General features: G+C 45.4%; 4 protein-coding genes and 1 non-coding gene across 7 annotated transcripts; 2 read left to right on the top strand and 3 right to left on the bottom strand.

Annotated features, from left to right (window-relative positions):
• Positions 1-13,871: 13,871 nt before the first annotated feature.
• On the top strand, positions 13,872-13,945 carry TRNAN-GUU. Its single transcript has one exon. It is a non-coding gene; the product is annotated as a tRNA-Asn (tRNA).
• A 278-nt stretch (positions 13,946-14,223) lies between these two features.
• On the bottom strand, positions 14,224-15,671 carry LOC123449809. Its single transcript, XM_045127147.1, has 2 exons — positions 14,709-15,671; positions 14,224-14,541 (listed from the first exon to the last, which is right to left on the bottom strand). Exons 1-2 carry the CDS (start codon positions 15,393-15,395, stop codon positions 14,506-14,508), a joined length of 723 nt encoding a protein of 240 aa, XP_044983082.1. The 5' UTR covers positions 15,396-15,671; the 3' UTR covers positions 14,224-14,505.
• A 91-nt stretch (positions 15,672-15,762) lies between these two features.
• On the bottom strand, positions 15,763-19,253 carry LOC123449808 (probable LRR receptor-like serine/threonine-protein kinase At1g12460). The gene is made up of 2 exons (XM_045127146.1): positions 17,531-19,253; positions 15,763-17,450 (listed from the first exon to the last, which is right to left on the bottom strand). Exons 1-2 carry the CDS (start codon positions 18,706-18,708, stop codon positions 15,971-15,973), a joined length of 2,658 nt encoding a protein of 885 aa, XP_044983081.1. The 5' UTR covers positions 18,709-19,253; the 3' UTR covers positions 15,763-15,970.
• Positions 19,254-30,492: 11,239 nt separating this feature from the next.
• Positions 30,493-36,284, top strand: LOC123449810 (myosin-2 heavy chain, non muscle). 2 transcript variants are annotated; one of them, XM_045127148.1, is made up of 13 exons: positions 30,493-30,842; positions 31,340-31,515; positions 31,596-31,699; positions 32,200-32,283; positions 32,381-32,484; positions 32,563-32,649; positions 33,124-33,326; positions 33,644-33,845; positions 33,938-33,988; positions 34,074-34,172; positions 34,300-34,359; positions 34,734-34,858; positions 34,962-36,284. In XM_045127148.1, exons 1-13 carry the CDS (start codon positions 30,639-30,641, stop codon positions 36,061-36,063), a joined length of 2,601 nt encoding a protein of 866 aa, XP_044983083.1. In that variant the 5' UTR covers positions 30,493-30,638; the 3' UTR covers positions 36,064-36,284. The 2 variants fall into 2 exon arrangements, with proteins under 2 accessions (XP_044983083.1, XP_044983084.1); XM_045127149.1 differs by having other exon boundaries at positions 34,737-34,858.
• Positions 36,285-36,845: 561 nt separating this feature from the next.
• Positions 36,846-41,412, bottom strand: LOC123449811 (bZIP transcription factor 29-like). 2 transcript variants are annotated; one of them, XM_045127151.1, is made up of 5 exons: positions 40,739-41,412; positions 38,554-40,606; positions 38,247-38,379; positions 38,041-38,125; positions 36,846-37,368 (listed from the first exon to the last, which is right to left on the bottom strand). In XM_045127151.1, exons 2-5 carry the CDS (start codon positions 39,267-39,269, stop codon positions 37,130-37,132), a joined length of 1,173 nt encoding a protein of 390 aa, XP_044983086.1. In that variant the 5' UTR covers positions 39,270-40,606; positions 40,739-41,412; the 3' UTR covers positions 36,846-37,129. The 2 variants fall into 2 exon arrangements, with proteins under 2 accessions (XP_044983086.1, XP_044983085.1); XM_045127150.1 differs by having other exon boundaries at positions 38,554-41,412.
• Between the last annotated feature and the right edge of the window lie 29,890 nt (positions 41,413-71,302).

Consider the following 71,302-nt stretch of genomic DNA (forward strand, 5'->3'; position numbering starts at 1 on the left):
AAGTTTCTCTCGAAAGAATTGAGTGGGAGGATGATGGAAACCTGATGAGGTTATTGTACTGTCACTTCAACCAGTGTGTAGCAAGGTGCAGGAAGTTGTTCCTATGGCACCTACACCAATTGAAGTGGAAGTTGATGATAGTGATCATAAAGCTTCAGATCAAGTTACTACAAACCTCATAGGTCGACAAGGTCATGTAATGCTCCATAGTGGTACGGTAACCCTGTCTTGGAGGTCATGTTGTTGGACAACAATGAACCTACGAGCTATGGAGAAGCAATGGTAGGCTCGAATTCCAATAAATGGCTGGAGGCCATGAAATCCGAGAGAGGATCCATGTATGAAAACAAAGTGTGGACTTTGGAAGAAATACTTGATGGTTGTAAGGCTGTTAAGTACAGATGGATCTTTAAAAGGAAGACAAATGATGATGGTGAAAAGTCACTATTAAGAAAGCTCGACTTGTCGCAAAGATGTTTCCAACAAATTCAAAGAGTTGACTATGATGAGACTTTCTCACTCGTAGTGATGCTAAAAGTATGTTGGAATTATGTTAGTAGTTCATGCATTATTTACGAAAACTTGCAGATAGGATGGCAAAACATTGTTTCCTCGACGGTTTCCTTGAGGAAAGGTTGTATGTGATACAACCAGAAGGTTTTGTCGATCCTAAGGATGCTAACAAGTATGCAAGCTCCGGCGATCCTTCTGTGGACTGGTGCAAGCATCTCGGAGTTGGAATATACGCTTTGATGAGATGATCAAAGCTTTTGAGTTTATACAAGGTTTATGAGAAACTTGTATTTCCAAATAAGTGAGTGGGAGCACCATAGAATTTCCGATTAGTATATGTGGTTGACATATTTTTGATCGGAAATAATGTAGAATTTATGGAAAGCATATAGGGTTGTTTCAAAAGTGTTTTTCAATGGAAAACCTGGATTAAGCTACTTGAACATTGAGCATCGGGATCTATAAAGATAGATCAAGACGCTTGATAAAACTTTTAATGGAATGCATGCCTTGACAAGTTTTTGAAGGAGTTCAAAATAGATCATCAAAGAAGGAGTTCTTGGCTATGTTGTAAGGTGAGAATTTGAGTATGACTCAAAGCTCGACCACGTCAGAAGAAAGGACGAAGGTCGTCCCCTATGCCTTAGTCGTAGGCTCTAAAGTATGCCATGCTGTGTACCACACCTGATGTGTGCCTTGTCATGAGTCTGTCAAGGGATACAAAGAGTAATCCAGGATTGAATCACTCAAAAGCGGTCAAAGTTATCCTTAGTAACTAGTGGACTAAGGAATTTTTCTCGATTATGGAGGTGATTAAAGAGTTCGTCGTAAAGGGTTAAGTCGACGCAAGCTTTGCCACTAATTCAGATAACTCTAAGTAGTAAACCAAATTCGTATAGTGGAGCAGTCATTTGGAATTGTTCCAAGTGAAGCATGGTAGAAGGATCTACAATATGACATAGAGATTTGTGAAGTACACACGGATCTGAATGTTTCGGACCCGTTGACTAAAAACCTCTCTCACAAGCAAGACATGATCAAACCCCAGAACTGTAAGGGTGTTAGATTCATTGCAATCACATAGTGATGTGAACTAGATTATTGACTCTAGTGCAAGTGGGAGACTGTTGGAAATATGTCCTAGAGGCAATAATAAATTGGTTATTATTATATTTCCTTGTTCATGATAATTGTTTATTATCCATGCTAGAATTGTATTGATTGGAAACTCAAATACATGTGTGGATACATAGACAACACACTGTCCCTAGTGAGCCTCTAGTTGACTAGATCGTTGATCAAAGATGGTCAAGGTTTCCTGGCCATAGACAAGTGTTGTCACTTGATAACACGATCACATCATTAGGAGAATGATGTGATGGACAAGACCCAAACTATGAACGTAGTATATGATCGTGTCGGTTTATTGCTACTGTTTTCTGCATGTCAATGTATCTGTTCCTATGACCATGAGATCATGCAACTCCCGGACATCGGAGGAATACCTTGTGTGTATCAAACGTCGCAACGTAACTGGGTGACTATAAAGGTGCTCTAGATGTATCTCCGAAGGTGTCCGTTGGGTTGGCATGGATCAAGACTAGGATTTGTCACTCTGCATCACGGAGAGGTATCTCGGGGCCCACTCGGTAATACAACATCACAATAAGCCTTGCAAGCAATGTGACTAAGGAGTTAGTCACGGGACCTTATACTGCGGAACAAGTAAAGAGACTTGCCAGTAATGAGACTGAACTAGGTATAGAGATACCGGCGATCGAATCTCGGACAAGTAACATACTGAAGGACAAAGGGAACAACATATGGGGTTAACTGAATCCTTGACATAGAGGTTCAACCGATAAAGATCTTCGTAGAATATGTAGGAGCCAATATGGGCATCTAGGTCCCGCTATTGGTTATTGACCGGAGAGTGTCTCAGGTCATGTCTACATAGTTCTCGAACCCGTAGGGTCTGCACACTTAAGGTTCGGTGACATTTAGGTATAGTTGAGTTATGTATGTTGGTGAACAAAGGTTGTTCGGAGTCCCAGATGAGATCCCGGAAATCATCAGGAGCTCTGGAATGGTCCGGAGGTAAAGACTGATATATAGGAAAGTTGCATTTGTCTTCCGAAGAGTTTTCGGGCATTACCGGTAAAGCACCGAGAGTGACGAATGGGTTTCGGGGTTTTACCGGGAGGGGCCACCCACCCGGGAGAGGACCTAATAGGCCTAAAGGTGGTAAAAGGGGCAAAAGGAAAATAAAAAGGGAAAAGTGGAAGGAGGAAACCAAGTAGAAAGGGAGTCCTCCACCAAACCGTATTGGAGGAGGACTCTCTGTTGGAAATATGCCCTAGAGGCAATAATAAATTAGTTATTATTATATTTCTTTGTTCATGATAATCGTTTATTATCCATGCTATAATTGTATTGATTGGAAACACAATACTTGTGTGGATACATAGACAAAACACTGTCCCTAGTAAGCCTCTAGTTGACTAGCTCGTTGATCAAAGATGGCCAAGGTTTCCTGGCCATAGGCAAGTGTTGTTACTTGATAACGGGATCACATCATTAGGAGAATCATGTGATGGACTAGACCCAAACTAATAGACATAGCATGTTGATCGTGTCATTTTGTTGCTACTGTTTTCTGCGTGTCAAGTATTTGTTCCTATGACCATGAGATCATATAACTCACTGACACCGGAGGAATGCTTTGTGTGTATCAAACGTCGCAACGTAACTGGGTGACTATAAAGATGCTCTACAGGTATCTCCGAAGGTGTTAGTTGAGTTAGTATGGATCGAGACTGGGATTTGTCACTCCGTGTGACGGAGAGGTATCTCGGGGCCCACTCGGTAATACAACATCACACATAAGCCTTGCAAGCAATGTGACTTAGTGTAAGTTGCGGGATCTTGTATTACGGAACGAGTAAAGAGACTTGCCGGTAAACGAGATTGAAATAGGTATGCGGATACTGACGATCGAATCTCGGGCAAGTAACATACCGAAGGACAAAGGGAATGACATACGGAATTATATGAATCCTTGGCACTAAGGTTCAAACGATAAGATCTTCGTAGAATATGTAGGATACAATATGGGCATCCAGGTCCCGCTATTGGATATTGACCGAGGAGTCTCTCGGGTCATGTCTACATAGTTCTCGAACCCGCAGGGTCTGCACACTTAAGGTTCGACGTTGTTTTATGTGTATTTGAGTTATATGGTTGGTTACCGAATATTGTTCGGAGTCCCGGATGAGATCACGGACGTCACGAGGGTTTCCAGAATGGTCCGGAAACGAAGAATGATATATAGGATGACCTCATTTGATTACCGGAAGGTTTTCGGAGTTACCGGGAATGTACCGGGAATGACGAATGGGTTCCGGGAGTTCACGGGGGGCAACCCACCCCGGGGAAGCCCATAGGCCTTGGGGGTGGCGCACCAGCCCTTAGTGGGCTGGTGGGACAGCCCAAGAAGGCCCTATGCGCCATAGGAAGAAAATCAAAGAGAAAAGAGAAAAAAAAGAGGAGGTGGGAAAAGGGGGAAGGACTCCTCCTTCCAAACCTAGTTGGACTCGGTTTGGAAGGGGAGGGTTGCCCCCCTTGGCTCGGCCGAAGCCCTTGAGGGTCCTTGGACCCCAAGGCAAGGCTCCCCCTCTTCCCCCTATATATACGGAGGTTTTAGGGCTGATTTGAGACGACTTTGCCACGGCAGCCCGACCACATATCTCCACGGTTTCACCTCTAGATCGCGTTTCTGCAGAGCTCGAGCGGAGCCCTGCTGAGATAAGATCACCACCAACCTATGGAGCGCCGTCACGCTGCCGGAGAACTCTTCTACCTCTCCGTCTCTCTTGCTGGATCAAGAAGGCCGAGATCATCGTCGAGCTGTACGTGTGCTGAACGCGGAGGTGCCGCCCGTTCGGCACTAGATCGTGGGACTGATCGCGGGACGGTTCGCGGGGCGGATCGAGGGACGTGAGGACGTTCCACTACATCAACCGCGTTCACTAACGCTTCTGTTGTGCGGTCTACAAGGGTACGTAGATCGAACATCCCCTCTCGTAGATGGACATCACCATGATAGGTCTTCGTGCGCGTAGGAAAATTTTTGTTTTCCATGCAACGTTCCCCAACAGTGGCATCATGAGCTAGGTTCATGCGTAGATGTCTTCTCGAGTAGAACACAAAAGTTTTTGTGGGCGGTGATGTGCATTTTGCTGCCCTCCTTAGTTTTTTTCTTGATTCCGCGGTATTGTTGGATCGAAGCGGCTCGGACCGACATTACTCGTACGCTTACGAGAGACTGGTTTCATCGCTACGAGTAACTCCGTTGCTGAAAGATGACTGGCGGGTGTCGTTTTCTCCAACTTTAGTTGAATCAGAATTGACCGAGGAGGTCCTTGGATGAGGTTAAATAGCAATTCATATATCTCCGTTGTGGTGTTTACGTAAGTAAGATGCGATCCTACTAGATACCCATGGTCACCACGTAAAACATGCAACAACAAAATTAGAGGACGTCTAACTTGTTTTTGCAGGGTATGCTTGTGATGTGATATGGCCAACGATGTGATGTGATATATTGGATGTATGAGATGATCATGTTGTAATAGTTAATATCGACTTGCACGTCGATGGTACGGCAACCGGCAGGAGCCATAGGGTTGTCTTTAAACTAACGTTTGTGCTTGCAGATGCGTTTACTATATTGCTAGGACGTAGCTTTAGTAGTAATAGCATGAGTAGCACGACAACCCCGATGGCGACACGTTGATGGAGATCATGGTGTGACGCCGGTGACAAGAAGATCGTGTCGGTGCTTTGGTGATGGAGATCAAGAAGCGCATGATGATGGCCATATCATGTCACTTATGAATTGCATGTGATGTTAATCCTTTTATGCACCTTATTTTGCTTAGAACGACGGTAGCATTATGAGGTGATCTCTCACTAAAATTTCAAGAAGAAATTGTGTTCTCCCCGACTGTGCACCGTTGCGACAGTTCTTCGTTTCGAGACACCACGTGATGATCGGGTGTGATAGACTCAACGTTCACATACAACGGGTGCAAAACAGTTGCACACGTAGAACACTCGGGTTAAGCTTGACGAGCCTAGCATGTGCAGACATGGCCTCGGAACACATGAGACCGAAAGGTCGAGCATGAATCGTATAGTTGATATGATTAGCATAGAGATGCTTACCACTGAAACTATTCTCGACTCACGTGATGATCGGACTTGAGATAGTGGATTTGGATCATGTACCACTCAAATGACTAGAGAGATGTACTTTTTGAGTGGGAGTTCTTAAGTAATATGATTAATGAACTAATTGTCATGAACATAGTCTAATGGTCTTTGCGAATTACGATGTAGCTTGCGCTATAGCTCTACTGTTTTTATATGTTCCTAGAGAAAATTTAGTTGAAAGTTCATAGTAGCAAACTTTGAAGAGGATTGTCCTCGTTGCTGCGTAGAAGGCTTATGTCCTTAATGCACCACTCGGTGTGCTGCACCTCGAGCGTCGTCTGTGGATGCTGTGAACATCCGACATACACGTTTCTGATGACTACACGATAGTTCAGTGCAAAATACTTAATGGCTTAGAGGCAAGGCACCGAAGACGTTTTGAAACGTCACGGAACATAAGTGATGTTCTAAAGAGATGAAATTGTGATTTCATGCTCATGCCCTTGTTGAGAGGTACGAGACCTCCGACAAGATTCTTTGTCCACAAAGTAAAGGAGAAAAGCTCAATCGTTGAGCGTGTGCTCAGATTATCTGAGTACGACAATCACTTGAATCAAGTGGGAGTTAATCTTCCAGATGAGATAGTGATGGTTCTCCAAAGTCACTGCCACCAAGCTGTGAGAGCTTCGTGATGAACTATAACATATCAAGGATAGATACAATGATCCTTGAGTGATTCGCGATGTTTGACACTGCGAAAGTAGAAATCAAGAAGGAGCATCAATAGTTGATGGTTTGTAAAACCACTAAGTTTCAAGAAAGGCAAGGGCTAGAAGGGATACTTCGTGAAACGGCAAAACAGTTGTTGCACTAATGAAGAGACCCAAGATTAAACCCAAACCCGAGACTAAGTGCTTCTGTAATGAGGGGAACAGTCACTGAGGCGGAGCAACTCTAGATACTTGGTAGATAAGAAGGCTGGCAAAAGTCGAAAGAAGTATATTTGATATACATGATGTTGATGTGTACTTTACTAGTACTCCTAGTAGCATGAGGGTATTGGATACCCGTTCGGTTGCTAAGTGATTAGTAACACGAAATGAAAGCTACGGCATAAACGGAGACTAGCTAAAGGCAAGGTGACGATACGTGTTGGAAGTGTTTCCAAGGATGATATGATCAAACGTCGCACGCTCCCTCTACCATCGGGATTGGTGTTAAACCTAAATAATTGTTATTTGGTGCTTGCGTTAAGCATGAACATGATTGGATCGTGCTTATTGCAATACGATTATTCATTTAAAGAGAATAATGGTTACTCTATTTTCTTGAATAATCACCTTCAATGGTTTATTGAATCTCGATCGTAGTGTTATACATGTTCATGATATTGGTGCCAAAAGATACGAGGTAATGATGATAGTACCACTTACTTGTGGCACTACCGCTTGAGTCATGATGGTATAAATTGCATGAAGAGGCTCCATGCTGATGGATCTTTATACTCACTTGATTTTGAATCACTAGTGACATGCAAATCATACCACATGAGCAAGGCCTTGTTTTCGTTGAGATGAAATAAGATAGTAACTTGTTGGAAGTGATACATTTTGATGTATGCAATCCAATGGGTGCTGAGGCACGCAGTGGATATCATTATGTTCTTACTTCAATGACGATTTGAGTAGATACTAGAATATTTGCTTAATGAATCACAAGTCTGAAATATTGAAAAGTTCAATTCTGTTTCGGAGTGAAGTTCGTCGTAACAAGAGGATAAACTGTCTACGATATGATCATAGAAATGAATATCTGAGTTACGAGTTTTGGTACGCAGTTAAGACAATGTGGAAATTGTTTCGCGGTTCATGCCACCTAGAACATCATAGTGTGATGATGTGTCTGAACGTCATAGCCACACACTATTTCGTATGGTGCATGCTGTGATGTCTCTTAACGAATTAGCACTATCGTTTATGGGTTAAGCATTAGAGACAACCGCATTCAATTTAAATAGGGCACCACGTATTTCCGTTGAGATGACACAGTACAGACTGAGGTTTAGAGAAATCTAAACAGTCGTTTCTTGAAAGTTTGGGGTTTCGACACTTATGTGAAAAAGTTTCAGTCTGATAAGCTCGAACCCAAAGCGGATAAATTCATCTTCATAGGATATCCAAAACAGTTGGGTACATCTCCTATCTCAGATCCGAAAGCAAAGTGTTTGTTTCTAGAAACGGATCCTTTCTCGAGGAAAGGTTTCTCTCGAAAGAATTGAGTGGGAGGGTGGTAGAACTTGATGAGGTTATTGAACCATCACTTCGACCAGTGTAGCAGGGCGCAGGAAGTTGTTCCTGTGGCGCCTACACCAATTGAAGTGAAAGCTGATGATGGTGATCATCGAGCATCGGATCAAGTTACTACAAGCCTCGTAGGTTGACAAGGTCGCGTACTACTACAGAGTGGTACAGTAACCCTGTCTTGGAGGTCATGTTGTTGAGCAACAGTGAACCCACGAGTTATGGAGAAAGCAATGGTGGGCCCAGATTCCGACAAATGGCTGGAAGCCATGAAATCCGAGAGAGGATCCATGTATGAAACCAAAGTGTAGACTTTGGAAGAACTACTTGATGGTCATAGGACTATTGAGTAAAGATGGATCTTTAAAAGGAAGACAGACGATGATAGTGATAAGTCACTATTAAGAAAAGCTCGACTTGTCGCAAAGATGTTTCCACAAGATCAAACAGTTGACTATGATAAGACTTTCTCACTCGTAGCGATGCTAAAAGTCTGTTAGAATTATGTTAGTAGTTGCTGCATTATTTATGAAATATTGCATGTAGGATGTCAAAACATTGTTTCCTCGACGGTTTCCTTGAGCAAACATTGTATGAGATACAACCATGAGGTTTTGTCGATCCTAAAGATACTAGCAAGTATGCAAGCTCCAGCGATCCTTAAATGGACTGGTGCAAGCATCTCGGAGTTGGAATATACACTTTGATGAGATGATCAGGGATTTTGGGTTTGTACAAGGTTTATGAGAAACTTGTATTTCCAAAGAAGTGAGTGGGAGCACTATAGAATTTCTGATAAGTATTTGTGGTTGACATATTGTGGATCAGAAGTAATGTAGAATTTATGTAAAGCATACAAGGTTGTTTGAAATGAGTTTTCAAAGGAATACCTGGATTGAGCTACTTGAACGTTGAGCATCAAAGATCTATGGAGATAGATCGAAAACGCTTAATAGAAGTTTCAACAAAATGCATGCCTTGACAAGTTTTGAAGGAGTTCAAAATAGATCAGCAAAGAAGGAGTTCTTGGTTGCGTTGTGAGGTGTGAATTTGAGTAAGACTCAAAACCCGACCACGGCAGAATAAAGAGAATAGACGAAGGTCGTCTTCTATGCATTAGCCGTAGACTCTAAAGTATGCCATGCTGAGTACGGCACCTGATGTGTGCCTTGCACTCTGTTGAGAGGTACAGAGAGTGATCCATGATTGAATCACTAGCAGCGGTCAAAATTTATCCTTAGTAACTGATGGACTAAGGAATTTTTCTCGATTATGGAGGTGGTTAAAGAGTTCGTCGTAAAGGGTTACGTCGATGTAAGCTTTGACACTAATCCGAATAACTATGAGTAGTGAAACGGCTTCGTATAGTAGAGTAGATATTTGGAGTATTTTCGAATAGCACATAGTAGCAGCATCTATAAGATGACATAAATATTTGTAAAGAACACACGGATCTGAAAATTTCAGAACCGTTGACTAAAACCTCTCTCATGAGCAAGACGTGATCAGACCCCATAACTACATGGGTGTTGGATTCGTTGGAATCACATGGTGATGTGAACTAGATTATTGACTCTAGTGCAAGTGGGAGACTGTTGGAAATATGCCCTAGAGGCAATAATAACTTAGTTATTATTATATTTCTTTGTTCATGATAATCGTTTATTATCCATGCTATAATTGTATTGATTGGAAACACAATACTTGTGTGGATACATAGACAAAACACTGTCCCTAGTAAGCCTCTAGTTGACTAGCTCGTTGATCAAAGATGGCCAAGGTTTCCTGGCCATAGGCAAGTGTTGTTACTTGATAACGGGATCACATCATTAGGAGAATCATGTGATGGACTAGACCCAAACTAATAGACGTAGCATGTTGATCGTGTCATTTTGTTGCTACTGTTTTTTGCGTGTCAAGTATTTGTTCCTATGACCATGAGATCATATAACTCACTGACACCGGAGGAATGCTTTGTGTGTATCAAACGTCACAACGTAACTGGGTGACTATAAAGATGCTCTACAGGTATCTCCGAAGGTGTTAGTTGAGTTAGTATGGATCGAGACTGGGATTTGTCACTCCGTGTGACGGAGAGGTATCTCGGGGCCCACTCGGTAATACAACATCACACATAAGCCTTGCAAGCAATGTGACTTAGTGTAAGTTGCGGGATCTTGTATTACAGAACGAGTAAAGAGACTTGCCGGTAAACGAGATTGAAATAGGTATGCGGATATTGACGATCGAATCTCAGGCAAGTAACATACCGAAGGACAAAGGGAATGACATACGGGATTATATGAATCCTTGGCACTAAGGTTCAAACGATAAGATCTTCGTAGAGTATGTAGGATCCAATATGGGCATCCAGGTCCCGCTATTGGATATTGACCGAGGAGTCTCTCAGGTCATGTCTACATAGTTCTCGAACCCGCAGGGTCTGCACACTTAAGGTTCGACGTTGTTTTATGCGTATTTGAGTTATATGGTTGGTTACCGAATGTTGTTCGGAGTCCCGGATGAGATCACGGGCGTCACGAGGGTTTCCGGAATGGTCCGGAAACGAAGATTGATATATAGAATGACCTCATTTGATTATCGGAAGGTTTTCGGAGTTACCGGGAATGTACCGGGAATGACGAATGGGTTCCGGGAGTTCACCGGGGGGGCAACCCACCCCGGGGAATCCCATAGGCCTTGGGGGTGGCGCACCAGCCCTTAGTGAGCTGGTGGGACATCCCAAGAAGGCCCTATGCGCCATAGGAAGAAAATCAAAGAGAAAAGAGAAAAAAAAAGAGGAGGTGGGAAAAGCGGGAAGGACTCCTCCTTCCAAACCTAGTTGGACTCGGTTTGGAAGGGGAGGGTTGCCCCCCTTGGCTCGGCCGAAGCCCTTGAGTGTCCTTGGACCCCAAGGCAAGGCTCCCCCTCTTCCCCCTATATATACGGAGGTTTTAGGGCTGATTTGAGACGACTTTGCCACGGCAGCCCGACCACATATCTCCACGGTTTCACCTCTAGATCGCGTTTCTGCAGAGCTTGAGCGGAGCCCTACTGAGATAAGATCACCACCAACCTATGGAGCGCCGTCACGCTGCCGGAGAACTCTTCTACCTCTCCGTCTCTCTTGCTGGATCAAGAAGGCCGAGATCATCGTCGAGCTGTACGTGTGCTGAACGCGGAGGTGCCGCCCGTTCGGCACTAGATCGTGGGACTGATCGCGGGACGGTTCGCGGGGCGGATCGAGGGACGTGAGGAAGTTCCACTACATCAACCGCGTTCACTAACGCTTCTGCTGTGCGGTCTACAAGGGTACGTAGATCGAACATCCCCTCTCGTAGATGGACATCACCATGATAGGTCTTCGTGAGCGTAGGAAAAATTTTGTTTCCCATGCAACGTTCCCCAACACTCTCCTCCCTTGGCTCGCTCGAACCCTCTTGGAGGAGGAGGCAAGGCAACCCTCCCTCCTATTCCTCCTATATATAGTGGAGGTTTTGAGGGCAAACTAGACCAGAAAAAGCCACGTGTTGCCCTCTCCTCTATAGATCGTCTCCCTCGTCTAGATTAGTCCGGCGTAGCTTGGTGAAGTCCTGTTGGATTAGTTCACCACCACCACCATCACGTCGTCGTGCTGGAGAACTCATCTATCTCTACGCCCCTCTTGCTGGATCAAGAAGGCGGTGATCGTCATCGAGTTGTACGTGTGCTGAACGCGAAGGTGTCGTTCGTTTGACACTAGATCAGGATGGATTGTTATGGGATCGCGGGACGGATCATGATGAGATCGCGTAACGGGCTGCGATTTGGATCGCGAAGATGTTCCACTACATCAACCGCGTTATATACGCTTCCGCTTAGCGATCTACAAGGGTATGTAGATTCACTCTCCCCTCTCGTAAATGATCATCACCATGCATAGGTATCGCGTGTGCGCAGGGAAAAAATGTTTCCCATGCAACGTTTCCCAACAATGGTATCTTTCCAAATGCAAATTTACTCATCAATGTCACAATGTGGCTGGCCGCAATTCCATATGCAAGAACTTGAACCATCATGGTAGACTTCATCAGTGGACTTGCATCGATTTTTCCAGTTGCAATTCTAAGCTCGCACAAGGATCATGCCCCTTCATGTCGCATTAACATCCCCTCTTCCCTTCGAATGATCGTGACGAGTGCCATCTGAAAATCGTCATCATCATCTTCTTCTTCCTCCTCCTCCAACAAAGAGTCATAAGAAAACTCTTCACATAGCCTCTTCATATATACATCGCAAAGCCCAACGATCAAATTCAATGCATAATTAAGATAAACTGAGAAAAGGCAGAGAAAAATACCTCCAGGGCAATTTGTCAAACTCTTATGGGTATGGAGAGGTGAGTGTCGCGGTTGTCGTTATTGGTGCGTCAATGAGTCTACCAAAGACGAAGGCAATGCAAGGGGGAAGAAGTGGATGCGGTAGGAACCAATTCTCGTTCTTGTCATCGACCAACACGACGACGAAGAAGCTCGAGATAGCTCAGCTCCCGCTCAAGTGCATTTGACAAGGAGGGGCCTAGGTGAACGCCGAGAGCTTTCATGCGGGTCGTTTTTGGCCTCCTGCTCCTCTAGTGGATGCTACCTCACAGGGGCGTTGTTGCCGGTTCTGGGATGGAGCTTGGGTTGGCGATAATGCTTCCATGAGCGGGGGAGGCTGGCTGGGAGGAAATAATGTGTGAGGGGATGAGGGGGAGCACACAGAGTCGGTATGGACGACGGGTTGATGTGCCTTCGGGGAGAAGGTGGGCGACGGCTGCATTTTTAGCCCACAAAAAATGAGGTTCTCCTCGGGTAGGTTTGTCAGTTTGCGAGGGTGCCTATCATGCTCAAATTTGAGTACGGAGTAGCTCTTTTGAGGAGTTAGGGCATCTCTAGCATATCCCCTCAAAGCTATATTTTAAGACAAAATCTGTGTTTTAGGGAGTTAAGTACTAGCTAGCAAAACCTCTAAAGTATATAATCCCTATAAGAATAGCTTTTGTACCCCTGAAACTATCATTCACTTGCCTATATTTAGTCCAAAGACAGACATTCTCAAGAAAAATAAAGACAATCTCATACGTGGCGGACCGATCGTCGCACCGGACGATTGCGCATGGTTGCCCTATAAAGTCACCGTCGCCATCCCAAACCCTAGCCCACTCTGACACCCTTCTATTTTCCCGGCGTTGCCCCCAAATCGGCCTCTCCCACCACCGATTAGGCCCACCGCAGCCCGGACAACGGCCAAATCTTGCACGCCCTTCTCCCCTACCCTCTACCTCCCTCGGGATGTTGCCGCATCCGCGCTCACCCAGTCAACCCCTCCTTTGCCACCCCGTCACTGCCTCTTGCCATCTTCTTCGACTCCGGCGGCGTGTCCTCTGTGATTCGCGCCATCTGCAGTGACACAATTGCTGCACCGGCCATAAAAAATCTAACGGCGTTCGATGTCCTCTATGAGGGAAGTAAACAACTGAGATCTGGCACAAGGACTTTGGCCACCGGTATCTCAAAACTTTCGACACGATTGAGAGGTGGCGCGCGACTACGACACCATCGATGTTCGCTTCTTTAGGACGCGGGCGACGTCGCCTGTGTTGAAGCTCGTGCCATGACAATTGGGGCAATCGTCGAGTGGAAGAGTCGGAGGACATGGTGACGGAGGAGTACTATATGAAGCTGAGTGCATCGACCGCGAGTATACGGCGAAGCTGGTCAAAATAGTGTACTGGCAGATTTGCTGCTCAGCTCTTGCATGAGTAGACTTTTGCGTCGTAACGTGGTTCAATCATTAATGCAAGCAGAAGCTTTAGCAAACCAAGCTGGAATAGCTCAGTTGGCTAGAGCGTGTGGCTGTTAACCACAAGGTCGGAGGTTCGAGCCCTCCTTCTAGCGATACATTTTTTCGAGCCCTCCTTCTAGCGATACATTTTTTCCGTTGTCTTCATGTTCGTTTCTTCCAAAATTCAACAGCCTCGTGTCTGAATTACCTATTCTGTTTTTATCATCGTTCTCCTCACCATGTGCATGTGCATATATACATTCTCCTTAAAACATGGTTCCAGCTACTTGTGTCCAGATGACATCCGATTGCTCATTATCTTCATGGTTTTCATCGCCATGTGCTTGTGCACATATACACATTCGAGCTCATACAAACAGACGCGCAAATGGACAAGTGAACACGAAAACATAATATTCCACAAACTGAATTGCATAGAGAAATCCAGTGTTTGTTTATCTTGAAACAAACACCGGGAAAAAGTGTACAAGATTCCTTCCTTCGAAGACACGACACAACACTACAGCACCAGCACGCAGGACAGCCAGTAGGCTTCCACTCCCGAGCAAGCTTCTTCCTCGATCAATCACAGCCAGGGATCTCACTCACTTCAAACCCACATGCACACACGGTACAGCTCGCCCATGTGCCGCAGCAGCCACGGAGCCGCCCACTAAGAGCACACAATTAAGAACTTCTTGATGAGCTCCTGCAAAAAACACAGCATAGCAACATGAGGGACAGACGAGCAAATCACTGCCATTAACAGGAGCAGTTGGGAGCACGGTGTAATGTGTCCAATTAACTAGTATTAACTGGTGCAGATGCACTATACTAATTAAGCAAAGCTTGATGTAAAAGTGTGGAGAGCATTACCACGGAGGACAGGGAAGTGGAGAGGCTCTTCCTCCTGACATCGGCCGAGAACCCCTGCCCGCCGCCCAGCTTGCGGCTCAGCATCATGAGCTCCTCCAGCGTGAACGCGCTCCTCAGAGGGCTCCGCCGGTCGGCGGCCAGTTCATGGTCATCGTCATTGGCCACCTCCCAGCTCCGCTCCGACGGCGCCCGGGGGAACTGGGACTCCCTGGCCGAAGTGTTCCCGCTGGAGTTGCTGTAGTCCTCCGACTCCGAGAACGAGTACCAGGCGCCATGGCCATGGCGGCTCGACCCGTCCGCGAACTCCATGGCACCGGTGGACGCCTTGCTGTCGTCGGGGAACCCGAACGCCTCCAGGTCGAACCCCATCGTGTACTCCTCGTCATCGTCGACCACAAAAGGGTTCAGTGAGTAAGGAGACACCGAAAAGCCGGCATTGTGACCGGGCGGCGCATGAAGGCGTGACATGTCTTGCAGGGGCTTCCCGGGCTTCTCCTCCCACTGGAACGGCACGCTGACGACAAGCTTGACCGGTGATGGGCATGAGAAGACCGTGGGCGCCGGCTTGGAGATCGCCCAGTCCCTCTTCGGCGCGCCGGGCTTCACCTCCCACAGAAATGGCACCGAAATCTGCTGCTTGGCGCGCTCCCTCGGGTTGAATTCAGGCAGCTCAAACTCCTCGGCCATTTGGAATGTGTTGGTTGGGAATGAAGCTGCTTGGATTGTTGTAGATCCTGCATGTGATGATGGTATATGTAGGAGATGATATTGTGGGTTAGATGAGCTGCCCCTGCATCAAAAATGTTTGGTCAACTGTTCCCTTTGCTGAACCTGCAGCTACAAGCTTGATAGTTGATGCAACATTAGACAGTAACAACTCCTCTTTGGCTCACACAAATAAAGGAGTGTTTAGGTCTGACCATGAAGATAAAAGGTTCCCATTTCCCAATCAGAGCGGTCGCTCTTGCATTGGCACTTTGCATTCATGCATAGATAAAAGGAGGATATCTACTTGGTACAAAATTAGTAAGAGGAGATCCTGAGGAATTAGTAATTCGACCAAAATAGCCATTTATTCAGCAAACAGATCTTATAAAAAACTATAGATAATGAGCAGACAAATCTAAATACATTTACAAAAGGACTGGGACCACAATAAAGAATTAAAGAAGAAATGTTATCTTCATATGTTAAAAAAAATCAGAAAACCCTTTTCCTGTTTTAACACCCTATTCTGCTACTATGTTCCAGATAGCAGAACATCAAGAATTAGTTCTAACAGATTCCAAGAACTGCACCACCTCCGCCATGCTTGGTCGGCTTGATGGTGTGTTGGAAGTGCATACCAGGCCTAGTTTGAGCACTTGGACCAACTCAGCTTCAATGAATCCTCTCAGGCTCCGATCAAAGCAGTCCGATTTAGTACCATCCTCCAGTACCTCTCTGACATAGTCGCGCAAAACCACATGTATAGCAGCCCCAGGGCTCTCCACTGGCTTCCGCCCTGTCACAATCTCAAGCAACACCACCCCGAAGCTAAATACGTCGCTCTTATCGCTGTATCTCAAGCTCGGGGATGCTAGCTCCGGGGCAATGTACCCGATGGCAGCATAAGATCTGCTCACTTCAAAGCTGCCTAGAATAGGCAACAGCTTTCTAAATCCATAGTCAGACAGCTTGGCTTCATATTCTTCATCTATCATTATGTTTGAAGACTTGATGTTGAGATGCAAGACTTGCGGTCGGCAGTCATGGTGAAGGTATGCAAGTGCACGCGCTGTTCCAAGTGCAATCTTGAACCTCCTATCCCAGGAGAGCTCACCTCCGCTGCTACTTCTGGAAAACGCACGACGACGGTTCCCATGGAGGTGGTCATACAAGCTCCCTTTGGTCACAAACTCCGAAAGGATCAACTGCATCGAGGACGACCAGTAGTAACCCTGGAATGTGACCAGATTGGGGTGGTTGAGGTTACCGAGCTGCCCCATCTCATGCTCAAACTCATCCTGGTTTGTCACACTTCCGAGTGTCTCCAGTTTCTTCACGGCAATGGACAACCCATTCTCAAAGGTGGCCTTGTACACCGTGCCAACTGACCCTCCACCAACAAGGCAGTCTTTGTCAACCAATGCCTTAGTTCCTTCCTCCCAATCTTCATACCTTGAAGGCAAGCTCTTGGTGAAGAGCACCAACTTTCCAATGATGGCATTCTGACCTGGGGAGCCGACCGATATGCTCTCGGAGACCAGCACCTCTTCGTCCTCCTTCCCTTCCTGCTCCTCCTTACTCCTCCTTGTATAGGCCTTAATGTTCATAGCGCAAACAATGCAGACCCCCATAAGTATAAGCGCTGCAGCGACAATGACGATTATGATAGCGACAGACAATCGTCTTGCTCGCTGTCCACCGCACAGATTCAATGGCGATCCACATAGTAATGGGTTTCCCATGAAGGCTGTGCGGCCGAAATTCTGCAAGACCGGAGCTGAAGGTATTGTGCCGGAGAGACCGTTGAAGGACACATTGAAATGTGTCAGCTTAGAGAGGTTCCCAAGTTCTGAGGGGATTGCTCCAGTTAGTCCATTCTCCGAGAGGTCTAGCAGATCAAGGTTGGTAAGCTGAGCAAGCGACACCGGAATGCCCCCGCCAAGTTGGTTCTTGTGAAGATCAAGCATCCTGAGGTAAGTCAGGTTGTTAAGCGTGTCTGGTATCACTCCTTGCAATTTGTTGCCAGACAAATTCCTGCAATTTTTCAGTTCAGTTAGCCATACATCAAAGCATTTGACGAATTGGATGAAATTGAGCACTGAACGAACACTCACAGCTCAAGCAGGAACTGGCATTTGCTGAGGGACACCGGAATGTCTCCGGTGAGCATAAGGCCGGCAAGGTCGAGTGTGACGAGCATCTCAATTCCTCCAAGCTCGGCAGGAATTGAACCGGTAATGCCTGTGTTGCCAGCGATCCTGAGCACGGAAAGCGACCGCAGTGTCCCGATCACTGGCGGTATGTCTCCGGCAAGAGCATTGGCCCCCAAATCCAACACCCTCAGGTTGCGGCAATTCACCACGCTCTCCGGAACCGCGCCGTCGAGCCGGTTGCCAGACGCGTCGAAGTACAAAAACTTGCTGCCGCAGGTCGCAATGTTGGGGATTTCGCCGTCGAAGGCATTGGAGGAGACGTTGAAGTAGGTGATGTTGGCGAGGCCCAGGAGGCCGAACGGCGCGGCACCGGAGAACCGGTTGCTCCCAACGTCGAACAGGTCGATGCTGCGGCAGGCGTCGAGCTTGCCGTCGATGCCGCCGGAGAGCTCGTTGCTCCGGACGGAGATGTAGTTCATCTCCGGCGGCGCGCAGAGGCTGTCGGGGAGCTCGCCGGAGAGGCGGTTGTAGGAGAGGTCGAAGCCGGCAAGGCGGGAGCAGTTGGCGATGCCAGGCGGGACGGCGCCCCGGAGCGCGTTGTGCGCGAGCGAGACGTAGCGGAGGCGGGGGCAGGGGTCGAAGAGCCCCGGCGGGATCTCGCCGTCGAAGGCGTTGTAGGAGAGGTCGAGCAGGCGGAGCCAGGGGAAGGCGCCGAGGAAGCCCGGGATCTCGCCCGACAGCGCGTTGCGGCTGAGGTTGAGCTTGCGCAGCGTGGGCGCCAGGGCCGCGTAGCCCGCGGGGATCCCGCCGGAGAGCGCGTTCCCGAAGAGCGAGACGGACTCGAGGGCCGGGAGGCGCGCCAGCGACGGGGCGAGGGTGCCCGCCAGGCCGGCGCCGTGGAGGCGCAGCCGCTGCACGGCGCCCGTGGCCGGGTCGCAGGACACCCCCGCGTAGTCCGCGCACGGGTCGCCCGAGGGCGCCCAGGACGCGAGCGCGCCGTCCGGGTCCGCGGTGATGGCGGACTTGAAGTCCAGCAGGATCCGCCGCTCCGCCGCCGTCGCCGCCTCCACCAGCGCGGCCCAATGCAGCACCAGCAGCACGACGACCAGCGGCGGCAGGGATCGGCCGGCGGGGGTCATGGCGAGAGCAGCCGCGGCGGCACGGCGCGCATTACCTCCGTCTCCGTGCGAGGATCGGCTCCGGTGGACAGTGGGAGTGATGAGCTCTAAGTATAGTCCAAAGAAAGAAAGAGAGGGAGGGAGGGGGGGTTAACCGGTGAGTAGGTGGCGGTGGGTGGCGCGCGTTAATGCGTGCGTGGGTGCGGGTGCCACGGCGAGCCAACCGCCACTTCCTTGGCTAGTACAGTACTTGGCGATGGCTTGAGACGATTGACGTCGGTCGGGTTGGTCCGGCGCGCCGGGAGCCCGGGACGGTACGCGGGGACAGGGAAAATGCTGAAATCTAGGCGGAACGGAAAAACTGCTTTCTTTCCGGGGTGGGGGTGGAGGTGGGAGAGGTCAAACCTCCAGGTCTAGGGTCGGGGGAGGTGGGAGACGATGATGGGGGAGATCGGGTTGAGGAAGGGGCGGCGTGGTGCGCGTGTGGCCCAGACCATTGTTGATCGAGGCGCGGCTGCAAAGGCAAAGCGCAGCGGCAGGTTTGGGTGGGGGTGGATCGTCGCTGGCTGCGTATGGGCGGCAGAGGGAGCAGGGCAGATAGATAGGTGGTGGGTGTTGTGGGGAATCTCCTCCGGCTCGCTGGCGATCGGCGGCACGCGGGCTCCGTCGCTGTCCGGAGCGCTGTTCCCCACTCTTTTCTTCTCCTTCCTTCCTTCCTTCGCTGGTTGGTTGGAGCACAGCACGGCACGGCACGGCGGACGCGACGTTGCTCCGTCGTCAAGCATGCAGTATGTATGTATGCAGACAGGACAGCCACGGCAGGAGTGGGCGCGGTAGTACATTGCACATTACATACGCCGTGCGTGTACGTGCTGGTACATGCTGCGGTATGATGATTAGGTGGTCTTGTCTGGTGGTGGTGCACAAAATTTATGTTACAATCTTTTGTGCTAACAAAATCCAAAAATAACCTTGTTTTCAAACAAACAAAAAAACTCTACCGTTTAGGTTACATGCAAAATTTCACGGTTCCTAGCGTCTAACACGTGGTCCGCACGATCGGCTAACCCGTTATCTAGTTGACGTGGTAAGGGGCCAGACATGAGGCACCCTCACGTCTGCTCCTGGTAAAAGCATCTTTAACAGACTCCGTATAATGTCCCGACCCGCAAAATAATCGTTAAAATACGGGTCGGGCGAAAAATGATGTCCGACCAGACACCGCAAACGTGCTCGGTCCGTAATTTTTTTGTGGGGCGCGGCAGAATGCCCACCCCAACCCGCAAAAATGCAGGTCCCCCCCCCCCGACCACGTCGGTGCCCTGTATATATCTAGAGTGGTTGGTTGGTGGGACATTTCAGCCCGCACTTTCCCCACACCCATCGCCGCCGGGCGCCGCCTTCGATTCCGGCCATACCAGCCGTCGAGATCACGCCAACAGGCCGCCACACGCCCTAGATCGACCTCCACCAGTCCCTCGTGCCTCGACTGGCCGGAAAGCTGCAGATCGGCGGCGGTTTTGTCGCGGCCACCGGCGGCTGCGCCAAAGCCATGGATTGGTTGAGGGATACCCGCACAGCCCCGGCAAAGCGCCAGCGCCGCATGCAGGTAGTGGTTCATCCTCTAGTCGTCGTGGGTTTGCCGGCAAGGACTCTTTCGCCCGTCGCCTGGGCTCGGTGGTGCGTAGCGGCTCGTCGGCTTGCCGATGCCACTCATACAATGCGACGACTGCATAGAGACAGTGTTGCGGCTCACATCTAGCACGCGGCAGCACCTCGGATGGGTATTCTTCAAATGCAATGACGACGGGGTATGCTTTTCTTTTTGTTCGACTTTGTCATTTATTTGGTTAAATTTTGATAGCTTATTGAGGTGTTCATGTGTATAGGAAGGTGTATGCTTATTTTGGTATTGGGAAGAAGAATACATCGATTATTGATAGGAAGAAACTTAATAAATGTATGTGCACTGCTTAATATAATTGAAGCTAATGATGCAGCTGCATGTGCAATTAGAAAAAAAAAGGACCCAACTTGTAGTTCTTTAGAATCAAAGCCCAAGAATGAAGAATGTAAGATGAATAATCCCAGGTCAACAACGAATGCACGGCGAAGATGTTCATCCCAACTAGTGAAAGCAGTTATGAAAGTTGAATATCTTCTAAAATGTTTAATTGTGGTTCTTGTTTTCTTTGATCTTGATGTTTTAGCAAAGATTTAATGAATTGTGATGTATTCAATGCTTTTAAAAAAATAAAGAAGCAAATAAATGTGTTTTCATGCTTAAAATTGAAAGGGAAATGACATATTTTGCGGGCCGGCGTGGGCGGCGGCCGAGCAGACCCCGCAAAACGGTCGTTTTGCGGGGTCTGCTCGGCCGCCGCACACGATCGTTTTGTGGGGTCTGCTCGGCCGCCGCACACGATCGTTTTGTGGGGTCTGCTCGGCCGCCGCACACGATCGTTTTGTGGGGTCTGCTCTGCCGCCGCCCACGCCGGCCCTCAAAAGCGTTTTTTCACGAACTGCAAACGATTTTTTCGGATCAACTTTATACGTGGTTTGCTAGAGAAGTTCTAAGTGACCAAACGCCGGAAATCTTAACGTCTGGTCCAACAGATCATACAAACATTCTTTTAATAATACGTGTCACATCATTCAGATGCCAAGGTGCTTGACGTTTGGTCATTTACCAGATCTAGACGTCAGGGTTCTTAGTTTCTGATCCTTTGCTATATCAACAGATCAGCCGGTTGGTGCGGAACACGCAGCAGACGCGAAGGATCATGGCATTTTCTGTTTAATCTAGACGTCAAACATGTTGACGTGACCAAGAGAGATCAAAATTGGGAAAAAAAACAAGATTATTTTTAGATTTTGTTAGTACAAAAGTTTAAAACACAAAAATTGTCCGTGGTGCAAACCAACACGTGGTTGGATGGTTAGGAGGACTGTGGTATCCACTGTCCACCAGAGTTTAAGTATGTGCTTGTATTTTCCTGAATTTATTTCAAGTATTCTGATGATGTGCTCCCACTGGGACGAAAATGATAGAATGTGTATACGTGTGTTTATAGGGGTGAGTGTACGCTCGTGTATATGAGCGTCGTATTCTCTAAAAGAAATTGTCCGGTGGTGGTTGCGTCCGTCGGCCGTGCCAGTACCGCGCACGTACCGGCATGTACGCCGATCGAGCAATTATCAAGCGTCTAGCGTGTGCAAGTGCCCATGCCGATCGGTAACCCTGGTTGGTCCCGTCTCCAGTGGCTGTTTATTATGCACGGCGCGGTGGCCGGATAGTTTAACCGGCAGGGAGGCAGCCGGAGTGGTGCCGTGGGCAGGAGGCGGTCGCGCTTTTCGTTGGAAGCCGCGCGCCTTTCTGTCGGCAATGATTCCGTTGCAAACCCCAGCAGGCCCAGAACGGTAATGATCCTCGACGTGCTTCACAAATCATGGGCGCCACTGACGACCGTGACACTTGCAGTCCGGCTCGGGTCAGGATTTGTGCGCGGCGTGGTGGTTTCGATTGAAAAGAAGAGGCATTATGGCATGCTAACGTCTCTGTCGAGCTTCCTTTCTCTTTCTCCGACGAGCTTGATGCGCCGCTTGACAATTGGCATGCATGCCATGAGACGGCCTGAATCGACCACGATATCAAAAACTAGTTACTACTACTACTGCATAACACAAGTCTCTTTCGCGGTTCCTTTTCTAATGCCAGCTTCAGGAAATGAGAACAAGTGGCGCAGCCAAGTTTGTTGGTGGCGGCCAAGTGGAAAATATTTTGACCCAAAAGCGAAACTAATTCACAAACTGAACTATGTTTGAAAAAAAAATCATACAGCTGATCCTTTTATGTGAAGCTTTTGTCTTAGACGCCACACTACATTGTATGGCGTCCGACATTACGTTGTGTGACGCGTGAGACCCCTTAGTCGACACACTACACTGTATGCCGCCTAAGACAAATGCGTCACACAGTGTAGTGTGACGTCTGACTGTCGGGCGCCATACAAAAGGGTCAGTTGGATGATTTTTTTTCAAACGTAGTTCAGTTTGTGAAATCTTTTGGCTCTTGGGTCAAATTTGTCAAATTTACCGTTGGTGGCATCTTCAACACGGGTCATCAAAACACCTTCAAAATGTCTGGATCAGACTATTTGAATCCTTTTAACCATAAACCGTGGATCACCAAGCCGGAAGAAACTGATCCATGAGTCCAAAATCGCACAAACGAGTCCCAAATCTAGGAAAGTGCGGACGACCTCCGCGTTAGACTCAAACACCCATATCCCATCCAAACCGCCACGAGAGCCCACATATTTTCACAATCCTATTTCACTATCCCCACGACCGTAACTGTAGCCTCAAGACATCACACATGCCTTGTTGGGACCTTCTCGGCGCCATTCAAGCCCTGTCGAAAGTTAAGAGCAACTCCAACGCGTTAATTCAAATGGATGTCGGATTTTTTGTTTGTTTGGGTCGTCCTCCGTCTGTCTGTGTTCGCTTTTTTAAATGGGTCGGTCGGTGCACCCAACGGGAAGCAAGTGGATGATAGCAGTGTGACAGTAAAATAATAGAAAAGATGGGAGTGGGGGTGGGCCGGCAAATTTATTTAAATAAATAGAAAGAGGTGGTTGGGCGGTGAATGACAAGTGGGTCTAGTCACACACTCGTGGACGATGCAAACGCAAAAAGCGTCAGTTTTGTGTGAGCCTACGATCTAAATGTGACCTAAATTTATGACATAAATGGATTTACACGGACATAAATCGGACGCAAAATGAAAATAAGTCTCTGCGTTGCACGGTTAGTTTTATCCCCGTGAATACAAATAGACATGAATGGATGAAATTGATCCTCTTGTTCGAGTTGCTCTAATGCCGCACTCCCTCAGTCCGGTCGCTGCCTAGGTATCTTTTGCCCCAACAGATGTCGTGCATGACACACACCCACGCTCGAATACATATATCATGGTTCAATCCTTTTCAATAGATACCATGCTTCATGAGGGAAATCACCTTCTTCTTTCCAACCTAGGAAGACGTAGAAGGGGAGGAGAGGGATTGACGGTGATTTTCCAAGAGGACTAGCTTGGCAGATTTCAAACTATAAGATGGAGTTTCGGGATAAGGATATTTTTTTCATAAGGCCTGAGACATGTTGTGGTAAGAGCAACTCCAACACCCCAATGCAAACGGACGCGTGAGTTATCAAGTTTTTGTTTGTTTGGATCGGCTGGACACTTGTTGTCTGTCTGTGTTTGACCCGTGCGTCCAACCAACTAACGCATTTTTCGTCCGTGTACGAAGCAATATGAATTTAATAAAGGCTAGTGGCCAGAGTTCATACCAGCGACCGGCACATAAAAAGGGCGGTAGCTCGACCACACCATACATATCGGTCGTGATCATGTCGTCACATTGGTCGACCGCCATAGATCAATCATCAAGGTTTAGCATCTTCTTTTACATCTTCTCGAACCAAGGGCTCCTTCTCGGGGACACTGTGCTAAAGGTCACCGTCATGATCTCCACCTATTTCATCATGAAACGAGCGCCACTTCTTTTGCTTTGGTCTTGGCATTGACTGCCTCTATCTCGAGCTTCTTCGCTTGCATGTCCACCTTCATCTCTAGCTTCTTTGCTTGCATTTCCGCCTTCATCTGTAGCTTCTTTGCTTGCATTTCAACCTTCACCTCAACCTTTTTATTTTGTATATCAATCGTAGGCCTTCATTTTCTCCTCTTTATCTTGTCGACGCTTCTCCTCTCTTGTTTCTTTTTGGGTCATCATGCCTTGCAAAGTCTTTTGCAAGGCAAATATCGCCGCATCACGCTTCTCCTTCTTCTTGGAGTTGGTCTTTCCCTGCGGCCACTTTTCTCACTCACCATGGGCCTCGATGACATGTGACCCTTCATTCTTCTTGAGGGTGGCATATTGACATTTGAACTTCTCGTCATATTTTATGACCGTCCAACAATGGGTGAGGGTGAACATCGTGTTCCCATGTGGGGCCTTGAACGCTTCCAAATCTTGGGATGCCTACAAATGAAGATACGAATGTTCATATGTGCAATGGACATGCAAGCATCAAACAACGGGAATGGGAATGAAGATGAAGGAATTATATACCATGTGTTTGATGACGAGGCCACTCATGGGACGGCCATCGATGCTCTCAAGGGTGGCACAAAACTTGTTGCACTCTTGTTGGATGACACCCCCCCTTCGAGACGGACACACAACCACGCTTGCTCTCAAACTTGTACCGCGGGAACTTTTTGCATTCATGAAATTGGCGATGAACTCTCAACAAAAAGGTTGATCCTTTTTGCTCGGTGCCAATCTTAGGATCTTGTCCAATATCTCTTCCTACATTCACTAAACCATTTCCGAGCACCTCATATAACTTTCCAAGGCATATGATAGTTTTATATCTATGGATGATTTCTTTCTCATTCAATGCCCTTTTTCAATGGTCTCAAGGAGAGAAAATTCTCATTTTTATCTATGGAGTCACAATCGAGGTCGTGGTAAATCCTTGATTTGATTCTATTTGTTTTTCTTATCTTATACTATAGAAATAGACCTTTGAATTCAGAATTATTACAAGATTCCTATTTCAAAGTCTAAGTACCAAGAACGGGAGAACCAATAACAATTGATACGGATTTCCAACCAACGGATCTTCTTACCTTTGGACCAGAACCTTTAGTTGTTTCCTACTCGCTCTAGAGCTTGGTTTGAAATGAGGGAGCCATACTGTGTGATTGAAGCAGAGTATCGTTTTGTAGTGGATAAGGCATTATCTCTTTTCATAACAGCATTGTGTATTGCTCTCACTATGAAAGGGGGACATAACCCCTACCATAGAGCAGGAATGGAAGGGGATGAACGAGTTAGCTGTGGAAGGAATATCGACTATCTAAGCTTAAGGAATGATCAAGGAATGGCAGACCCAGAGTCGATAATTTGATTACATTCGTATTCGTATTTCTACTACATCCCTCATCACCTCGCTGTCATCCAAACAGCAAAATTGGCGAAGCAGTGCACATTGCTAGGAGCTACATTTTTTCTTCCTCCAACACTACAAATGAAATAAAAAAGACACTATTTAATTTACGTGAGAAATTGCTATACTTGCAGTTGTAGTGCGAAAGAACTAGCTTGTGAGCATATTATTTGCCTTATTTTATGTTACATCTTCTAGAAAGAATTGCTTATCATCTAAACTAACAATTCTTACTTACTTATCTAAATTGACTTGTTCTAGCAACATTTTTTTTTATTCTTTGCTTTCCTACCTAACGTGAACTTAATAAAGAAGCGATGGAGTGAACTTCTCTACTTGAGTAAAGTCAAAGTAATGCTGGATTTGCTACTCAAAGAGAAGATTTTTTTTCATTCTTGATTTTCTGGCATGTGGTTTGTCCTCATCCTTTGTGTATGCATTTGTGTGAATGCTTTGGTGCTTCTTTTTGCAAGTGCTAGTTATCGACTAAAGGGGGTGAATAGGCAATTTTTATGAAAAGCTTTAAAACTATAAATGTCTTCGAAGTATGCGGAGGCGAGTCAGGATCTAACAAGGATAACGATCAAGGAACTATGCAAGGCATGCAACATAGAGATGACTAATAGATATGACATGCATAGTCATCATGCATACAAAGTTATGTCAAATATAAACACGGGTAGCATGAAGAAAAATAGGCAAACAGATGAATGCCATCGGCGAATGTCTTCACACACACACACGAGCAAGCAAAGACTTCACAATACAAAAGTGTATGTAAAGGAGTGAAGGAATAGAACCAGACGCTTGATGAAGACAAGGGATTTGTTAGACCGGTTACAACTGTTGTGATAGTTGTACGTATGGTTAGGGATGCCGAGATTGAGCTCAGAAGATCGTGTCTTCAACTAATTCCCCTTGAGCTAAGATCACCTAGACCTCGCCCAATCACTCTAGTAAGTCTTCAAGGTAGACTTCCGAAACCTTCACAAACTTGGTCACCCGACAATCGATAATGACTCTTGGATGCTCACACCATGACGACTAACCGTCTAGAAGATCACAGTCTCCAAGTGTAAAAAGTCTTCGACTCACTCAGAACAAAATGACTTTAATGGTGCTCAAACATGCTAGCTCTAGGTGTTTGGGTTTATCTTCTCAGGACATCTCTCTCTCTCAATGTCTTTGAGGCGGGCTGCTCTAAAACGATAAAAAGTTGTCCTAACTCAAAGCAACCGCCAACTTATGGTGAAGGGGATGGGCTACTTATAGCCAGGGGCAACCTGACTTGATATGACTGATCCGACCGTGGGTCAGTGATCAACCGACACGTGTTCCAATGGTCGGGTCTCAAACACACGCTATAGTTTTACTTGAGATCCAAGTAAAGCTAACTCAACCAACTCTGGTAGAGGTTTAATCTCAATGTCTAAACTCGTAGACATAGGTTTTTTGGGTTGAGCATCACGTCCATTTCTGATTTCGTTCACCTTGACCCCACTTAACAGTACAGTGGTTTCGATGATTCATGAAACAAGAAAATGAAACTGCCAAAAGACAAAGTCTTCGCGTCTCATTGTCTTCATGTGTATATCTTCGCGCACCACCATTATATTCGGTGTCTTCAATGTTTTCACACATTTTTAGGGGTCATCTTCAACAATTAAACCAAATCTCCAGGGACTTCCATACGTGTTATCTTGTGTACTCTCACAAACACATTAGTCCCTCAACCATCTTTGTCTTCAATACTCTAAAACAAACAAGGGGTGGCACTAGATGCACTTACACTTGTGTGCATTAGCTTGGTGTGTGAGCTCATTGGAAAACAAAAGCTTCCCCTCGATGTCCACTTCCTCCTCTTACTCTTGGCCGTAGTCGTTCGGGAACTCATGGACTTGCGGGGACGTGTCTTTCATGCCCTCTTGGACTAGTGGGAATGTGTCGCCAATGGCATCTTAGCTTTGCATGAAGGTTTAATCCATATCATCATGCCCTTGGGCGAAGGTGCCGACCATGCCTTCTTGGCCTATCCTGAAGGTGTCGTGGCCGTCTTGGTTTTGGGTTTCCTCGAGATCCAAGGCCGTACGACCCATGCTTCCCTTATAAATGATGTTCTCCATGATAAAATGATTAGTCGTGTCATAATTTTGTTGTGAAGGGCTTCATGTGAGCAAGAGCCCGATATACCACACGCTTCCAATTTTGTTGCGGGAGCAGCTACCCACTTCACCTCGATCTTCAAGAGTGCTACGTTCTTCGTCTAGTGATCATTGTATTTTGTGAGAATAATTTTCCTCTCGTTCTCTTGGCGGTGCCATGAGGTTAGAGAGTTATCAGATTGTTCGGATGTGATGAGTTTAGGTTGGTGTGTCAATCTTTTTTTATTAGTTTCATTCTTTGCGAAATTGAAGTGTTTCATCGACACCATGGTGAGGAAATTGTGATCCGACGTCCCGCACTTCTAGGGGATCATCCCCGACCCAAGTATGTTCACCGATCAATGCTTCTCATCTTTGTGGATGGACGACTCAAGTTGCTTTCAAAAACCATTATTGGTAATGTTCGTGCGGGTAAAAGAGTGTCGACATCGTTGCTCTAGTCCAATTACAGCCTTTTTAACGAAGTGTTTGGAGTACTTTTTCAAACGGAGATGATACAACGAAGAAGCTGTTTCCAAGAGATTTCATTGTAATTCTTAATTATAGAAGTTACTTTGTATTTTCTTAGATTTTAGATCCGAAAGTGTATCTGTAATTATTATGAGTATGAATAAAATTACAGGCGTTTCACAAAATAAAAAAAGTACCCACTCCACCTCGCAAAAAAAATGCTACACTAGTGTTTGATCAGACGGACAAAAATGCCCAACACCGAAAATCGGACGGCTGTGAATGCTAATGACATGAGATGACCGAAAATTACACAGTTTTAGTGTCTCTACTAAAACCATCATTTTCGAGTTGCCAACCGCGCCGTGTGTCCTAAGAGCATCTCTAGTAGAACCCTCAAACCCTTAAATGTAAAACCAGTTTTAAGGGTTGAGAATTCTCCATTTTTGACACTTTTAAGGGTTGAAAAACAGGGGCAAAGACTAGAACCCTCAAACCAACCCTTATAACGGAATATTCCTTTATAAGGGTTGGATTTGAGGGTTCTAGTCTTTGCCCCAACCCCAAACCTTAAAACTGTCATTTGGCATTGCATAATTTTCACAAGACAAACATAATAAACCTTCAAACAAACACGGAAATAAAGATCATTGATGCATGGTTTAATAGTTTTTACATCACACAATCATCATCTTCTCCCTCTCATCGGCACCATCACCAAAAAGTTGCACTTGGCGCCATTTCATAGACCACTTGCACGTCCATCAAGCACCTCCATTGGAGTCATCCACACCGCCATCGCCACCACCACTCATCGGAGTGTCACCTCGAAGAGTAGAGGACGCACTCACGGAGTGTCACCTCGAAGAGTTGTCCTCAATCCTGTGCCAATACCTTTTACCGGTTTGATCGGTGCCAGTGGTTGCATCCATCCCCACAGATGCCCAAGCACGAACCAAGAGGATATCTTTCGCTTCGGTGTAGTTTGTCGACCGCGCGTGTGGGCGGGAAGCGGCGGTGAATGCCTCCTCCCCTATCTCGGCTACCTCCTCCTCGTCATCCCCTTCATCCTCCTCATCTTCTTCAACCTCCTCACCAAAGGGTTCTAGAGGCGGAGCCCCGAGGTCCACCTCCGCGTCTTGAAGGAGGTCCATGAACGAGGTTGGGTTTGCCATTTCCTCGAACACCTCGTGCACGGCGGGAGGAGGTTCGGCGACGGCGACGGCCGGGGCCGCGGGCTTCTTCCGCGCCGCGACCTTCTTCCGCTTCGGGGATGCGCCGGCGGCCTTCGAGGAAGCCCCTCACGACCCACGCGAGGAGATCTTCGGCCGGCTCTTCTTCGCGGGGGCGGGCTGGACGGTGGCCGGGGCGGGCGCGGCAGCGGCCGGGGCGGGAGGAGGTGGTGCGAGGCCCGCCCGCCGCCGCTTGGCCCCGGCGTGGGTCGCCGCCACCACGTCGGCCACGGTGGCCGGGGCGCGCGGGGCGGGGGCGGGGGCGGGCGGGGCGGGCGCGGTGGCGGGCAGGGGCGCGGCGGCGGCCGGGGGCTCCATGGCGGCGGAAGGAGCTGGGAGGCGGGGCGGTTTTCGCTCCCGCGCGATGTGGGAAGTGGAGTGCGGGTTGGGGGGAGTTTTCCCTTCCAACCCTCACTTCTACAGGCTGGGAAGGGGTTTACGGGTTGGACCTTTAATTTTTTTATGGGTTTAAGGGTTCTAGTCTACGTCGTTTTGCCGACGAAAACTGTAAAAAAAGCGGTTATTTTTAAGGATTTGAGGGTTTAAGAGTTCTAATAGAGATGCTCTAACCCTCCCCAATCAGCAGCCCGGTTCCTTGCCAAACACACGAGACAGGCAAGCCGTTATCTTCCCGCAAATCCTCTCAACTAATCTTAACCTTCACCCGTGCAAATCTCAAGGAATCCACCCTCTTCCCAAAAATGCTAGACCTACAAAAACTTACAAATGTTTACTTAACCTTCCAAACTAACTCTTCTCTCCCCCCTGATTTTCAGTGGGGTGGAGCCCCTCATCCCTCAATTACCAATCACAATCTTACACATCAATTTGTACGTAAAATCTTTACGTAAGCCTTTGTAGGTGTAGCATTACTCCCCTCTCCCTCTCTCTCTCTCTCCCCCTCTCCCTCCCCTCCCCCTTCTCCGAGCCACCCAACCCAACAGCCCAACTCCAGGCCACGCGGCCCCCACGCCGAGGGGTTCCGCCGTCCACCAACTGCCGCCACCCCACTCGCGCCGCCGCGCTCCCCACTCCCCCGCCATCCCGGCCCGCTCTTCCGCCGCCGGCCGGCCGCCCGACCGCGCCTGATATGCTGGTGACGCCCAAGATGGCTTCCAAGGCCGAGTCGCCCGTCTCCTGCTCCGCGCCGACCCCGCCCAAACCCTCGCCGGTGGGCGTCGACGAAATGCGCGCCGTGGCGCGCAAGTTCGCCGACCAGCCCGTGCAGAACCCGGAGCCCGGCGTCTGGGCCGTCCTCACCGCCATCTCCAAGAAAGCCCGCCTCCGCTCCGAGGTCCACTCCCTCCCCTTCTTAAACCCTAGACCCAGACTCCAATATATATATATTTTTTAATATTTTTTTTGGGTGGGGTACTCGGCATTGCAGTCACTGTGCCGTGTTCCTGTCTGCATTGCTGATTAATCTGCTTTATTTATGGATCACCCATGAACAGAGACAGGCACTGTACTCTTTACCCGTGAAGAATTTACCTGCCATCGCCGGCCCATGTAAAGTTATCTGCTTAATTGTTGACGCCAGTAGGGTAATAGCGAAGCAGCTTCGGTTCTGCCAGTAAGCTTATGTGCGGCGAATAGCCGGCTTGGTCTAATTCGTAGTGCAAAGCTTTGCCTTCAAGGATCTTTCTTGGCACAAACGCAGATATATGCTGTTGATTAGTCAATGGTTGAGAGTTGAGACCTGGTGGCCTTTCCTTGTGTTATGCATACCACCATTGTAATAAGGAGACATAATTTGCTGATTGGAATCTTTTGTTTTTCTCCATGCTGAAGGGGATGAACATTCTTTTGAATGCTGACGAGCACATCCTAGGCCGCACGACCGACAACCCTCGCTTCAGGATTTCTGCTGTGTCAGTCAGTGGGAATCATTGCAAGATATATAGGGACACTGTGATAGGGGAGCTGCAACGTAATGAGCCTGTGCCTGTTTTCCTCAGGGACACAAGGTTTCTTTGGCTTCTGGATCTTGCTCTATCTAACAACAATAATTTCCTTTTTCTTAAATTAACGTGTTGTAGCTGTACAGCACGAATGGCACATACATCAACTGGACTAAGGTTTCAAAGCGTTCTCCTCCGACCAAGCTTAATCATGGGGATATCATATCGTTTACAACAGCTCCTCATCACGGTAAAATGATCTGCTTGTTTCGTTTTTACTAATCCGATCCTCATTGGTTTTGTTGGGGTATGGTATCTATTGGTTGCGGACAGGGCACATCATCAAGATTATAGGTGTAGCGACAGTAGTTGCCAAGAAGGTGGCTTCGGATTGATCCATGTATTTATTTTGTTGGGTTCTGTGCAATAATATAATAAAATGGCCGTATGCATCACTTTGAAGCAGAGGCCGGGGGTATTCCTCCTTTTAGAAAAAATAAAAAGAAAAAAAAATTGTATCCATTGGCCTGTACCTGCTCTGTGCTATCTGTATCGCCATTCTCTATAAGTATTTTGAGTGGTTCTTCACATTTTGGGCCAGTTCCCTCCTGATTTACTTCTGAACACTTTACTATGTTGCCCACTGTTATGGTTCTGGTTTCTCTTGCATGCATCATCACTATTTCAATTTTATAGTGAAAGTGATATTACCTGTTTGGTGCCCATTTAACTTCTATAATAATCTTACAGATGCCTCCTATGCATTTGTCTATCGGGAAGTTAATGCAGTCAGTTGCGTAGGGAATGGTACTAGCATACTTAAAAGAAAGTCAGGTAAGAGGAACATGGTGTATTATGATTTGTTCATCACATTTCACAAGTACATTGCAAGTTCTGAGTTAAGTCCGACCATGTATGTTTGATCCTAAAGGGGAGATTAGCTCTGAAAGCAAGAGGCTAAAGGGTCTTGGCATTGGTTCTTCTGATGGCCCTGTTTCACTAGATGATGTTCGAAGACTAGAAAAATCTAATGCTGTAAGTTGGCTCCTTTGAGATGGTAATACTTTATCACCCTTGTATGTTCATAGTCTTACTAAGCTAAAATCCATGCAGGAGCTAAGGGAACAACTCGAGGCACATGTTGTGACAATTGAGACATTGAGAACTGAAAGCAAAACAGCCGAAGCGCAGCATGAAAAGGTATCTAGAAACACAAATACTCCCTCCGTCACAAAATTCTTGTCTTAGATTTGTCTAAATATAAATGTATCTAGTCATGTTTTAGTATTTATATACATTCATTTGTAGACAAACCTAAGACAAGAATTTTGGGATGGAGGGAGTAATTGCTTGCTTATGGTTTTGGAGGATATATGAGTGTACTGCATATCACAGAGTCACTTCTATTTTTTCTTCAGTCAACGTAATAAGCCAATAATGCCCTTGCATATTCTAATGTCAAGAAAATTGTTGGTGTTGTCAAGTTTATTTTAAATATATTTATTGCCTTGATGATGTAATACACTAGTATTTATTCTGATTTCAAATGCAAACATTTTGTTCGCTTTTCGATTAACAGTGTCCATCTGTTTTCAGCAACTATATGATTATGAAATCACGGACCATGACTGCCCTTCCTGTAACCAATTTTTTGGTGTAAATCTGATAATGCAGGAACTTAAGGAGTTCAAAGAAACTACATCAAGTTCTTATTTCGAGCAAACTAAATCTCTTCAGCTAGCACTAGAGGGGAAACAGAAACAACTAGATTCTCTTAGTACATTAAATACAGAGTTACAGAATTCCATAAAAGATCTGGATGAGAGGCTTAGTGCATCTAAGCAATCACGTGCTGATGCTGACGAGTTAATTCACAGGTAAGCTTCATCGCTGTTGGATCGGTTTTTCGCACTACCACTCTGACAATAAAGAGGATTTTGCTTGTAACTTTCTATATCGTAAGGGTGCATAGGTTCCATAATGCGTGAAAAATTCCTGTGTCGGAATTTCGATAGGAATTGTAGAGAAATTGCTATATTCCCTATAAATAAGCTGTGACATGCATTCCGAACAGGCCAAGTAATTTTCATACTGCACTTGTTGTTCCAGGGATGAAGGGGTCAACCTTATGAAAGTAATTTCTATGTTAAACTCTGGTACTAGCACCACTTATATGAAGTTGAAATGTTTTCAGCCAGAAGGCAAATATATGCGAGCTTGAGGAACAGCTAAGCGAGGAGAGAAACTTAAGAATAGAGGAGCGTGATAAGGCTGCAGAAGACCTTAAATCTGCACTGCATAAAGTACAAGCAGAGGCGCAAGATGAAATGAAGAGACAGACAGAGGCTTACCTTAAACAACAAAAGGAACAGAAAGAGTTTATCATGAAGCTTCAGGTTTAATCCTCTTCCAATTCTAGTCAAAGTTCAGGCGACTAATTCATGTTTGTGATATCATATGCTAAAAATAGAGTTTCATTATTTTTCAGGAATCGGAAAAAGAAACCCGTTTGCTCGTGGAAACATTAAGGTCCAAGCTGGTATGCACAATTATTTTGGTTGCAGTTATTCATCTTAAGTAATGTCATTCTGTTACTGTACTTCAACTGCTGCATTCTCATGCAGGAAGACTCTCGTGAAAGCCTTGTAACATCTGAGAAAAAAGTGCGAGAACTGGAAACTCAACTCCAGGATGAGCAGCTTATGTCTGTTAAAAGTCGAAAGGTATCATGAGGTTCCACACATGTTAAACTTTGTACATCTTACATCTGTGAAAGTTTTTTTTTTATCTTTTGTACTTTAATTTCATATAACATTTTTTCTCCTTTTTTTTTTGCTGTTGCAATTGCAGAAATCTGATAATCTGGAAACTGAACTGCGGAAGCTCAAGAAAGAACTTGAAAATGAGAAGGTAGAAAAATGTTCCAGTCACATAATTGGGCTCTTTATTTTTCGCTGATATTTCATCACGTGAGCAAATTATATTGGTCTTGCTTTGCTTTCTTCATAAGATCAGGGTTTCTTTTCTTTATTGCTTTTGCCTCTGGTTGTTCATGGTTTCGATTATACATGTGCTTTAAGTATTATATATTTCCGACAGCAAAAGTTTATTCTATTCCATGCACCATCAAAAGTTTATTCTGATGGTTCATGGGTTCGATTATACATGTGCTTCAAGTATCATATATTTCAGACAGCAAAAGTTTATTCTATTCCATGCACCATCCATCATTTGAGGGGCTACACTCCTTTACTTACAATCTGATTATACATGTGCTTCGTTAGCAGGCTGCTCGGGAAGAAGCGTGGGCAAAGGTGTCATCTCTTGAGCTTGAAGTAGCTGCCACAATGAGAGATCTATCAATTGAAAAACGTAGGTATCAAGGGGCCAGAGAAAGAGTTATTTTACGGTAAGCATCTAATTTCGGCATGATATATATAGGCAATATGAGTCCAAGTTTGTGGGACTAACTTTTTCTACAATATCTTCCTTTCCTCTATTGCTAATTGCAGAGAGACCCAACTGCGTGCTTTCTATTCAACTACGGAAGAAATCTCTTCTCTATTCGCGAAACAGCAGGAACAGCTTAAGGCTATGCAAAGAACTTTAGAGGACGAAGAGAACTATGAGAGCACCTTGCTGGGTCTTGATCTCAATGAAGCACCACTAGCAAATGCTGATGATGCCCGTGTAAAGCCTGTGGACTACACAAAGGATACAATGGAAGCTTCGGGTGCTTCAGCACAGAATACCCAAGCAAGCGAACATAGTTCCACCGATGAAGATGCCGATATGACCGAGCAGCAGGATGGTGGTACCAGAATTGAAGGGGGCACTCAAGACTTAGAGTGCACCAGCCCAGAAAGGACAGTAGAGAAAATCGGGTCTGATTCTCATGGTGATCATGCTGCTACAGCTCCTGAGCAAGAGCCAACTGATACCGAGCAAATTCCGGAGACAGAAAGCCAAATCGGTAACATTGGCTGCAATGATCATAATTCCATTAACAGCGTTATGGGGGGAGAGACCTTGCAGCTAGAAGATGAAATGCAGGCACAACAAGAAACCGAGGAATCTAACTTGATTCGAAAAGATGGAGGGCAGCCACTATTTAATGATGAACAACAATCCCCAACCCTCAAAGATGGCATTGGTCAGTGTTCTCAAGGGAAACATGAGGGCGACTGCTCTGCGAGCAAACCTGAGGACACGCAGGATGGAACTATTCGCACAGCTGATCTTTTGGCCTCAGAAGTTGCCGGTAGCTGGGCAGTGGAAACAGGACCGTCTGTCAATGGGGAGAACGAGTCCCCGTGCTGCTCTGAAGACGTGGGTGGTGACCCCTCTGAAGGACACGATGATGGCGCAGGAGAAAGAACAGCAGCTGATGCTCTGACCAGTTTGGTGAACTCCGATGGCCACTCAGCTGGTAGCCAGACTAATGCAGATGGTCGTCGTGCTATTAATCATATGATTGGACTTCTTGATCCTGAAAAGAAGCTCCCAGGAGACTTCGTTGAAGATAGTGAGTCTGATGCCGAGACTCGGGACGGTAGCGAGTCCGCGGATGCAGATATTGACAGTGAAGCCATGGTTGAGGACTCTGTGGGTTAGGCCTAAAAACAACTGATTTCCTCGTACATATGTCCAATTTTAAGTTTCTGCACCCTTCGAGTCGGTTTATGAGCTCTTATCATTGTGTCTTCTCGTGGTTCTAACTTCTTTGTATCACTAGTCCAATCTGAAATATGTAGTTCTTGTTGTTAGTTTTTTGGCCTTGCCATGGCATTCATCCTACGACTTCTTAAATTGGAATACCATGGCAATTGTTATCACTCCAGTTAAGTACTCCCTCCGTAAAGAGATATAAGAAATATAAGAGTGACTTTAGTGTTCTAAACGCTCTTATATTTCTTTAAGAGGGAGTAGTTATATGTACTTTGTTTTTATTAACTATGCATATTAGCTTTGTCTAAAGTCGAACTTTATGAACTTTAATCAAGTTTGTAGAAAAATATATTAACATATGCATCATCAAATCATTACCATTTGATTCATCATTGAATATATTTTTCATTTGTTATTGTTAATGTTTATATTGTTTTGTGCATGCTTGGTCAAACTTTATAAAGTTTGACTTCAGTCAAAGCTAATACGCGAAGTAAATTCGTTTAAAAATATATGCGAAGTAAATAAAAACGGAGAGAATGCCTACAAACCCCATGGTATTTATCTGAAGATAGTATAACTGCTAGGAACTGGATGAACCGCAATGCTTACCGCATTCTTATTTTGTACTATCTTTGTTTCTAAATGTAAGAAGTTTCGGCAATTTAAATAAAACTGCCAAAATCCCCAAGGGACAAAGCTGCAGAAAATAACCATCAAATAGAAACTAGTGCTACAAAAGAATCTATTATTAATCAACTACTGCTCCACCAGTTTTGGTGACTGAAAGGTAACATTTGGTGCATCACCCAAAGAATCAATGAACATAAGAACGAAAAAAAAGGCACGGGCAGGGTTCACCGCCTGGAAAATTTACAACGATTATTAACGACATTAAAACGAAAGAGTCAATAAACCATATGAATTCAGTTCATCTAAACCAAAGTTTTGTTTTGGTGCCTGCAATATGCAATGTTTCTTCTCTAGTCCAAATGCCTCTTGATCATCTTCATCACTCTCTTGATTCATGCTTGTTGGCTGTGCCGTTCTGCTGCTGCTGCTGTTGCTGTTGTTGGTGCTGCAGTTGGTAGAATGGTATGGGTGTAGCCTGCTGCTGCTGCTGCTGCTGAAACATGTGGTTGTGCTGCTGGGCCATGCCCATGCCGTTGGAGGAGCAGGAGTCGCCGACGCCGAGCTCCGCCGTCATGATCTTGAGGCGCTGGACTTCGCCCGTCAGCGCGTCGTTCAGAGCTGCTCGGGAGCACAAGGAGAAGAACTGAATGTTAGATTGAACCACGAGTTTTGGCATGCAAATGCAAGTAGACGCAATCTGAACTCTGCTGACGGCATACAAGCCTATGTTTTAACAGTAGGGCCCGAGTGGTTAATGAAACACTTTGATCATTGACAGACTCACCCACAAAATTATGATAAATACTCTAGAGTCCAAACCAATCTATTCTAGTTCTAGCACTCATCTACGTGCACTCCTTCCCTATACATGCTAGCTACTACTAACAACATCTTCAGAGAAAGGGGCATATTTCATCTGCAGAGTCATCAATTTAAAAACAGAGGCAAATCTTGGTTCTTGATCATTGTCAAGTGCTAAGCACATCCGTGCTGCTACATGCCAACGACTACCGGCATCGCGGGAGCTACCTACGTACGTACCTACCGAGAGAGGTGGCGGTCGTGAGCGGAGCACACGTACGACTAGCTAGGACATACAGATAAACATGTCAACGTCAGGAGCCGTGATACGATAACGACTATGTATGTATCTATCTATCTATCCAGTTTTTTCTAGTCTAGTGCCGAGCACATCCATGGATTGGCCGGACGTTGACGAGCAGATCGAGCACGCACGCACGACAAGCAGGCAGGGTGGGTGGGGTGAGGGGGACATGGGAAGAGACGCACCGTCGCGCAGCTGCGCCTGCTGCTCCATGGCCTGCAGCCGGAACCTCAGCTCGTTGTTCTGCGTCGCCACCGTCGCCGAGTCGCGCTGCGCCATCGGATTGGAACCGTCAGTTAACTGAATTTCGATAAGAGAGGACAAGAATGCTAAACGTTGCACGATGGAGGTCGGGAGGAGGAGGAAAGGTGGTGTGGTGTGGTGTGGGTACCTGCAGGAGGTTGAGCTGCGCGGCGAGCGTGGTGGCCTCCGTCTGCAGGATCTGCACCTTCTGCTCCAGCTCCACGATGTACCTCATCTTGCGCTCCTTGGACCGCGCCGCCGACTGCCGGTTCGCCAGCACCCTGCACACGCCCAACCCAATCCAATCTCAGCTCAGTAATCCTTAGCACATTTTAATTTTAGGCAACTAGGTAGGTAGCAATCACCGATCATCAGTTGATCGAGAGCGATAGATTTGGATTGATTCGGGCGATGATGGAATGGAACGGATTACAACGTAGCACGCACGTACGTACCTCTTGACGCGCTTGGGGTCGGCGAGGGCCATCTCGGCCAGCTTCTCGTCGGCCATGATCTTCTTCATCTCGGCGGGGGAGAACTCGGCGCTACCGAACTCCAGGCTGAACATGCCGGCCGCGCCGCCGGGGGACGCGAAGTTGAGCCTCCCCATGAGGCTGTCCACGGACAGGCTGCGGGCGTGCCGCCCGGCCGCCGCCGGCTCCCCGGCGGCGGCGGCGCCCCTCTTGACGCCCCAGGCGGCGCACTCCTCGGAGTCGCCGTTCTCGCTGCTGTCGGCCTTGGCGCTGCTGTCGGGCGACGAGGAGTTGAGCACGTCCATCCCCTCCAGGTTCAGGTACGAGCTGAACAGGTCGTCGGCGCCGCCGCCGCCGTCGCCCCACCCGCCGGCCTCCGCCTTGGGCTGCGGCAGCTGGTGCGTCGGCGGCGGGAAGTACCCCGCGAACGGCACGTCGCTGCGGGTCCGCCGGTGCGCCGGCATCGCCTGCGCCTGCAGCTTCCGCCCCGCCGCCCCCGATGAGTCGTCCATGCACACGTCGCCGCCCGCACCCCGCTGCTGCCCAGCGAACGACGCGGGCGGCGTCGGCGGCAGCCCCGGCGCCCTCGGCTTGGTCGCCGCCGCCGCCGCCGCCACCACGGAGTGCTCGACCACGCCGAACGACGCCACCCCCTGCTGGAGCTGGTGCACCTGGTGGGCCTCGGCAATGCGCTCCATGCCTCCACTAAAGCTCGCTCGCTCTCGACGGGGACGTCCGGCAGTGCAGAGCAAAGAGCGCCGCCGACGGAAACGGGTCGGTCGGTCGGCCGAGACGGTGGTGAGGGGTGGAATCGCGAGGGAGGGAGCGGTGGGAGGGAGACGACGCGCTTTTAAGGGCGGCCTTTAATCGCCGTCCGTTGGGACGGTGCTGCTCGTGCTCGTGCGCCTTCGATCGCCCGGCCCGTTTCTTGCCTTTTTCTTTGGTGCGCTCGCCTGGGGCTCGCAAGGCGCCACTTTTGCACCGCGGCTCACAGCCTGGCGACGCACCGTTTTTTTTTTTTTTTGACAAGCGCATTCAGTGTACTGCCCTGGCGGCCGTGGTTAGTACGCATCGACTGGCAGTGGCCGCTTGCGGAAACTTCCTGCCTAAGCTGGCCGCCTTGCGGGGCACGTGCCACGTGTCACCTCTGTTGAGAGAGGGGCTGGCCACGTCGACGACAGACCCGTGGAAAAGATACGTAAACGATGGGAAATACGCCTTTCTTTTCTTTTCTTTTCGTAGTAGTGTTTCTTGCGCTTTGCGTGGCGACGGAAGATAAATACTTTATAATACGTTAGCCTACGATTACCTGTCGCGACATTAATGCGATTGTGTAAAACATAATCTTTTTTGGCAGGTTCCATCGCGCGCATTGAGTGTACTCTACTGGCTGTGGTTACTAGTACGTATCGACTGGCAGTGGCCGTTTGTGAAAACTTCGTGCTTACGCTCGCCCCCCTTATGGAGCATGTGTCACGTGTCACCTCTATTGGAAGGGGGGCTGGCCAGCTGGAGCCACATCGACGATCCGTGGAAGAGATGAGTGATAGGAAATACGTTTTCATTTCTTTTCGTAATACTAGTATACTTAGATAATTATTAAATGAACTTTGCGTACGTGGCAACAAGGTATAGATATTTTTTCACCCGCAAAAAAAAAGGTATAGATATTTCAATGCGTTAACCGGTGATTGCATGTCAATATTAATCCAATTCCATGAAAAATATATGTAAATGAAGACTTAATTGCTAAGTGTTTTATTGGCTTACAAAAAAATATTTTTTTTGGTAAGTTAATAAAAGGCAGGCCAGCTGGAGCCTCATCAATGACGAGTGGAAGAGATAAGTGATGCGACTTTGTTTTAAATAAAAGATCTTCCATTATTCTTAATTTACAAGAAGTAAATACCATACACAACAGGGGCAAATTACAACAACGCACCAGATAACTTGTGCCACCCAGCCGCGCAGGGAGATGCCGAAATCATCTAGGGCCCATAGCTCGACGCCGGTGATGAAGACGATGGCCGACCGCCTGAAAGAGGACAAGGACAACATCGTTCGGTAGCCTCTCGACACAGAGGGCCACGAGCTCGCCGACGATGAGGATGATGCAGAACAAGGTAAGTTGGAGAGAAATAAGCCCCTTGAACGGACGGTGGCATACCTCTGGAATATGAACCAATGGCATAGACCCACTTGCCGAAGATCTGGATCCAAGGACCATGATGTATGCCTCCGGTGAAGGAGGTTGAGAGGGATGGCTGCCTTCGGACACACACATGATTTCAACCGAGACTCCACTCAAGCCAGAGCAGAAGATGGTGCATGATATAATCCCCAATTCTGGTGAAGAGAGCCGACTCCAATCCACGGAAGATAGAATATGTAACGGTTCCACGATCGCCTGCTTCACTTTCCTCGAAACCGGAAGTGAAGCGCGAGATCTTCGTATGAAGAAGATTTTTTGTGTCTCCGGAGATCCGATGGGGAGAAGCTGGCAGGAGACTAAGGGGTCTGGAAGGGGCATCGATCCAGTGGGATCCCAGACACATACCTTAGATGATGGCCTGGGACCACCACGGTGCCAAGAACCAAAAGGGGAAAAAATATCTAGGTAAAGCACCGAATAGGAAGGAAGGTTATTTTGAAGGGCACCTTTGGGACGAACCGAGCAGAATCCTTCGTCGAGGAATATTACTACGATAACCATGCCGACGAATACCATGAGAGGAGCTCGGCAGTGCCTCCATCCCATTGAGGAACACCCAAACCTAGCCATGGGGCCGTCAGATCTGGTGGAGAAAGGGGTCTAGGTAGGTGGATAAACGTGAGAGGGGCGAGGAGGGGGGAGGCGGATATAACGAGGTGGGTTGGTGAAGGGGTAGGAAACACGTCAGCGATGTTGTGGATATGCACACTGGCAGTTGGATCGACTGTGTCACTACCGAATGGCCATCAATAACCTAAAATGAAGAAATATATCATATATGATTTACCCAATTGTTAAATCACATTTGTATATCATCCTTTTACCTGCATATTTACCGACACCGATTTTCCTTAAACAAGTGCACTACGATGTGAGCATTATGGCTAAACCGCCAAAAACAACACCCATGATATCATAGTGATCTCCTGCATTCCGCAACACCGAGTGATTGTACAATCGCACCATCGTCACACGATTTGGGACACTATTTAGAACATTTGCTCCATATAAAGTTTGTTTACTAAAATGGTATTGACCACCATATAAGCCATAATGCTCCTCTCGTGCAACATCATGTGATGTTTTGCTTTCCCAATAGATGTTGGTTTCCACATTACTACATATTTAACCATTGAAATGAGTGCAAAAATGTAAAGAAACATAGATTATAGAAGGTGGCAATAACAATAGACACTATCATGCCAAAGTAAATTATACGAGAAAAAACAGGATTACGTTTTTGGAGCAGTACGAAGGGGATACTAAAGGAGGTAAAAATCTTACGATATATTTTAGAAACTTCTAAATATGATCTTGTGTAACTTAAATATAAGATACAGTCTTGAGGCTTTGCCAACACTTGTCCTTAGCATATTGAGGGGTCCACACTAACTTTCCAAAGTTATGGCTAGGTTGGACTTATCCTAAAATATACCAAGGAAAACATTAGTCCAACAATATATATGTTGACATGAATTACCAAAACCACCAAGAAGTGGATGTCCTTTCGCTTCTCCAATGAACCTGTATGGGCGTGAGTTCATATGGAAGTTACATATTCTCTAGATTATTGATAATGTAATCTAGAATCTAGATAAGTGACATTCATAGAGGCTATAACTCATCTACTTTAATCTTGCTTAGCTCCTCTTAACCCCACACTCCGATCGAGGCGCGATGCAAGGTCATGTATGGTATATCCATACACAAGCAAGTTTGAGCTATTTGCTTGGACAGCAAACCAATAGATCACACGTGTCCTACGCATGCGGGGAGCACATTAATTGTAGGTAGACAGGCTATACGACTCTAGAAGTTAGAGAGGATTTTGTGTGGCCTTGATACGTCTCCAACGTATCGATAATTTATTAAGTATTCATGTCATATTTACTTATGTTTATAATATTCTATATGATTTTGATGCACTTTATATGATTTAGTTGGAACTAACCCAGACTGATGATGTTTTCAGCAGAATTACATGTTGTTTTTTTGCAGAAAATAAAAGCTCACGAAATCATCAGAAACTTTTTGGCGATTTTTTCTAGACCAAATAAGAAATACTGGAGCGAAGAACCACCGGAGGGGGGGTTACCAGGTGCCCCCAAGCCAATAAGGCGAGACCACCCCGCCCTAATGGCTTGGGACCACCCCGTGGCTCCGTTTACCGCGATTCCAACACTGAAAAATCCTATATACTGGGAACCCCATAAAATTTAACCTAGAACTTCTGCTCCATCGCTGCAAGCCTCTCTACAGAAGAAAACTCACCCGGAGCCCTATTCCGGCACCCCGCCAAAGGGGGAATCATCATCGGAGGCCATTTTCATCACCCCGACGGTCTCCATGTCAAAGAGGGAGTAGTTCACCCTCGAGGTTGAGGGTTTGTACTAGTAGCTATGTGTTTGATCTCTCTCTCTCTCTCTCATGTTCTTGAGATGTCTCGATCTTGATGTATCATGTGCTTTGTTAATATAGTTGGATCATATGGTATTATTCCCTTGCTATCTCGATGCGATGAATTGAGTCTTTCCCTTTGCGATTTTGTTATGTTGGACTGAATATTGGATTTGAGATCACTTGATGTATGTCTTGCATGTGGATACCCGTGGTGACAATGGGGTGTTCTATTGATTCACTTGATATATATTTTGGTACTCAACTTGCGCATTCCCGTGGTGACAATGGGGTAATCTATGCATATGGGTTGATACACGTTCTTGTCCTGCTTTCTCTAATAGAAGTCTCAGGTTACTATTTGAAGTTCTTCGTGTTGGTTTGAATATGATGAATCTTAAATTGTTTATTGCATGTTGAATAATTAACCCACGGATACTTGAGGTGACATTGAAGTATTGATGACCCACAAGTATAGGGGATCAATCGTAGACCTTTCGGTAAGAGTGTCGAACCCAACGAGGAGCAGAACAAAAGGACAAGCGGTTTCTAGCAAGGCAATTTCTGCAAGCACTGAACTAGCGGTAACAAGTTGTTTGATAGCAAGATAATTGTAACAAGTAACGAGTAGCAATAGTAACAGTAAGTGCAGCAAGGAAGCCTAATCCTTTTGTGGCAAAGGACAGGCCGGAACATTTTCTTATACTAGGCAAAGCGTTCTTGAAGGCACATGGGAATTTCCTCTAGTCACTTTCGTTATGTTGGATAAATTCGCGTTCGGTACTTTGATAATTTGATATGTGGGTGGACTGATACTTGGGTGTTGTTCTTACTTGAACAAGCCTCCCACTTATGATTAACCCCCTCGCAAGCATCCACAACTAAGAGAAAAGTATTAAGAATAAATTCTAACCATAGAATTAAACATAGGGATCCAAATCAACCCCTTACGGAATAGCGCATAAACTAGGGTTTAAGTTTCTGTCACTCTCGCAACCCATCATGTAATAACTAGTCCACAATCGATTCCCTTAGGCCCAAAGATGATGTAGTGTCATGTAGTCGACTTTCACATAACACCACTAAGGGAATCACAACATTCATACCATCAAAATATCGAACGAATATCAACTTCACATGACTACTTGCAACATGACTTCTCCCGTGGCCTCAAGAACAAAAGTAACTACTCACAATTGATGAACAAGCTCATGATCAGTAGGGCATTAAATAGCATATTGGATCTAAACATATGATATTCCACCAAATAAACCATAAAGCATCAACTACAAGATGTAATCAACACTAGCCACCCCGAGGTACCAATCTGAGGTTCTGGTACAAGATTGAGCACAAGAGATGAACTACGGTTTTGAGAGGAGATGGTGCTATTGAAGATGTTGATGAAGATTGGCCTCCCCAAGATGAGAGGGTTGTTAGTGTTGACGATGGCCTCGATTTCCCCTCCACGAGGGAAGTTCCCCCGACGGAATCGCTCTGTGGGAGGGCAAAAGTGCTCCTGCCCAAGTTCCGCCTCGAGACGGTGGTGGTCCATCCCGAAAGTCCTATATTAATTTTTCTAGGTTAAAACCGAATATATACTATAAATTGGTTGCCAGAAGTGGGTTGGGTTGCCCACTACCCACCAGGGTGCGCCACCGGGGGGGGGGGGGGGGGCTGGCTGGCGCGCCCTAGTGCCTAGTGGGCACCTCGCAACCCCCCTGTGGTACTTCTTTCTTCCAGTGTTTTTATTTATTCCAAAAATATACTCCATCAAGTTTCAGTCCATTTGGAGATGTGCATAATAGGTATCTGTGATGTAGCTTTTTCAGGCCCATAATTTCATCTGCCAGCATTCTTCCTCTTTGTGTAAACCTTGCATATTATGAGAGAAAAGACAATAGAATTACTCTATAAAGTGATATAATGCAGAAAAAACACTATAAATAAGAGTAGCAAAACATGATGCAAAATGGACGTATCAACTCCCCCAAGCTTAGATCTCGCTTGTCCTCAAGAAAAAGCCAATATCCAAAATCATGACCACATGCTTTGAGAGAAAGGTGTCGATAAAAACAAAATACAGACATAGTAGCATCATCCTCATTATTATAACAACAATTAAACTTCATCAAATACTTCATCACAAAGCTTTACCATATAAATTTCATCATATGACTTCTCATAAACAAGTAACAATTCATCACAACATCGAAGTATGAAGCATAAACTCTATTGAGAACTAACACTCTATATTCTTAGTCAACTTTGCAACACAATTCATCACATTTTCAGGAAGTGTATCGTATCGAAGCCTTTAGGCAAGTCGACATACTCAACCATAATTTAGTCTTCTATGATTGATAACACTCACGACATACATATGAGCAAAAGGTTTCAACCGGACACATAGAAAGATGGGGGCTTATTGTTTCGCCTCCCGACGTATTCACCTCAAGGGTGATGTCAACAATAATAACTCATGACCACCCACATTCAACTGAATATATATGCCTAGATCTTTCCTCATCACATGATGCTTGCAAAATAGAAAATAAAAAGGAATAGATAAGAATACTTTGACACTTGCATAAAAGTAAATACATAAAAGTAAAAGATAGGCCCTTCGTAGAGGGAATCAGAGGTTGTCATGCAATTTTTGGTTGTATGCCAAATCCCTTAGTGCAAAGGAATGTTACGTTATATTGCCCCTTATGATAGCAACCTTTATTATGCGGCCTGTCACTTTTATTATCGCCATCACAAGTTTGTACAACGCTTAATTTCCCTTACACTAAATGATCAAACACATTTAGAAGCAATTTTATTGCCTTTTTGCACCGATGACAACTTAATTGAAGGATCTTACTCAATTACATAGATGGATAGGTGATACGTCTCCAACGTATCTATAATTTTTTGATTGTTCTGTGCTGTTATATTATCATTCTTGGATGTTTTATAATCTTTTTATAGCAATTTTATACCATTTTTGGGACTAACATATTGACATAGTGCCTAGTGCGAGTTGCTGTTTTTTCCCTTCGTAGAAAATCCATATCACATGAGGTCCAATTGCCACGAAACTTTACACATATTTTTTTGGACTAGAAGGAAAATTGGGGGCCAAGATTGAGGAGCAGCCAAGGCCCAGGGGGGCCACTAGACACCACGATGAACAAGAGGCCCCTAGCGTGCTCCTGGTGTCTAGTGGGGCCCTATGGAAGCTTCTCCACCGCCTCTGAGCTCTATAAATACCCCAATATTCAAAAAACCTTAGAGTAGTCGATGTAAAATCATTTCAGCCGTTGCAAGTTCCAGAGCCACGAAAACCAATCTAGAGCCCGTTTCGGAGAGGAAAACGGTCACGGAGGGGTTCACCATCGTCATTGGTGCTCGTTCGATGATGCGTGAGTAGTTCATATGAGACCTACGGGTCCATAGGCAGTATCTAGATGACTTTCTCTCTCGTTTTGTTTGTCAATACAATGGTCTCTTGGAGATCCATATGATGTAACTCTTTCTTTTGCTGTCTGTTTGTTGGGATCCTATGAACTGTGAGTTTATGGTTAGATCTATGAAAACATATTAGTGCTTTATTATTATCGCTACATATTTCTTCTCCGATATTTGGTTTTTATCTGGCCAACTTGATCTTTTATCTTGCAATGGGAAGAGGTGCTTTGTGATGGGTTCGATCTTGCGGTGCTCAATCTCAGTGAGAGAAAGAGACATGACACGCATGTATCGTTGCTATCAAGGATAAAACAATGGGGGTCTATTCCTACATGAGCATATCTTGTCTACATCATGTCATCGTTCTTAAGGCATTACTCCGTTTCTCCATGAACTCAATACACTAGATGCATGCTGGATAGCGATTGATGTGTGGAGTAATAGAAGTAGATGCAGGCACAAGTCAATCTACTTATCTTGGATGTGATGCCTATATACATGATCATTATTATGAATATTGTCATAATTATTTGCTTTTCTATCAATCGTCCAATAGTAATTTGCCTACACACCGCTTGCTATTTTCTCAAGATAAGCAACTAGTGGGTAAACAAATTACTGTTGGGCAATTGATAGGAAAGCAAATAGTTATGACGATACTCATGACAATGATCATGTATATATGCATCACGTCCAAGATAAGTAGACCGACTTCAGCCTACATCTACTTCTATTACTCCACACATCGACCGCTATCCAGCATGCATCTAGTGTATTGAGTTCACGGAGAAATGGAGTAATGCCTTAAGAACGATGACATGATGTATACAAGATCTATTCATGTAGGAATAAACCCCATCATTTTATCCTTGATAGCAACGATACATGCGTGTCATGTATCTTTCTATCACTGAGACTGAGCACCGCAAGATCGAACCCATCACAAAGCACCTCTCCCATTGCAAGATAAAAGATAAAGTTGGGGAGAAAAAAACCAAATATCGGAGAAGAAATACGAGGCTATACAAATCAAGCATGGATATGTTTTCATAGATCTGATCATAAACTCACAATTCATCGGATCCCAAGAAACACACCACAAAAGAAAGAGTTACATCATATGGATATTCAAGAGACCATTGTATTGAGAAACAAAACGAGAGAGAAAGCCATCTACTCATGCATCATCAGAGGAGCACCAATGAGGATGGTGCACCCCTCCATGATTGTGTTCCTCTCTAGAACGGGCTCTAGATTGGTTTTTGTGGCTCTGGAACTTGCGGTGGCTGAAACAATTTTTCTTCAACTCCTCTAGGCTTTTCTAAATATTCGGGTATTTATAGAGCTCAGAGGCGGTGGAGAAGCTTCCATAGGGCCCCACTAGACACCAGGCTGCGCCACGGGCCTGTGGCGCACCATGGTGTCGAGTGCCCCCGCAGGCCTTGGCTGCTGCTCAATCTTAGCCCCCAAGTTCTCTTCTAGTACAAAAAAATCTTTGTAAAGTTTCATGGCAATTGGACCTCATCTGATATGGATTTTCTGCGAAGTAAAAAAACAGCAAAAAACAACAACTCGCACTAGGCACTATGTCAATAGGTTAGTCCCAAAAGATGATATAAAATTGCTATAAAATTATTATAAAACATCCAAAAATGATAATATAACAACATAAAACAATCAAAAATTATAGACATGTTGGAGGCGTATCAGCATCCCGAAGCTTAATTCCTGCTCGTCCTCGAGTAGGTGAATGATAGGAATAGAATTTTTGATTGTGGAATGCTGCCTCACATGTTCATCATATTATTTTTCTTTCAGCATGGGCATATGGACTTGTAGATGATGCAAAGCAATAGTCTATAATTTTACATGAAGATTTAAATACTCAAGCATATCAACAATAAACTAAGTCTTTCAAAATATCAACGCTAAAGAGTGGTATCAGTAGCCCATCATGCTCTATCGCTGATCCATTCATGCAACACACTCAAATATTAACTACATCCAATGCTCAAGTGTGATAATGGTGTTCCTTAGTTGGGGCTTTATAAGTGAAGATGGAGACTGAAATTCAAAAATTAAAATTGCATAAAGTAAATAGATAGGACATTCGCAGTGTGAAGGAGGGATTTCTAGAGGTGCCATAGCTCAAAGTCAAAAACTTAGAGATAATTTTTTTAGGGTGGCATGCTTTTCTTGTCAACAAGAACGAATAAAATTTTCCAATATCCTCCATACTACACAAATTATAGGTGGTTCCCAAACTAAAAATAAAGTTTATTTCTTTTTCACTATTCTTTCACATTCCACGGCTAGCCGTATCGATGGGTGCCGTCCATACCAACACTTTCCAAGCAATTTATTATTTGACAACATAAAATATTTTTTCTTTCATTCTTTTTGGGACTGGGCATACATATTACCTCCATACTCTCATGCAAAGACAAATGAATAAACACTCATCTTGAGAATAACCTGTTTAACATGGAAAATACCGGCCACCCCTCGCCGCTTCATGAGTGGTACGGGCACACAAAACATAATTTTATTTTCAATATTAGAGTTAGCACTTGCAAATTTACTTGGAACGGTGTTCAAATACCACATATAGGTAGGTATGGTGGACTCAATTGGCACAACTTTGAGTTTAGGATTTGGATGTACAAGCAGTATTCCCGCTTAGTACAAGTGAAAGCTAGCAAATAGACTGAGAAGCGCTCAACCAAGGAACAAAAAACATCATAAGTGAACATTAAACATAATTAACACCGAATAATGCAACACAAGTAGGATGTAATTTCATAGCATAATTATTGACTTCATGTGCATGCATAGGGAATCACAAACCTTAACACCAATATTCTTACTAGAGCAGAATTCCTCATCAACATGACTCACACATTACTCTCTTCATATCGCAAAACTATTGCAAAGATTCAAGTTTAACATCCAATGATCTTCATGAAAGTTTTTATTATATCTTTCCTGGACATTCATCACTTTGTAACTAATTTTCATTTAAAGCAAATTACCAATGCAAATAACAAGCTCTCAAACAAGTATAAGTGAAGCACGAGAGCACACGTTTCTTTAAAATTTTCTACTCTCAAAATTATATAAGCGAAACAAGAGAGGATTTCTTCAAAATTTCAGCAACTCTCGAAATAATCTAAGTGTATCATGAGAGTAAATTTCTTCAAAATAGGAGCACCACCGTGCTCAAAAAGATATAAGTGAAGTACTTGAGCAATTCCATGACTCAAAAAATTTAAGTGAAGCATAAAGAGCAATTCTAACAAATCATAGCATAATTTATCTCTCTCAAATGGGTGTGTCCAGCAAGGTTTATTATGAAAAACTAACCAGCAAATAAAGCAAAGACACAAATTATACAAGACTCTCCAATCAAAACTCATGATATGTGAGGAATAAAAATATATCTCCAAGTAAAATTACCGATGGTTTCTTGAAGAAAGAGGGGATGCCTTCCGCGCATCCCCAAGCTTAGCTGCTTGGTACTCCTTAATTATTGCCTTGGGATGCCATGGGCATCCCCAAGATTTGGATTTTATCACTCCTCATTCCATCATCCATAGTGATCTCACACAAAACTTGAAAACCTCAATCACACAAAACTCAACAAAATTTGATGAGATCCGTTAGTATAAGAAAACGAAACTTTACTATAGGTACCGTTGAAAAACCTATTCCAATTTTGTTTTTGCATTATAGATACTGTATTCTAACTCTACCATGGCTTACTCCCCGCGATATAAACCATATAATCATTAAAATAAGCACATAACACAAAGAAAATAGAATCTGTTAAAACAAGAACAGTCTGCGAAGATTTGAAATTTACTTATACTTTTGTAACTCCACAAATTCTGAAAAATTAGTACAACATAGGGAATTTGTATATCAATCTTGTGTAAACAATTCAGACACTTTTAACGTTTCCGTGATTTTTAGGATTTTTTTACTAGACGCAAAAGTTTCTGTTTTACAGCAGGATTAAAGCAACTAATACCCCACATGATCCTAAAGACTTACCAAGAATCAAAGGGCAAGACGGATTGCAATCGATGTCAAGGACAATAAAGTCCACGGATACATAGTTCCTATTTGCAACAATAAGAACATCATTGATCCTCCCCAATGGCTTTTTAATAGTGGAATCCACCAAATGCAAATTAAGAGAACACTCATACAATTTGGAAAACCCAAGAACATCACAAAGAGACTCCAGAATAGTAGAAACACTTGCACCCAAATCACATGAAGCATTGCACTCAAATTTTTTAATCTTAACTTTAATAGTAGGTTCCTACTCATAATATAATTTTCTAGGGATGGAAATTTCTAACTCAAGGTTTTCTTCCAAAGTGTTCATTAAGGCTTCCATGATATGTTTAGTAAAAGCCTTATGCTGTTCATAAGCATTTGGTGTGTTCAACATAGATTTCAACATAGAAATACATTCAACCAAAGAGTAACTATCATAATTAAAGTTCCTGTAATCCAAAATAGTGGGTGCATCACTAGCTAAAGTTTTAACCTCTTCAAACCCACTTTAAAAAAAAATTCATCAAGATTTTCACCCTCTGAATCATGGAGACGCCCTCTATCTAAAGTTGACTCTTCTTGAGTCTCCTTTTCAACAAGATTAATATTACTAAACAAAAAATCAATAGAGGACACACCAATCATCTTAACATGCTCATTTATTTTGCTACGAAAATTTGTACGAGAGATTTTTTCAAGCATTTTTCCGCTTAGCGTTTAACATAGCGATTCTCTTCTTACTTTCATCAATAGAAACATACATAGCCTTAATACATCCATTAATATCAACTCTAGGAGGCAATGATTTTGCCTTAAGATTTTCAACATCAAGAGAAAGCCTATCAACACTCTTAGTCAAATCATCAATCTGATTCAACTTGTCTTCCATAGAAGTGTTGAAAACCTTTTGAGTATTGATAAATTCCTTAATACTATTCTCATAATCAGAGGGCATCCTTTGGTCATTATGGGAAGAATTACCATAAGGATTGCCAAAAACATTAAAGGAATTTCCAGGATAAGGCTTAGGATTAAAATTTCCTCTATAAGCATTATTATTGAAGTTGCTACGAGAGACAAAATTCACATCAATAGGATCACTATTTTGTTCAATAAAAGTAGACAAAGGCAAATCATTGGGATCAATAGAAGCATTCTTACTAGAAACCAATTTCACAAGAGCATCAACTTTTTACTCAACGAGCTAATCTCCTCAACGACATTCACCTTTTTATTTGTAGGTGCCCTTTCACTATGCCATTGGGAGTAGTTAGCCATAATATTGCCAAGCAATTTAGTAGCATCACCCAAAGTAATATCCATAAAAGTTCCACTCGCGGTGGAATCCAAAAGATTTGGAGAAACAAAATTCAAGCCAACATATTTTTTTGGACAATCATCCACAAGTTTAAACCATGAGTAGGGCAATTTCTCAGCATCAATTTCATTCGTTCCGAAGATTGCGCAACATGTTCATGATCAAGTTGCTTAAAATTCATAATTTGGTTACACAGATAGATGATTTTTGCTAGAGGAAAATACTTAGTAATAAAAGCATCTTTGCATCTATCCAAAGAATCAATGCTATTGCATGGCAAAGAAGAGACCCAAATATTCGCACGATCTCGCAAAGAAAATGAAAATAATTTCAACTTGACAATATCACTATCGACATATTTTTTCTTTTGAATGTCACACAACTCAACAAAAGTGTTGAGATGTGATGCCGCGTCCTCATTAGGACTTCCAGAAAATTGATCTTTCATAATAAGATTAAATAAAGCGGCGTTTATATCAAAAGACTGCGCAGTAGTGGCGGGAGGAGCAATAGGAGTGCTAATAAAATAATTGTTGTTGGTATTGTAAAAATGACACAACTTGGTGTTTTCTTGAGACATGATGTCTACACAAAAAGAGAGCAAACAGACACAAGAGAACAAGAACACGACGAAGAAAAATAGGCAAATAAAAGTGGCAGAAAGAAAAGGCAAATATTTTTGTATTTTTTTGAAGTGGGGGAGAGGAAAATGAGAGGCAAACGGAAAATAAAGTAAATGCAAAGATAAGAGTTGATAGTGTAGGTATTTGGTAGTCGCGCCACACATTGGCAAGTTGATGATGTTGGCTTGATTCTCCCCGGCAACGGCGCCAGAAATTCTTCGTGCTACTTGTAAACTGCGTTGGATTTTTATTCCCAAAGAGGAGAGGATGATGCAGCACAGTAGAGTAAGTATTTTCCTCAGTTTAGAAACCAATATTATCAATACAATAGGAGAACCAAGCAACACCGGCACCTGCACACACAACGCAAACTTTCGCACCCAAAATAGACGAGAGGTTGTCAATCTCATGGCGGTGAAGAAACGAGATTAAATGATATATTATAGATTGATAAATAAACAAAAGATAAAAAGGTGCAGCAAGTATTTTTGGTTTTTGTGTATAAGTAAATGAGGTTGATCTTATAATAAAAGTAGACCCAGGGGCGTAGGATTCACTAGTGGCATCTCTCTCAAAAAATAGCATACGGTGGGTAAACAAATTACTGTTGGGCAATTAATTGAAAAGAAATTAATTATGATGCTATCCAAGGCAATGATCATGATATAGGCATTACATCCAAATCAAGTAGACCGACTCCTGCGTGCATCTACTACTACTTCACACATCGACTGTTATCCAGAATGCATCTAGTGTATTAAGTTCATAAGATCGAAGTAATGCATTAAGAACGATGACATGATGTAGTCAGGAAAAAATCATATAAGAATTCATCCCAACTTGTTATCCTTAATGGCAACAACACATGCATATCAACTCCCCCTCTGTCACTAGGACTGAGCACCGCAAGATCGAACCCATTACCGAGCACCTCTTCCCATTGCAAGAAGATCTAATATAGTTGGCCAAACCAAACCAAAACTTCGGAGAAGAAATGCAAGGCTATACTAAATCATGCATAAAAGAGATCAGCAAAGAACTCAAATAAAACAAGGATATATCTGATCATAAACTCACAATTCATCGGATTCCAACAAACACACCACACAAAGTCATTACATCGAATGGATCTCCATGCAGATCATGCAGACCATTGTATTGAGATACAAAGAGAGAGAGAGAGAGAGAGAGAGAGAGAGAGAGAGAGAGAGTCATCTAGCCACTACCTATGGACCCGTAGGTCTGTGGTGAACTACTCACACATCATCGGAGAGGCGGAAGGTTGATGTAGAGCCCCTCCGAATTGAGTTCCTCCTTCGGCGGATTACCGAAAAAGGCCTCTAGATGGGATCTGGCGAGAACAAAGGCTTGCGGCGACGAAAAAAGTATTTCGTGGACTCGCTTGAGGGTTTTGGAATATTATTGAATTTATAGTGGAGGAAGTAGGGAAAATGGAGCATGGAGGGGCCCACACAACAATAGCCCCCCCCCCCCCCCCCGAGGCACGCGCTGGTGGTGTGTGGGGCCCTCCTGCAAGATCTTCCTTGGCCTCCAAGTTTCAGGTGATCCTTATCTTCAATAAAAAAATCCTCAAAAAGTTTTGGGACAATTTGATCTTACTTCATATTGATTTCCTAGGAAACAAAAACAGGGTAGAAAATAGGAACTTGCACTTGGTACTAAGTCAAAAGGTGAGTACCCAAAAATGATATAAAATGGTATAAAATGACAATAAAAACATCCAAGAATAATAATATCATATCATGGAACAAGCAAAAATAATAGATATATTGGAGACGCATCAATCCACTAGATTGTAATACACTTAAAATGAAACACATTTAAAATTCACTACATTGAAACACATTTAAAATTCACTACATTGAAATACACTACATTTCTTCTTCTAGTTTTCTAATATCGAAAGCTAATTTTCATCTGTATTTAATATTCCCCTTATACTTCAGATTTGCTTAAATATGAACATTCATAAAATGATTAAATCCTCCTACAACAAATCTACACGCACACACTTGCACAATCATATACTAATTAACCTCAAACATATGAATAATATTCTCCTAATACTAATCAAGCTTTATGTCGCTGCTAGCGTCAGCGACAAGAGTAGAGGGGGAAGGTCGGGGAAGGAGGAGCGTGTTGGAAATATGCCCTAGAGGCAATGATAAATTGTTATTGTTAGATTTCCTGTTTAAAGATAATCTTTCATTATCCATGCTATAATTGTATTGAATGAAAACATAGATACATGTGTGGATGCATAGACAAAACAATGTCCCTAGCAAGCCTCTAGTTGGCTAGCCAGTTGATCAATGATAGTCAAGGTTTTGTGACTATGTGCAAGTGTTGTCACTTGATAACTGGATCACATTATTAGGAGAATCATGTGATGGTCTAGACCCTAACTATGAACGTAGCATATTGATCGTGTCGTTTTATTGCTATTGTTTTCTCTGTGTCAAGTATTTGTTCCTATGACCATGAGATCATATAACTCACTCGCACCGGAGGAATACCTTGTGAGCATCAAACGTCACAACGTAACTAGGTGACTATAAAGGTGCTCTACAGGTATCTCTGAAGGTTTTTGTTGAGTTAGTATGGATGAAGACTCGAATTTGTCACTCCGTGTGACGGAGAGGTATCTCGGGGCCCACTCGGTAATACAACATCACACACAAGCCTTGCAAGCAATGTGACTAAGTGTAAGTCACGTGATCTTGTATTACGGAACGAGTAAAGAGACTTGCCGGTAAAGAGATTGAAATAGGTATGCGGATACCGATGATCAAATCTCGGGCAAGTAACATACCGAAGGACAAAGGGAATGACATACGGGATTATATGAATCCTTGACACTAAGTTTCAACCGATAAGATCTTCGGAGAATATGTAGGATCCAATATGGGCATCCTAGTCCCGCTATTGGATATTGACCGAGGAGTACCTCGGGGCATGTCTACATAGTTCTCGAACCCGCAGGGTCTGCACACTTAAGGTTCGATGATGTTTTAGTATAGTTGAGTTATATGTGTGGTTAACGAATGTTCTTCGGAGTCACGAATGAGATCATGGACGTCATGAGGGTTTTCGGAATGGTCCGGAAATGAAGATTGATATATAGGATGACTTCATTTGGTTACCGGAAGGTTTTCGGGCATTACCGAGATTGTACCGGGAGTGACGAATGGGTTCCGGGAGTTCACCGGGAGGGGGGCAACCCACCCGGGGGAAGCCCAATGGCCTTAGGGGTGGCGCACCAGCCCTTAGTGGGCTGGTGGAACAGCCCAAGAGGGCATTGGCGCCATAAGAAGAAAACCAAAGAAAAAAAAGGGAAGGTGGGAAGGAATAGAAGGACTCCACTTTCCAATCCTAATTGGAGTAGGATTCCTCCTCTCCTCCCTGGCTGGCGCACCCTTGGGGGCTTGGCCCTCAAGGCAAGCCTCCTCCCCCTCCCTCCTATATATAGTGGTGGTCTAGGGTTGATTTGAGACAACTTTTGCCATGTGCAACTCAGATCTAGACACCTTAGTTTTACCTCTAGATCGTATTTCTGCGGAGCTCGGGCGGAGCCCTGCAGGAGTAGATCCTCACCACCACCGGAGCGCCGCCACGCTGCCGGAGAACTCATCTACTTCTCCTTCTTGTTTTCTGTATCAAGAAGGCCGAGATCATCGTCGAGATGTACGCGTGCTGAACGCGGAGGTGCCGTCCGTTCGGCACTAGATCGGAACGGATCGTGGGACAGTTTGTGGGACAGTTCGTGGGGCTGATCGAGGGACGTGAAGACGTTCCACTACATCAACCGCGTTTCTTAAATGTTTCCTGCTGTGCGATCTACAAGGGTACATAGATCCAAATCTCCTCTCGTAGATGGACATCACCATGATAGGTCTTCGTGTGCGTAGGAATTTTTTTGTTTCCCATGCAACGTTCCCCAATAGTGGCATCATGAGCTAGGTTCATGCGTAGATGTTATCTCGAGTAGAACACAAAGGGTTTTGTGGATGGTGATGTTCGATTTGCTTCCTGCTACGGCAACAGACAACAGCGCCAGGAATTGACACGTTGACGGAGACTAGGCTTGCGTTGGTTTTCCCTTGAAGAGGAAAGGGTGATGCAACACAGGAGCAGTAACTATTTCCCTCAGTTTGTGAACCAATGTATAATTCCAGTAGGAGAATCGCGTCAAGTCCAGAGTACCTGCGCAAACACAAAAGAGCTTGCACCCAACGCTATGAAGGGGTTGTCAATCCCTTCAAGATTGATTGCAAAGTGAGATATGAAGGCGGAAAGTGCAACGAAGTAAAAGTGTAAGGCTGAAAATATGATGTGAAGTAGACCCGGGGGGCATAGTGTTCACTAGAGGCTTCTCTAAAAATAGCAAATATTACGGCGGGTGAACAAATTACTGTCGAGCAATTGATAGAACCGCGCAAAGTCATGACGATATCTAAGGCAATAATCATACATATAGGCATCACGTCCGAGCCAAGTAGACCGATACTTTCTACATCTACTACTATTACTCCACACATCGACCGCTATCCAGCATGCATCTAGTGTATTGAGTTCATGACGAACATAGTAACGCCTTAAGAAAGATGGCATGATGTAGAGGGATAAACTCAAACCAATGATGAAAACCCCATCTTTTTACCCTTGATGGCAACAACACGATGCGTGCCTCGCTACCCTTTCTGTCACTGGGTGAGGTCACCGCACGGTATGAACCCAAAACCAAGCACTTCTCCCATTGCAAGAATCATATATCAAGCTAAACCCACAACTAGAAGAGAATTACAAGGATATGAAATCATGCATAAGAGAGATCAGAAGAAACTCAAATAATATTCATAGATAATCTCATCATAAATCCACAATTCATCGGATCTCGACAAACACACCGCAAAAGAAGATTACATCGGATAGATCTCCATGAAGATCATGGAGAACTTTGTATTGAAGATCCAAGAGAGAGAAGAAGCCATCTAGCTACTAGCTATGGACCCGAAGGTCTATGGTGAACTACTCACGCATCATCGGAGAGGTCATGGTGTTGATGAAGAAGCCCTCCGTATCCGAATCCCCCCTCCTGCAGGGCACCAGAACGTGCCCCAGATGGGATCTGGCGGAGACAGAAGCTTGCGGCGGCGGAAAAGTGTTTTCGAGGCTCTCCTGATTTATTCTGGGATTTTAGGGAATCGTCCAGGGAGCCCACAGGCCTGGGAGGCGCGGCCCCCCTGGCCGCGGCTAGGGGGCTTGTGGGGGTCCCTGTTGACCCTATGCCTTGGTTCTCAAGTCTCCCGATCGTCTTTTGTTTCGGAAAAAATCTTTTTGGAAGTTTCGTTCCGTTTGGACTCCGTTTAAAATCCTTCTCTGAAAGGGGTCAAAAAACACGGAAAAACAGGAACTAGCACTTGGGCACTGAGTTAATAAGTTAGTCCCAAAAAAGATATAAAAGGCATACAAAACATCCAAAGTTTGACAAGATAATAGCATGAAACCATCAAAAATTGTAGATACGTTGGAGACGTATCAAGCGTACCCAAGCTTAACTCCTGCTCGTCCTCGAGTAGGGAAGTGATAAAGACCGAATTTTTGATGTGGAATGCTACCTAGCATATTTGTCATTTGTAACTTCTTTCATGTGACATGAATGTTCAGATCCGTAAGATTCAAAACAATAGTTTGCTATTGACATGAAAACAATAATACTTCAAGCAAACTAGCAAGGTAATCATGAACTTTTGAAATAACAAGGCCAAAGAAAGTTATCCCTACAAAATCATATAGTCTGGCTATGCTCCATCATCCCCACACAACTAATTTAAATCATGCACAACCCCGGTATTGGCCAAGTAATTTTTTTCGCACTCTTACTTTCTAAAATATTTTTAAACTATCACGCAATACATGAGCGTGAGCCATGGATATAGCACTACAGGTGGAATAGAGTGTGGTGGTGGTTGTGAGACAAAAAGGAGGAGATGGTCACATTGACTCGGTGTATCAAAGGGTTATGGAGATGCCCATCAATAGATATCAATGTGAATGAGTAGGGATTGCCATACAAAGGATGCACTAGAGATATAAGTATGTGAAAGCTCAAAAGGAGAACTAGTGGGTGTGGATCCAACTTGCTTGCTCACGAAGACCTAATGCAATTTGAGGAAGACCATCATTGGAATATACAAGCCAAGTTATATAATAAAGATTACCACTAGCATATGGTGGTGATGAAATGAGAGGCTCTCAATCATGAAGAACATGGTGCTATTATGAAGCACAAGTGTGGAAAAAGATAGTAGCATTGTCCCTTCTCTCTTTTTCTCTCTTTTTTATTTGGTCTCTTTGGCCTCTTTTTTTGTTGTTTGGGCTCTTTGGCCTCTTTTTTTTACTTCCTCACATGGGACAATGCTCTAATAATGATGACCATCACACTTGTATTTACTCGCAGCTCGAAGCTCAGAACGATGATGACTCTATAGGAAATGCCTCCGATAGTGTACCGGGATGTGCAACGATCTATCTTGGCGTATGACGTTGAAACATCTCGCTAGCTATCTTACGATCATGCAATGGCAATATGAGAGTGACGACACAAGTCATGAGACGGAACGGTGGGAGTTGCATGGCAATATATCTCGGAATGGCTATGAAAATGCCATAGTAGGTAGGTATGGTGGCTGTTTTGATGAAGGCATATGGTGGGTTTGTGTACCGGCGAAAGTTGTGCGGCACTAGAGAGGCTAGCAATGGTGGAAGGAGAAAGTGCATCTATACCATGGACGCACATTAGTCATGAAGAACTCACATACTTATTGCGAAAGTTTTTATTAGTAATCGAAACAAAGTGCTAAATGCATACTCTTAGGGGAAGGGTTGGTAGGTGTAAACCATCGCGCGATCCCGACCTCAACACAAAGGATGAAAATCAATAGATCAATTATGCTCCGACTTCCTAACATAGCGGTTCACCTTACATGCATGCTACGGGAATCACTAACTTCAACACAACTATTTCTAGATTCCCAACACCCTACTAACATAACTCTTAATCTTACCAAATCCACGTCTCAAAACTAATTGAGAGGAATCAAAACTTCTCTTTCTACTCAATGCACATGAAGATGGAGGTTTTTGTATCCCCTTTGGGTACCTATCACCTTTGGGACTACTTTCATAGCACAAGCCAACTACCAAGTCACGCACTGCCGTGCTCTAAAAGACTAAGTGAAGCACAAAGAGAAAAATTATCTAGCTCAAAAGATATAAGTGAAGCACATAGAGAAAAATTATCTAGCTCAAAAGATATAAGTGAAGCACGATGAGCATTCTAGCAAAATCACGATGAGTGCGTGATACGTCTCAAACGTATCTATAATTTTTGATGGTTTCATGCTGTTATCTTGTCAACTTTGGATGTTTTATGTACCTTTTATATCTTCTTTGGGACTAACTTATTAATTCAGTGCCAAGTGCCAGTTCCTGTTTTTTCTGTGTTTTTGACTCTTTTCAGATCTGATTTTGGAACGGAGTCCAAACGGAATAAAATCCCTGAAATAAATTTTTCCAGAACAGAAGAAGATCGGGGGACTTGAGGGCAGTGGCAGAGCCACCACCTAGCTACCCTGGGCAGTTGCCCAGGCTCAGCTTGCCATCTGTTCTTTAAAAGAATGGCAAGGATGAAAACATTGAGTTTTTCCATGGGAAAATCATCAAATAGCTGCCGGCCATTAGGAGCCTTCATATGTTGCCCAGGCTATCACATTGAGCTGGCTCCGCCACTGTTTGAGGGCCAAGGCAGGAGAGCCACAGGGGGCCCACAAGCCCTGTAGCCGCCACCAGGGGGGCGGCTACCAAGCTTGTGCCCCCTTGGAGCTCCCCTGCCCTAGCTCTTTCGCCTATAAATTCACTAAAGTCCCAGAAAAAATCAGGGTATCCACGAAAACACTTTTCCCACTGCAAGCTTCCGTTTCCGCGAGATGTCATCTGGAGACCCTTCCCGGTGCCGTGCCGGAGGGGACTTTGGAGTTGGAGGGCTTGTACATCAACATCATCGCCTCTCCAATGACTCGTGAGTAGTCCACTTCAGACCTACGGATCCGTAGTTAGTAGCTAGATGGCTTCTTCTCTCTCTTGGATCGTCAATATAAAGTTCTCCATGATCTTCATGGAGATCTATCCGATGTAATCCTCTTTGGCGGTGTGTTTATCAAGATCTGATGAATTGTGGATTTGTGATCAGATTATCTATGAATTATATTTGAGTCTTTGCTGATTTCTTATATGCATGATTTGATATCCTTATAAGTCTCTCCGAGTCTTGGGTTTTGTTTGGCCAACTAGATCTATGATTCTTGCAATGGGAGAAGTGCTTGGTTTTGGGTTCATACCGTGCGGTGACCTTTCCCAGTGACAGAAGGAGCAGCAAGGCATGCATCGTGTTGTTGCCATCAAGGGTAACAAGATGGGCTTTCGTCATAAATTTGAGATTGTCCATCTACATCATGTCATCTTGCTTAAGGCGTTACTCTGTTCTTTTGAACTTAATACACTAGATGCATGCTGGATAGAGGTCGACATGTGGAGTAATAGTAGTAGATGCAGAAAGTATCGGTCTACTTGTTTTCGATGTGATGCCTATAGATATGATCATTTCCATAGATAACGTCATGACTTTGCGCGGTTCTATCAATTGCCCGACAGTAATTCGTTCACCCACCTCCTACTTGCTTTCATGAGAGAAGCCACTAGTGAACACTACGCCCCCCGGGTCTATTCACAACTATCGTCTCCACTTTCACTTTTACTTGGCTTTGTTTACTTTTTTTTGCTTTCAGTTCTCACTTTGCAAACAATCTATAAGGGATTGACAACCCGTTCATAGCGTTGGGTGAAAGCTCTTTGTGTTTGTGCAGGTACTTGTGACTTGACGCGATCCTCCCACTGGATCGATACCTTGGTTCTCAAACTGAGGGAAATACTTACCGCCGCCGTGCTACATCACCCTTTCCTCTTCAAGGGAACACCAACGCAAGGCTCCAAGGCCGCGGGGAAATCCTTTGCATATTTGCCAAGGAAGTCCCTATAGGCGTAGCCCATAGCAGTAGGATTCCTGGCGCCGTTGCCAGGGAAGGTCTGTTGTCGCAGTACCAGAAGGATTTCTGGCGCCGTTGCCGGGGAGGAAGATCAAGTCAAGGACTCATCCAAGTAGGTGTCACAAACTCATCCCTTGCATTTACTTTGTTTGCTAGTTGCCTCTCGTTTTCCTCTCCCCCACTTCACTAATTTGCCTTTTCTGTTCGCCTTTTCATTCGCCCTTTTCTCTCGCTTGCTTTCTGTTTGCTTGTGTTGCCATGTGCCTTCAATATGCTTGCATCTTCACTCGCTAAAAATCTAGTGATATGGATCCTCATCCACTTGCTAATCTCTTTAAGAGATCCAATTATGTTGATCCAATTGCTAGTGAGTTAAGTGCACTTGACCATCTTTATGGAGTTTTGCTTGAGATGCGTGAATCTGGAAATAGTGAGGAAGAAACTTATGAAGTGATTCACGAGGTCTCCTTGGATTAAAAGCATGATTGCAATGGTTTCACTATAAATTCTATTAGTGACAATTATGCTAAAAATATGCAAAACCCAAAGCTTGGGGATGCTAGTTTTGCTATGTCCACTACTTGTTGCAATTATCATGAGTGGAGCGATGATTTTTCTTATGATCTTGAAAATTTGTTTCAGCCTCATGATGAATATGATATTTGCATTATTATTGAAAGTGGGTTTGGAGAAGTCATGACTTTAGTTGATGATAATCCCACTATTTTTGAAGAGCGTCAACTTTGCATGCATGTGGATCATGAAAAGAATATCCTATGTGATAGTTACATTGTTGAATCCGAATATGATCCCACATGTAATTATTATGAGAGAGTAAAATATGGTGGTAGAAACTTTCATATCACTAAATCACCTCTCGTTATGTTGAGATTGCTATTGTCTCTTTCTTCATCCTTGCATATTGTAACTATTGGTTGTCTTGACAATCTGTTTTCCTCTAAAATGCCTATGCATAGGAAGTATGTTAGACTTAGATGTGATTTTCACATGCTCTATGATGCTCTCGTTGTGCTTCAATTCTTGTCTTTTGTGTGAGCATCATTGAATTATCAATGCCTAGCTAAGGGCGTTAAACAATAGCGCTAGTAGGGAGGAAACCCAATGAATTTATCTTTTTCTTTCTGTTTTGTTGCGTCCACACCATCATAATTCTGTTGTGATTGTGTTTTTTGTGTTTCTTTTGCTTTTGTGCCAAGTAAAACCATTATGATTAGTCTTGGGGATGATCGTTTGGTAATGCTGGAAAAGACAGAAACTTTCTGCTCACGAAAAGAATTTTTATTTTTTCTGTAAGAGCTTTTGAGTTGATTCTTTTAGCTGCTGATTGCTACGCAAATTCTTCAGATTGTCGTAAGTTTTCAGAATTTCTGAAGTACCAGAAGTATATGAAGCATACAGATTGCTATAGACTGGTCTGCTGTTAACACATTCTGTTTTTGTTGAGTTGGTTGCTTATTTTGATGAAACTATGGATAGTATCGGGGGGTATTAGCCATGAAAGATTGAAAATACAGTAACCCAACATCAACATAAGTAGAATTTAAGTTTGCTACAGTACCTAAGGAAGTGGTGGTTTGCTTTCTTATACTAATGTTATCACACGTTTCTGTTTAAGTTTCGTGTTGTGAAGTTTTCAAGTTTTGGGTGAAGTTCTTATGGACAAAAAGATAAAGAGTGGAAAGAGATCAAGCTTGGGGATGCCCAAGGCACCCCAAGTTGATTCAAGGATGCGGAAAAAGCCTAAGCTTGGGGATGCCCCGGGAAGGCATCCCCTCTTTCGTCTTCAATCCATCGGTAACGTTACTTGGGGCTATATTTTTATTCACCACATGTTATGTGTTTTGCTTGGAGCGTCTTGTATCGTAGGAGTCTTTCATTTTTGTTGTGTCACAATCTTCCTTGCTGCACACCTAGAGAGAGAGACATGCACTCACCATGATTTTGTCGAGCTTCACTTATATCCTTTGGTTAGACAATTCATCTCACATGTGCTTCACTTATATCTTTTGAGCTAGTTGATTTTTCTCTGTGTGCTTCACTTAGATCTTTTAGAGCACGGAAGCGCGTGGCTTGGTAGTTGATCTGTGCTATGAAAGTAGTCTCAAAAGGGGTAGTTACCCAAAGGGATATGAAAACTTCCACTTTCATGTGCATTGAGTAGTTAGAGAAGTTTGATTCATCTCAATTAGTTTTGAGTAGTGGTTGTGGTAATATTGAAGTTATACTAGTAAGGTGTTGTGGATCTAGAACTACTTGTGTTTAAGTTAGTGATTCCCGTAGCATGCACGTATGGTGAACCGCTATGTAATGAAGTCTGAGCATGATTAGTCTATTGATTGTCATCCTTTGTGTAGCGGTCGGGATCGCGCGATGGTTTATACCTACCAACCCTTCCCCTAGGAGGATGCGTCGAATGCTTTGTTTCGATTACTACTAAAACTTTTGCAACAAGTATATGAGTTCTTCATGACTAATGTTGAGTCCATGGTTTAGATGCACTTTCACCTTCCACCATCACTATCTTCTTTAGTGTCGTGCAACTTTCGCCGGTGCACAAAACCCACCATTAGCCTCCCCCAAAACAGCCACCATACCTACCTACTATGGCTTTTTCAAAGCTATTCCGAGATATATTGCCATGCAACTACCACCATGACATGTGCCACAGCTTCTACATTCCCATTGCATGATCATAAGATAGCTAGCATGATGTTTCCATTGATGTCTATGCCATGCTAGATCATTGTCACGGTACACTACCGAAGGCATTCCATATAGAGTCATCATTGCTCTAAGTTTTGAGTTGTAAGTGTGATGATCATCATTGATGGAGCATTGTCCCATGTGAGGAAATAAAAGAGGCCAGCGAAGCCCATATACAAAAATAGGCCAAAGATGCCCACCAAAAATAATAATAATAATAAAGAGAGGCAAAAGAGCCCACCAAAAAATGAGAGAAAAAGAGAGAAGGGAGAATGCTACTATCCTTCCACACTTGTGCTTATTAAGCACCATGATCTTCATGATTGAGAGTCTCTCGTTTTGTCACCACCATATAGCTAGTGGGAAATTTTCATTATATAACTTGGCTTGTATATTCCAATGATAGGCTTCCTCAAAATTGCCTTAGGTCTTCGTGAGCAAGCAAGTTGGATGCACACCCACTAGTTTTCTTTAAGAGCTTTCACATACTCTTAGATCTAGTGCATCACTTGTATGGCAATCCCTACTCATTCACATTTATATCTATTGATGAGCATCTCCATAGCTCATTGATATGCCTAGTTAATGTGACCATCTTCTCCTTGTTTGTCTTGCAACCTCCACCACACTCCATTCCACTTATAGTGCTAAAACCATGGCTCACACTCATGTATTGCGTGAGAGTTGAAAAAGTTTGAGAAAGTAGAAGTGTGAAAACAATTACTTGGCCAATACCGAGGTTGTGCATGATTTAAATTCGTTGTGCAAGGATGATAGAGCATAGCCAGACTATATGATTTTGTAGGGATAATTTTCTTTTGGCCTTGTTATTTTGAAAGTTCACGATTACCTTGCTAGTTTGCTTGAAGTATTATTGTCTCCACGTCAATAGCAAACTTCTGTTTTGAATCTAACGGATCTGAACATTCATGTCACATAAAAGGAGTTATAAAGGACATCTATGCGAGGTAGCATGAAAGCATCAAAAATTTATTCTTTATCACTTCTCTACTCGAGGACGAGCAGGAGTTAAGCTTGGGGATGCTTGATACGTCTCAAACGTATCTATAATTTTTGATGGTTTCATGCTATTATCTTGTCAACTTTGGATGTTTTATGTAACTTTTATATCTTTTTTGGGACTAACTTATTAATTCAGTGCCAAGTAACAGTTCCTGTTTTTTCTGTGTTTTTGACTCTTTTCAGATCTGATTTTGGAAAGAAGTCCAAACGGAATAAAATCCCCAAAATAATTTTTTTCAGAACAGAAGAAGATCGGTGGACTTGAGGGCCAAGGCAGGAGAGCCACATGGGGCCCACAAGCCGTGTAGCCGCCACCAGGGGGGCAGCGGCTACCAAGCTTGTGGCCCCCCTGGAGCTCCCCTGCTGATGGGGTTATAGTCCTAGGGTAGGGTCATAGGCCTATCATGTACTCCCTCCGTCCCAAAATAACTGTCTTGACTTTGTACTAGCTCTAATACAAAGTTGTACTAAGCTTAAGACAGTTATTTTGGGACGGAGGGAGTAGGTCTTACCCAAGGACTACCCCTCACAAAGGACAAGACCCTTAGTCAGTTCCGACTGAATTAAGGAGTTCCCATCATCCAATCGGTAACAAGTCCTCGACCATCCAGTCGGAGGTTAACATTCGGAGGATATCAAGCTAACCGACTAGATACCACTCGGTACGTCGCAACCCCCCTGGAGGGAAACGGTCGTACGTTTCCGGGTGCATTTATTGGCATTTAGGGCGTACGTTACCTGTAACGTACGCATTTAATCCCCACTAGTCCACCCCTGTACCGGAACCGTTGTGGAGGGCAGCGCACTCTATATAAGCCACCCTCCCCCACTGGTAGAGGGGTTAGCAACTCATTGTATTCCATATTTTCACTCGACAACAAGCTCCCTGAGCACTGAGACGTAGGGCTATTACCTCCACCGTAGAGGGGCCCGAACTCATACAACCTCGCCGTAGCTAAGGCTCTGCCCATCCTTTTCGTACCCTACACATCTACTGTCAGGCTTATACCCACGGCAGTTGGCGCCCACCGTGGGGCCAGCGTCTAAGCGACTTCCGGCGAGTTTGCGACTAGTTCCTTTCGTCACGTCGTCCGGTGGAGATTCGAGCATGGGTCACCAGATCTTCTTCGACGCTCTCTCCTTCATCGTCGACGATTCGGCGTGGCTTCGGGATGCGCCCCTCGACGTCGAGGCGCTTCCCCGTCGCGGGGCTACGCACTTCCGTGCCGGCGCCCGCGGCATTCTTCTTCTCCAGCAGTCGGCTCCGGTGTCGACCTACACCGCCGTCATGCACCGCAACAAGCATTCACGCCGTCCGCGACTCCAGCGTTGGGTGCAACACGCCCAGGCGCGCCAGAACGCATCTTCACAAGTGGCGGTCCTAGAGTCAGTTGTGGTTGCCCCGCCGTCCCAGCGCTCGGGCTCGGTTCCGACTGAGTTTCCTTCCGAGTACGCGGGTCGCGGGCCTGCAGCAGAAGTACACATGGACAATTCCCATGAAGATCCCCGTCAAGCTGGCCGGAACGAGCACGAGATCGGCGAAGCGTCTGGCGCGCGTCGTCCACCTCGCCGTTCTGCCAGTCGGCACACTCGGCGGAGCAACGTGGAGCTGTTCCGCACACCCCTCCTCAACTTGGCTGCAGCTGCCAAGATAGCCGATTCCCTCCAGCCGACTGATTTAGAGGCTCGTAGAGGGATCGAGCAGATCCGAGCCCTGTTGCACACGACGCAGCAGCAGAATTCGGCGGTCTCCCAGTCGCACAACAGGATCTATAATAGTTCTGTTCATGCGAATACGCATCGGTCGGTTCACAGCCCAGGTTCCCATCAGCGGCACAGAGGAGGCAGCCGTTCCATAAATCAGGAAGATCGCCGCCGTTCACGCACCCCTCCGTGGGGTGGGCCCTACGGGCCCCGACATCATGATGATCGGCGTTCAGTCGGTGACACTTACGACCCAAGGCCCGACGCAAGAGGGCATATCGCCCAGCGGAGGGTCGACAGGGGCCGAGCCCACCGCGATGGTCGCGATATTGACCGTCCGAGTGGAAGCAGGGCCATCGTTTCTGGTCCCGAGTGTTTCAGTCGAGCCACCCGTTCGGCTGACATCCCTCCCAAGTTCCGATTGGCGATGGGAATTAGCAAGTTCACAAGAGAGTCCAAGCCAGAAACGTGGCTCGATGACTACCGAGTGGCAGTCCAGATCGGAGGAGGGGACGACCATGTCGCCATGAAGCACCTCCCTCTGATGCTCGACGGCTCGGCGCGAGCGTGGCTGAACCAGTTGCCCCCCTCAAGCATCTACAGTTGGGCAGATCTGGCCCGAGTGTTCATCAGGACCTTCGAAGGGATGTGCAAGCGCCCTGCTGGCCTTGTGGAGCTCCAACACTGTGTCCAGAAGCAGAATGAGCCCCTGCGTGACTTCATCCAGCGCTGGACAACTCTCTATCACACGGTGGAGAACGTCACCGAGCATCAAGCAGTCTGCACCTTCAAGGCAGGCGTGCGGTACAGGGATCTGTACCTGAAGTTCGGCCGAACAGGCGACATCTCCATGAGCAAGATGATGGAGATAGCAACACGCTATGCAAATGGCGAAGAAGAGGACCGCATCAGAAGCGGCAAGCACAAAACAGTCGCTGATGGAGATGGAGGCAACACTCGGAAGCAGAAGCAGAAGGCTCCGACCGCTCCGCAAGTAGAAGCTGCAGCCGTAACCAATGCCAAGTTCAAGGGCAAAGGGAAGGCTTAGTTCACCCCCAAGAAGAGGCAGTTCAATAACCCCATCCTGGACCAGCCATGTCCGGTTCATACGAAGAGGGCAACCCCATATATGCGAAGCATACCACTCAACAGTGTCGCCTCCTGATCCAGGGGTTCAGCGAAGGGAAACCGAGTGAGAAGGACCATGAACAGGATGAGGAGGATAAGGAGGATCCGTTCCCCCAAGTCCATGCAACCCTGATGATTTTTGCTGACGTCGAGAGCAAGAGTCGACTGAAGCTGGTGAACAGAGAGGTGAACATGGCCACCCCTGCCAGCCCTAAGTTCCTCAAATGGTCTCAGACTGCGATCACCTTTGACCAGTCAGATCATCCAGCACATGTACCCACCCCGGGGAGACAGGCTCTGGTCGTCGACCCGGTGGTAGAAGGAGTCCGACTGCGCAAAGTCCTCATGTATGGCGGCAGCGGCTTGAACATCATGTACGCCGACACACTCAAGGGGATGGGCATCCCGATGTCCAAACTCAGCGAGAGCAGCATGCAGTTCCATGGAGTCGTCCCTGGACGGAAGGCCAAGTCACTCGGCCAGATCGCGCTGGACGTCGTTTTCGGCTCCGACAAGAACTTCCGCAAGGAAAAGCTGACGTTCGAAGTGCTCGACTTCCAGAGCACTTATCACGCAATTCTGGGTCGCCCAGCGTATGCGCGCTTCATGGCCCGTCCATGTTACGTATACCTGAAGCTGAAGATGCCAGGCCCGAAGGGTGTGATCACCATCACAGGCAACCGGCAGCGGGCTGAAGAGTGTCTGCAGCAGGGATCAAGAATCTCCGACCAGCAGATGGCCATCCTCGAGCTGGACGAGTACAAGAAAACAGTCGACCCCGCCGACCTGATGCGCTCGAAGAAGCCAGCTTCAGAGTCTGCATTTCAGTCGGCGGGAGAGACGAAGAAGATCGACATCCACCCGACGAACGCCACTGCTGCCCCGACGAACATCTCCACCACCCTCGATCCTAAATAGGAAGCCGAGCTCACCCAATTCCTCCGTGAGAACTGGGACATCTTCGCATGGAAACCCTCTGACATGCCAGGTGTACCCAGGGAGTTGCTGAGCACCGACTGCACGTGGATTCCATCGCTCGGCCCGTCCGAGAGCGCCTGCGCCGGTTCGCCGCGCACAAGAGGAAGGCAATCAGGGAAGAGGTGGCCAAGCTGTTGGCGGCCAACTTCATTCGCGAGGTTCACCACTCCGAGTGGCTCGCCAATGTTGTCATGGTGCCCAAGAAGGACAAGTCGCTCCGAATGTGCATCGACTTCAAGCAACTCAATAAGGTCTGCCCGAAAGACCATTTTCCGCTCCCCCGCATAGATCAAATTGTCGATTCGACTGCGGGTTGCGAGCGTCTGTCATTTCTTGATGCCTACTCCGGCTATCATCAGATCCGTCTGTATGGTCCCGATGAGTTAAAAACGGCCTTCATCACCCCATTCGGGTGCTTCTGCTACATCACTATGCCATTCGGTTTGAAGAATGCAGGAGCTACCTTTATGCGCATGATCCAAAAATGTCTCCTCGACCAGATCGGTCGGAATGTGGAGGCGTATATGGATGATATCGTAGTCAAGTCACGCAAAGGTTCCGACCTGCTGACTGACTTGGCAGAAACATTCGCCAACCTTCGTAGGTACGATATCAAGCTCAACCCCGCCAAATGTTCATTCGGTGTTCCCAGCGGAAAGTTACTCGGTTTCTTCGTTTCCGAACGAGGGATCGATGCAACCCCGAAAAGATCGGGACCATCGTCCGAATGGAGAGGCCGGTCAGAATACACGATGTTCAACGGCTCACAGGTTGCCTAGCGGCTTCGAGCAGGTTCATCAATCGACTCGGCGAGAAAGCGCTTCCTCTGTACCGACTCATGAAGAAACCAGATACCTTCGAGTGGACAGACGAAGCCCAAGTCGCATTCGACGACCTCAAAGTCCTACTTTCCACCCAGCCGGTTCTTACTGCTCCGCTCAGTAAAGAGCCCCTTCTTCTGTATATCACGGCTACAAATCAAGTCGTCAGTACTGTTCTTACAGTCGAACGAGAAGAAGAAGGCAAAGCATACAAAGTTCAGCGGCCAGTGTACTACATCTCCGAAGTCCTGACTCCTTCCAAGCAGAGGTATCCTCACTATCAAAAACTCATCTACGGGATTTACATGACTGCGAAGAAGGTGGCTCATTATTCCCAAGACCACTCGGTGTCTGTCGTTTCTGATGCACCATTGTCGGAAATTCTCCACAATCGAGACGCGTCAGGCCGAGTGGCGAAGTGGGCGATGGAGATGCTGTACTGTGATATCAAGTTCGAGGCCAAGAAAGCTATCAAGTCTCAAGCCCCGGCTGACTTCATAGCAGAATGGGTAGAACAACAGCAACCGACCCACATCTACTCGGCCCATTGGACAATGTTCTTCGATGGGTCCAAGATGTTGAATGGCTCCAGCGCTGGCGTTGTGATCATATAGCCAAAGGGCGACAAGCTCAAGTACATGCTACAGATACACTTCGATTCCTCCAACAACGAGGCAGAGTATGAAGCTCTCCTCTACGGGTTGTGTATGGCCATCTCACTCGGCGTCCGTCGCCTGATGGTCTACGACGATTCAGATTTGGTGGTCAATCAAGTGATGAAAGAGTGGGACGTCAGAAACCCCACCATGACCACATACTGCAATGCAGTGAGGAAGCTTGAGAAGAAGTTTGAAGGTCTAGAACTTCACCATGTTCCAAGACTGAAGAACTAAGCAGCTGATGAGTTAGCAAAACTCGGATCCACTCGGAGACCAGTCCCGAGTGACATCTGCCTCGAGCACCTCCACCTCCCCTTAGTCAAAGAAGATCCTTTCACAGAGGAGCCGGTACAGCCAAAGAGTTCAACGGATCCGACTGAAGTCGATGTACCTGCTGTGGTTGATCTGGTCATGGAGATTCTTGCCGTCATCCCCGATTGGACTGTGCCGATCATTGCATATATCCTAAGGCAGGAACTACCAGAAGACGAAGTCCAG

The sequence above is a fragment of the Hordeum vulgare genome, chromosome 4H (assembly GCF_904849725.1).
Source record: "Hordeum vulgare subsp. vulgare chromosome 4H, MorexV3_pseudomolecules_assembly, whole genome shotgun sequence".
NCBI classification, from domain to species: Eukaryota; Viridiplantae; Streptophyta; class Magnoliopsida; order Poales; family Poaceae; genus Hordeum; species Hordeum vulgare.

Bases quoted from the DNA above. Each gene is read 5' to 3' on its own strand.
- LOC123449809 (XM_045127147.1), bottom strand. From the start codon at position 15,395: ATGGCCGAGGAGTTTGAGCTGCCTGAATTCAACCCGAGGGAGCGCGCC. The intron at 14,542-14,708 runs GTAATGCTCTCC...TGTTTTTTGCAG, and splicing joins CCACTTCCCTGTCCTCCGTG to GAGCTCATCAAGAAGTTCTT.
- LOC123449808 (XM_045127146.1), bottom strand. From the start codon at position 18,708: ATGACCCCCGCCGGCCGATCCCTGCCGCCGCTGGTCGTCGTGCTGCTG. The intron at 17,451-17,530 runs GTGAGTGTTCGT...GAAAAATTGCAG, and splicing joins TGCCAGTTCCTGCTTGAGCT to GAATTTGTCTGGCAACAAAT.
- LOC123449810 (XM_045127148.1), top strand. From the start codon at position 30,639: ATGCTGGTGACGCCCAAGATGGCTTCCAAGGCCGAGTCGCCCGTCTCC. The intron at 31,700-32,199 runs GTAAAATGATCT...ATAATCTTACAG, and splicing joins TACAACAGCTCCTCATCACG to ATGCCTCCTATGCATTTGTC. The intron at 33,846-33,937 runs GTTTAATCCTCT...ATTATTTTTCAG, and splicing joins AGTTTATCATGAAGCTTCAG to GAATCGGAAAAAGAAACCCG.
- LOC123449811 (XM_045127151.1), bottom strand. From the start codon at position 39,269: ATGGAGCGCATTGCCGAGGCCCACCAGGTGCACCAGCTCCAGCAGGGG. The intron at 38,380-38,553 runs GTACGTACGTGC...GGGCGTGTGCAG, and splicing joins GACCCCAAGCGCGTCAAGAG to GGTGCTGGCGAACCGGCAGT. The intron at 38,126-38,246 runs GTACCCACACCA...CCGATGGCGCAG, and splicing joins CGCAGCTCAACCTCCTGCAG to CGCGACTCGGCGACGGTGGC.